At 42.8% G+C, this 72,089-nt stretch overlaps 3 protein-coding genes across 3 annotated transcripts; all 3 read left to right on the top strand.

The window, feature by feature from the left end:
• Positions 1-12,524: 12,524 nt before the first annotated feature.
• LOC134193633 (wings apart-like protein homolog) lies at positions 12,525-44,981 on the top strand. Its single transcript, XM_062662472.1, has 14 exons — positions 12,525-12,615; positions 12,686-12,797; positions 18,730-18,811; positions 18,870-18,957; positions 20,860-20,920; positions 20,975-21,086; positions 29,413-29,593; positions 29,650-29,700; positions 30,310-30,374; positions 30,437-30,504; positions 30,600-30,653; positions 40,547-40,921; positions 44,489-44,584; positions 44,646-44,981. Exons 1-14 carry the CDS (start codon positions 12,578-12,580, stop codon positions 44,751-44,753), a joined length of 1,491 nt encoding a protein of 496 aa, XP_062518456.1. The 5' UTR covers positions 12,525-12,577; the 3' UTR covers positions 44,754-44,981.
• A 925-nt stretch (positions 44,982-45,906) lies between these two features.
• LOC134194172 (3-hydroxyacyl-CoA dehydrogenase type-2-like) lies at positions 45,907-46,510 on the top strand. The gene is made up of 2 exons (XM_062663085.1): positions 45,907-46,131; positions 46,204-46,510. The coding sequence occupies exons 1-2, from the start codon at positions 45,952-45,954 to the stop codon at positions 46,390-46,392; spliced, it is 369 nt and encodes a 122-aa protein (XP_062519069.1). The 5' UTR covers positions 45,907-45,951; the 3' UTR covers positions 46,393-46,510.
• Positions 46,511-58,734: 12,224 nt separating this feature from the next.
• LOC134193841 (3-hydroxyacyl-CoA dehydrogenase type-2-like) lies at positions 58,735-60,113 on the top strand. Its single transcript, XM_062662685.1, has 2 exons — positions 58,735-59,787; positions 59,856-60,113. Exons 1-2 carry the CDS (start codon positions 59,595-59,597, stop codon positions 60,044-60,046), a joined length of 384 nt encoding a protein of 127 aa, XP_062518669.1. The 5' UTR covers positions 58,735-59,594; the 3' UTR covers positions 60,047-60,113.
• Positions 60,114-72,089: the final 11,976 nt, after the last annotated feature.

Below are 72,089 nucleotides of genomic sequence, written 5' to 3'. Positions count from 1 at the left end.
ATGTTATGTAAAAAGCACTTAAAGGACACCTGTGGGTATGGTAATCTTATCTACACTAAATAGGTGAGTCTTCACCAGTAAATATCCAATTAACTCTAAGCTTGTTTACTTAATTAATCCTCTATCACGGATTGTTAGCAAATTATCTCTCTACTAGAGAGACTACAGCGAGGTGATTTAAGTAAAGACTTATACAGAAATCTCTTTTTTTAGTTGTTTTTCTACACGCATTGAACATGTTTTACTTGGACTTGTGTGTGACTGAAAAGTACCTCTTTGATTAACAGACTACTGGCTTTTCACAAAACTTAATTAATCTAAGGCGAAGCCTCTGTTTACAGTAGTGCTTACAGTAGTGCGAGTCTTGTCTACCAACGACAAAACCATTAGACAGATGAGGGCGGGGCAATGGACAGATGTGGGCCAGGTGATAGACAGTGTGAGCCATATAATTGTCATGAGCCGATGTTGGCAATTGTGCTAGTAATTAAGGTGTTTCAAAACAATAACAGGTGATTTATTGTTTCCGGACTCAACCCAAAGTTAGTGGCATGGGTATGTCGACTTGTGTTGTAGTTCATTTCTTCTTTGATAGATGCTGTGCTGATTTGCAAATACGGACCAGATCTAGTAGGTGGTGTCTCCCCATACAGGAAACAGAGTGATCCCTAATAAATACAGCCAAAGTTTGCTTGACTAGCATCAGACCAGCACAAAACTTAGCAAAGGTGTAGTTCTGGTACATTGTTTTTGGCTATACAAATGCGATGTTGACCTGTGATCACGCGCGTTAGTCCACCACATAAGGCGAAGATGGCCTAGCATCGCGGCTATATAGTGGCACTGTTCATCAGCTGCATGTTTCGTACCCTAAAAGCTAGCAAGTGAGGATTTAGCACTTTAGTTCTGCTTCATTTACCTTTGTTTTCATTTGAAATGGCATAGAATTGGTCTGACATAGTACAAGGTTGCTATGATGTTTAACCAGGTTAGGAAATTTGAAATCAGTTGTTGTTATTAATTGGCGTTACCTAACTTTGAAGTGACTGGCCATTTTCACACTAGTAGTTATAGTGTAGTTAGCCAACCAGGGTCTATTAACTACACTATAGTGTGAACACTAGCCATGGTTATTGCGTAGTTATAGCGTAGTTATCAAACTAAGCTTGCAATCTTGGTTAGAGCGTAGTTACAGTAGTTACGCATGCGTAATAGGCCTCGATGATTAGTCTCACGTAGCGGGAAAGGGTCTGGCTACACGAGACTACTAGAAGATGTCTAGTCGTAACTCCTGTAAGGCTGCTTTTGAAATGATGCATTCTTATCAGACATACTAACTCACATAACGAACTTCCGTTTGTTTGTATTCCGCTTCCATATACTGTAGTAATAGCCATGTTCACGCTAGTGACTATATTGTAGCTACCAAACTACAATTATAACTATAGTTGCATAACTATGCTATAACTAGCAGTGTGAAGACGGCCTGTGAACAGATTTGATTTGAGAGATTAACATCATTCGTAACACACTACTGTGTTTTAGGCAACATGCCCGCTAGTTGTGATACCGCGTAGACACGAGACTGTGTTGGCTTCCATGGGGCAACGTGCCAGGTTGTGAGGGATTTGTGAACAATGGGTTAACCAGAGTGGTCAGTTCACACGCTGAGCTCCGACAAGTGGCATGAACCCAAGTGGTCAGTCAAGCTGACATTGGAGACTGCTGCCCCACCCCGCTTGAGCCCAAGAGGCTAGTAGAGTTGACGTTGGAGGCTTAACACACCATACAGAACCCAATCTGTTTAATGACGTACATGAGACAACTGGCTTGTGCCGAAGATGTTAGTCGTGTTGACATTGCAACATGAGTGAAGGTACACTCGTAATGTTGGGCCAAGACTGGCCTGAACAAGGCCTCTCCGCCAAATTGCATGCTATGCCAAAGAGAGCCAGGAGACTGCATGTGTACCAGGGCGCTGGAATCCAGCCTGAGACCATCAAATTCAACATATACGTGCATTAACCGTCTCTATGGTGAGTAAATGTAAAAGAAAACAGATGTCAGTTAGCGGACCACGATGGAAAGTTGGTAGGAATGTAGCGAGCGCGTTTTCCACAGAAGAGAGGGCCTTGCTGTTCAGTTGGAAGTATCATTGGTAGCAGTCTGAAGACCAACGACTGAGACTTTGATTAGCCAATCTGGTAGGCCAGTGGCGGCTGCAGTTGTTGCTGCTCCAATCCGGAAGCTGTGACCTGCGTAGTAGTCTTCGTTATACCCCAATTTGTGTAGCAAAGACCGAAGCATAGAGATAAGATGCAGGAGAGTGAGAAAGGACCCGTCTGCATGTGCAATTAGTGGTAGATCCGATTCTCTAGGATGGTCCAGGTCCTTTTTCAATGCCTTTGCCAGACAGATTGAATGGTGTGTCTGTCTAAGAAAATAAGTCAATGCCCAAGCGGAATGGGTTCGTTTTAAAAGCCTTGATGTGCAGCTGATACCCATTGCCGTCGGTTGTAAGCTCAGAGCGTAACAGCATTCGGTCATTGTCACAATAGCTGGGGCTTGGAGCTGTAAATTCCGAGCACCGAAGAAAGCTGAAGAATGCCGTGGTAAATGTGGCTCAGTACATCTGACGGTCGTCCGTTGATAGGTCAAGACATTCTCGCTGTGCCGATTTCAATTGACCCATGATCTTGATAGTGATTGGAAGGCGAGGTTTTGGAGATAACCAAAGTCCACGGCGTCTGATGCTTCGGAGGACGAGGGGAAGGCAAATAGAAATTGGTATGGGGTCTGGCATGCCTGCGAGTTGATGATGGTGTTGGATGCCAGCTAGATATACCTTCAGCATCTGGTACTGCACTTCTGAAGCTGGTGACGCGACAAACTTGACGAGAGATGACTCTGAGGCTGGGAACGGTGACCACTTTCTCTGTCTGCAGAACTCCGTAGGCAGTGGAGTTGGCCGTGGTGCTGCCTGAGGTGCCAATGCATGGAACTTGGGCATCTGTGTGCGAGACAATGCGCCGGCAATTATGTTAGAAGCACTCGGAATATGTCTAATAACGACAGTATAGTTATTTGCCGTGGTAAAAAACAGGCAACGGACGAGTGCCATGAGATTGGGGCAGCAGGATGTGCCGTGTTGCCATAAGTCGACTATGCTCTGATTGTCACAGTGGAATAAAACCCTCTTGCCAGACCAATGATTACTCCACGTCAAACAGGCTACGATGACGGCGAACAATTCTTACCATCCTAGAGACTTTCCCGATTCAAGCATCTGGTGCGACTGCCAGTCATAACGGAACCAAGCTCCACTGTAGTATGCGCCAAAACCGTGTGAACCAGACACATCTGTGAAGAGCTCCATGTTAATGTAGACATGGTGATGACTCAATCAGACGGAGGTTGTCAGGCCAATGAGTCGTCATAGAAAAATTCAGCCAGCCGGAATGACCTTACATGCGAAACTAAGCTTATCGATTATGGATTGTAAGTCGCGCTTGGTCACCTGAAGACGTGACAGTTATTGCAGAATTTCATCCATCAGATCCCCCAATTTTTTTGGAGGTAACTTGGCAACCAGCGCCTCTGAGTCAAGTTGAATGCCGAGGAAAGTTATGGTTGTAGTCGGGCCTGTTTCTTTGCTCAGCTCCATCAGTACGCCTAGCTGATGGGCTTTGTCCTTCACCCATGTCATGGATACACATGGAGTGGAGTTGTCAGGTTTGACAAAGAAGAAGTCGTTGAGGTAGTGTAGAACACAATTAATGTGGCACTTGTTTACTGAGATCCATTCAAACACGTCCATTACTTGATTAAATAGTGCTGGTGATGAGAGTAGACCGAAGGGCAAGTGCTTGTTGACGTAGTATTGGCCCTCCCAATAAACTCCCAGTAGGTCCCAGTCCTCTTGGCGGACAGGGCACAAACAAAAGGCATGTTTTTAAGTCTATCTTCGCCATGCAGCAACCCTGACCGGTGTTTCACGAGGGCATTGACATCATTAATTTTCTACCGCAAGTGGTACTCCTCCGGATCAATGCCGTCGTGAATACTAAGTTTGTGAGGAGCGGAGAGGTGCACGATCAGTCTCCAGCTACTGTTTTTCTTTGGAACAACACCTACACCAGAGCACTGGAGAGTTGGCAGAGGGGGTTCGTTGTAAGGGCCAGCCATGTGACCACGTTCGCATTCTAAATCAAGCCCTTGCGGAGCAATAACCTTGTGCTCGAGTGCGGACTTTAGGTTGGAAGATAAACGAAAGTAATGTGCACCAGTGTAGCCAAGATTGAAACCGTGATGTAGTGACCAAGCAGTGATTCAACAAACGTACAATCAGGGTGATTGTGTAGTGACAAAGTGGAGTGTCCAGTTTATGCTTGTTTATTGGTGTCCTTGTGGGAACATGTGGCCTCAGGGTGATCGCTGTGGCAGATGAAACATTCATGTTGGTATTTGCACAGGCTAGGTGAGGCTTGGTTATTGCATCTACCAGCGTTGAAGAGACGGCAGATTTTGGGTTTGCCCAAAAAGAGGTTGGAGATATTACCAAAAGATGCGGTTGCTCGCCGGGGTGACGAGAGGAGTGGTCGGTATGCACAGTCTGTTGCCATGTGATCTGGTTGGTCACATGTATAGCAGGTGATCGAGGTTGCTGCGCAACCTGTGAAGCAGAGCCCACAGGTGATGGTTGATCGTGTTCCATCTTACGCCCATGGTCCTGCTGGCATAATAGCAAAAGGCTCTATCGTATTTCAGCTAGTCTGAGGTTTGGTATTCCGAGCTAGCTTGAGCAACTGTAGACTGGTAGCCAAAAGTTTGCAACCTTGCACCGGATCTGCTAGTAACACTGTATCCACGTATGCAGATCAAGCCTGAAGCCACGAGCCGATGTCGCAGACATGTTTGCACTTTGGTCCGTATACCGAGGCTTTCATTGCCATGAAGACCCCACCTGTGTTAGTCGTTACTTCAGTAAGTATGGTGTGAAAGTCAACATATTCACCTGCTAGTATCTTTCTCTTAGTTTTCCTAGATAGCTTCCAGGATGTCAGGTGATTGCTAGATCCGACTGCCGGCCATGCGTGGCTGAGAGATGTGCAAGGGCTGGAACAACCTGATTCTGATCTTGTGTGGGAATGGCGACTGGGCGATGTAGACTGTCGTTTGTGTGGTGATCGAGACCTTGATGATGAGCGAGAGCTTCGGCTGCTGTCGTTATTCCAGTTCCCACGATTGCGACTCCGCGTCTGGGTGGGTACGGCCCTCCTTTGTAGTGTGGCGGGAAGAGCCTGACTTGGATCTTAAACGACTGAGCATGGGACGAATAGCTTCAGACATGGCAGCCACCGATGCTTGTACTGCTGACTGGATTACAGTCTCTAGCAATGTGCTGTCAATTTGCGTGGCTATGGTAGACGTTTCCGTCATCACCGCTGTGGATAAAGCTGTCGCCGGCTCTGTAGTTGTTGTAGTCACTCTGTCAGTAGGAAAGAGAACAGTGGACAGTCAGTCGCTTGATCCGTTCCGGTCTGGAGCCAGTGGAGACAAGGTGATATTGCTCTAGGAGCAAGTGAATTGACACAGCTGAAAGCAAAGCAATTTCTTCCGGAGACTGAGGAAGAGCGAGAGACGATGCTCGTCGGGTTGAACGACTAATGTGCTTACTCATATCAGGAAAGCTACCAGCTAGGCAATGCTAACCGAACAATGCTAACCGAACAATGCTAACCGAACAATGCTAACCGAACAATGCTAACCGAACAATGCTAACCGAACAATGCTAACCGAACAATGCTAACCGAACAATGCTAACCGAACAATGCTAACCGAACAATGCTAACCGAACAATGCTAACCGAACAATGCTAACTGAACAATGCAACATTCTCACAGTTATTTGTATTTAATTAATACATAGGTCAACCGCTTGCTATTATTAGCATTTTGAAGGTTCGGCTAACGTCTGTAATCTTCTACTCCTGATGTTAACCTACATTTATTATGTAATCTAACCAATATAAAATTGCCAAGACAATGAGCAAGCTTGATGTGACTAAATAATAAGAGTGTGAATTGACTTAATGTGAATTTGACTTGAAATGTTGCAGTTAGCTTACAGTGAATTTGACTGCGTTTTTGTTAATGACTCACTAATTTTATATGTTAGTGTGGCTGAAGACATTTTTGCAAATGTTGATTACGATGTGGTATGAATTATAAGTGTGTAACAATATGCATTGTGAACAGTAATACAATAAATTCATTGTATATCAAGACGAACATTGCTTGTTTAGACATTACTGTTTAAGTCAGATGATATCTTATGCAGGGCTGCACAGGCTCTTGTAAAATTGCTCGCACTTGGCGAGTAAATAATGTGTGTGCGTTGAATAGAGTGTTATCTGCCAATTCTCTAGCCCCGAACTTCCAGACCAGAGAGCACGCAAAGCACACTACTCTAGTCTGGACCAAAATGATACTAAAATGATTTTGGAAGTACTTATCAAAAAGCTATAATGAGAAGGAAAGAAATCGTGCTTTTGCATTACGCAAACACATCATTTGTAAATGTCATGACATCTCACAAACGAAGAAGAGATGTCTGCCATGTTTGCAGCCGATATTTTGGTGGACGGCATGAAACGACAACTCTTTGAGCACGTTTGATTGACCTCTTTCAGCTTCTTCCAGAACTGGAAGACGGAGGAAATGGAAGAGGCGTTCAATTGACAGTCTTCCTCTTCTGAAAGACTCTTCCAGCTCCTGGCTGGAAGATGCTGGAAGAGAGGAATGGTTACGCATAGAGGGTCCCAAGAGACATACATACTCATCTAGCTCTCCATCTAACAAGACCTCATCATACTCAAACAGTTCTAGAGTGCAATTTACACAAGCAGAAACTGCCCTGTAATCCATACGTGCTCTATCTGAGCATGCGTAATCAGTCTTCGGCTTTTCCAGCCTCTTTCAGAAGAGTTCAATCGAACGTGTCTTTTGATTCTGCGGCAGACCGCTATCTAGTGTAACTGCTTGACTAGCGAGACTACCGTTCAACCAGTTGTCAAAGGTGATGGTCTAGCGACAGTGATGGTCTAGCGACGGTGATGGTCTAGCGACACTGCTGTGCATGTCCTATCACCACAAGCTTGAAAAGATCGAAGAACTGAAGCTGAAACTAAAACTTAGCGTGTGTGCACCAGAGTCTTTATTCACACGTCTCGCGTGCACTTAGCCGCCCAGGAAGATTTCATACCCATGTACTCGGCATTAAAGTCCATTTCAGTATTAAAGTCACCTCTAGCTTTGGGGTGTGGTTTAGGATACCTAACCTCTATAATGTTTCGAATGCCATATTGTTGTAGCAATCATTTTAGGTGTCCAGACCTAGCTAAACCAAAATGCATGAATTTTTGGGAATGTTGGGGGGAAGCGGGAGATAAAATTTCTTTAACCACGCCTACAACAGCACATTAATATCAATAAATTGTATGTCATAATACAGGGTTCTAGCCAGGCATACTAAGGGGTGGTGGGCTGCCACGCTTTGGGATTGACTGTCACGCCATGTGAACAAACATTCCCGTTGGAATTAGTGGCTATGTTCACTACTACAAGGATAGGAAACACAAGTTTGCACTACTCATTGTTCACGGCCTCAGCAGGTGTGCTATTTACTGTGCTATTTACTGTGCTCTTGTTTCCCTGTTGTGTGCTCTAAAAGATATTATTACAAAGCATGATGACTAAATGGGAAGCATCATAATTGAATGAGGATGTGACATTTCTATATAACCATACGTGTCTCTTACAAATTATTGATATGCAAACAGCTAATTCTCTTTCCAGATCATCTTAAAAACAGCCAAGTTATTCTGACTAGGTTGATTATTAATAAGCAGGGGAAGTCACAAAAAACTCACCAGGGCTACGTTTTCGGCAAGCCATAACTAAGTCAAAATCACACCCCCTTACAAAAGACCACGCCCCTTTTAGGAAGTCCCGCCCTGCGGCCACGCTTTGCTGAAAACCTAGCTAGAACCCTGTAATATTCCCAATCGGAGTAAAAGCCTCTAAGTTAACAAATTATAGTATGTGTAGCTAACTATAAATTCACTAGTCAGAGTCACACATCTTCTGGTTCAACCATCTGGAGTAGAGTACCACGTGCAGACGGCTTTTTAGAGTGCCAACAGCACGTCCATGGCTAAAAAATAGAAAAGGGAGGGGCTGGCTACGCTAAAATTACTGGATGGTATGGTATGGCAGTTTATCTAAAGAGTTTCCCAAGACCAACTGCTATATCAGGTTGACCAAATATAGAAAGAACCGGATAAAGAGGGGCTGGCACACGTAAACGGCTAGATATACAGTAATTAATGTATCGGGTATTTACTTTTAGTACGTACATGCCGACACAGTTACACAGAACAGGCGCACCTGAACCTGTAGGTCACGCCCATTAGTCACACCCACCAGTGGTCAGATTGCGGGATATTTGATGCCAAATGTGGGTAGGTGGGAGAAGGGTCCCAAATGTGGAAATCTCGCGCTCTATGCAGGAGAATTGGCAGCTCTGGGTGGCTCATTACCGCTGTTGAAATACCTTGCCAGTAAACTATGTAGAGCAAAGTCAATGTTGCTGTAGAAAACAATAGAGAGTGTTAGTGGCTATACTTAGCATGTCCATTACATTCTCAAGCTGTTTCTAGTTACTATTTAGGATAACGCACCAATCTAATTACAGTAGATATGCAATTAGAGTGGTACATGATTGACAAGACGCTTCTATCTCATTATTTTACTGGCAGCATTACATAACTCTACTTATTTTCTCTGGTGTAATGCATCTTACAAATGAGAGACGTGTGTAAATTGAATAAGGCAAATCATAGAGCTTTTCAATGATACCCGTATGACCTCAGTTTGTTCTGCAGCCCACTTTTGGTTGTGGCTGCAGAGGTGACTTTAAAGGAGAACTGTCACCAAAATCAGCAATCTCTCAGATGAAAACTGTCACATCATGACACAACCTCTAGCAACTGTTTACTGCAGACTTCTACCATAACGGAGAAATAAAGCATTGGAATGTCCTGTGTGGGCGTGTTTAGTACCCATATGTTTCTTTCAGACTAAATCATTGCTGGTTAGCAAGGAAGACCGATACCTGTGCACTTTTCAAAGTAAAGATTGTAAGACATATGGTAGCAAGTTGTGATGTATTGATTAAAGCAAATGGGGACCTCAAACTTATGATGATGTGATTTTTTCTATTATTTGTCTAGTACACTGTGAAACTTAGTTAGGGTAGTGCTGGGTTCCTTTGCTTGGTGGTACACCTGTTTTGAACCGAAAATGAGTGCGATTTCTCAGTTGTTTAGTCTCTGCTTTGGAAAAGTTTGTCATGTGTATGAGACGCTACACATGTGGTGAGCCTGGGGCTCTTCTAATTAGTCTGCACCCCACTCAGCACTGTTTTAATAAGCAGAGACTAAACAACTGAGAAATCACACTCATTTTTGGTTCAAACAGGTGTACCGCCAAGCAAAGGAACCCAGCACTACCCTAACTAAGTTTCACAAGTGTACTAGACAAATAATAGAAAAGAAACACACCACGATAAGTTTGGGGTCCCAGTTTGCATAATCAATACATCACAACTTGCTATCATATGTCTCACAATCCTTACCTTGAAAAGTGCACAGGTATCGGTCTTTTTTGCTAACCAACAATGATTTAGTCCGAAAGAAATATACGGGTACTAAACATGCCCACACAGGACATTTCAATGCTTTATTTCTTCGTTATGGTAAAAGTCTGCAGTAAACGGTTCCTAGGGGTTGTGTCATGATGTGACAGCTTTCATCTGAGAGTGTTGATTTTAGTGAGAGTTCTCCTTTAATTCTGAAACAGACTTTAGTACACTTAGCCAGGGTTTAAAATTCCCGGTTGCCTTCTCGCCATTGGCGACTAACACTTGCGATTTGGTGAGTGAATGTGGGCGATTTGGTCGCCTAAATATTCAATGCGGCATTGTCGTCTTACTCTTCGTTCGTGTTGGTCTGGCCGACTGTGTAAAACTGCAGAATCTTCCATTTGTACTAATAACAACAGAAAAGATATCTATCTCCCAGGGCAGCTAGAGTTCTGATGTTTGCACATACATGACAGGATTTTAGCGTGTCTCTAGGAAACAGACCGATCGAAAAAGGAAATTTGCAAAGGGGAACGTGCATTGTGCATGATGGCACATCGATTTGTCGGACCAAGTGACAGACCTGTTTTATTGTAGGCTGTAAGTTACAGCTCTGCACTGCCACCTCCTGTTTACTCTCCCAAGACATCTGGAAGTGATTGGAAGCCTTAGCTGAGACAGTGGGTTGGGCTAATTACCTCAAACATTTCACATGACAAGATAAAAGCCTGGTCTTTCTCATATAGACTTTCCATGGCCAGGAGGGTTTATAGCAGAGTTTATAGATAGGTAGCTGCTTTGTTACATCTAATTTCTACAAGTGGCAGTAAGGACAAGAGAAAAACCACACCCACTAATCCCGGATGTCTACTTTCAGTTTCAGTTACAAAATTGAAATGTAACGTGCACACACTGAAATAGGAAAAGTAGGCGTGGTTGTAAATAAAGTAAGCGTGTCTTTATGTTTAATTGGTCTGGTGAGCAACAAATTTAGAGAATTCTTAAACCTTGCACTTAGCATAATCCATTACTGCTAAACCTATCAGAATTACAACCGACGTTCCTGTTCTAAGACACTGATTGGCTTAGAAGGCTATTTCCAAAATCATTTTAGTACAGTTCTGGTCCCGACTAGAGTTCACGCGCTCTCTGGTCTGGAAGTTTGAGGCTACCAATTATCTAGCTGTTAACGATGCAATTTACCACAACCAGAGTCCTCCCTTCCGGTGGCGAGCAAGCTAGCGGCATGGAATAGGCAGTCACCGTCTCCTGTCTCCTTTGCACTTTTGTTGGTCTGTCATTGGCGTACAGTAGAGTCGAGAGGCAAGCGGATCAACATCATAAGTCTTCTCTGTAAGGTTGGCGAGGTCACTGAAAACCAACAACGTTGCAAAATTACTACAGGCAATTTGACATGTGTAATGTTTATGCAGCTGTTACTGCAATTTAGGTATGCTCCTAATAACACTTGTCTTCTCTGCTGGTGAATTTTTAATTAGACTCACGTATTTAGGACACTTACCAATTACCTAACATTCTAAAGCTAGCATGCACACACCATCATAGCCTCGAACTTCCCGATCAGAGAGCGTGTAAAGTGCACGACTCTAGTACGACTCTAGTCTGGACCAGAGCTAAACTAAATTGATGTAGGAAATAACCTTCTAATCCAATCAGCGTCGAATGTTGGTTGTAAATTCTGATTGGTTTAGCAGTAAATTGGTTATGCTAAGTGTTTTAGTGCCAATAGGCACCTGTGAAATCCTCCTGGGCACTAACTGCACGCCAGAGTTGTGAATAAAGACTCTGGTGCATGCACACATCTTAGTTTTAGTTTCAGCTCCAGTTCTTCGATCTTTCCAAGCTTACGGTGACAGAACATGCACAGCAGAGTCTATAGACCATCACCTTTCGAGGCTTTGACAACTGGTCGAGCGGTTAGACTAGCTAGCGTTCTGCTGCAGAATCAAAGCGTCGTCGTTTCATGCCGTCCACCAAGATATTGCCGTAAACACAGCAGAGGTCTCTTCTTTGTTTGTGAGATCCCATGGCATATACAAATGATATGTTTGCCTAATGCGAAACCGCAGTATCTTTTATCTCATTATTGAACTAGGTAAATCGACTCTTTTAAGTTATTAGATTACCATTTAGCATAGCTTTTTTATTAGTACTTTCAAAATTATTTTAGTAACGTTTGGTCGCGTGTTTTGCTCGCTCTCTGGTTTGGAAGCTAGTTCAAGGCTAACGCCATGTGTATGTCATTTATCTAATTAGCATGTTTCCACAAAGTTTTCATGGATTGGGCTTACTTTGGTGTCAAGTTTACTATTATTTACAAACTGATAGCCACTGGTCATTACCAATGCAAGGCTGGCCAATATGCAAACCATCTTACAAAATTCACTCGCACGAGGTGAATAAAATCAACGTTTTTGTCGCCAGTTCAAAAAATCACTTGCCAATGCGAGTGCAGCCTTGTTATGGTTACATGTTTTAAATGATTATGGACACTTTAGTAGACATGATTTTTGGTGTCATTGATTGCAATCTATATTGCAGTTAATGGCACCAAAAATCATTATACATTGTACTAATGCAATATTGTTTTGTTAATAATTGAGACATTTCTGACACTGATCTTTTAAGTTTTAGTACATGTATTCTGTAACATCGATAAGACAGTTTATGGTTCATTTTTGTAGCATGGAAAGATTGTCTATTGCTTGTCAACTCTTCTAATTAATTAACTCAATAGTATTATTGGCTTGCTTAAACAAGCGTCTACTGTTAAAAGACAGCAGCGATTCAAAGGTTGAAGTTTGTGTCTTATGTGTTTTAGCATTGTGAATCATTTGACTACCTAGTTCAAGGAATGTCAGATGACCAAACTGTTTCTCTTCGTTGTTTAAGGTGAATTTGTGTTACTGTTACGTGTAGCATCAGATGGATTTGTTGTTTTTAACTATTTGGATGTGTTCAGTGCATGTAGCCTTGCAGAACTGTGTGTGAAGTCTTCATTTCACATGTTTCTTCGAGCAAGTGATCTAAGCAGCAAGATTTTTGCTACATTACATGATGCACACAAAGATGAGGTTGGAGTGTCACTGTGCGTGTGTGCGTGTGTGCATGCGTGTGTGTGTGCGTGCGTGCATGTGTGTGTGTGTGTGTGTGTGTGTGTGTGTGTGTGTGTGTGTGTGTATGTGTGTGTGTGTGTGTGTGTGTGTGTGTGTGTGTGTGTGTGTGTGTGTATGTGTGTGGTTTATGACAAATTGGTGGGGCGCTCAGGACACCAAAATATGTCTGGGCAACTGAAATGGCAAACTAGGGTTCCCCAGAGACAACTAGCTGACAGCTACCGTACCTCCCAGCATGACTTTTTCTTCCTGAGCAAGCATGCGGTCATTGCTATTGCTAGTGTAATTAGCATGCCAGCCCATGTGTAGATATCGCTGGTCATAATGAATAGAGAGAGAAGCACATTACAGTGCTAACCCTCGGCCAGTGTATGTAATCACATATCTTGTCACGTGATAATGTTTTGCATACTGAGGTTTTAGCCCAACCAAATGATCTCAGCTAAGATTTCCAGTGCATTCCTTATTCTAAACAAAGAGGCAAAGCTGCATCTCCAGACTTTCACACTTACAGGCCATTTGCTTCGTCTGACAAACAGACGCGCTGTCATGGACATTGAACGTTACCCTTTGCAAATTCCTGTGGAGCGCCAAATTTCTGTTGAAGACGACACTATAGTGATATTTCAACAACACCACGCGACTGTTAAGCCACACTCACTTTACCGCATGGTGCCTGAATCCAGCAACTTTGCTCTCTAAATGCTTGATTGTTGGTGGCAAAACATGTATGTGCAAATGTAGACTAAGCGTTGTTTCTATGTGGTAAACCTTATGTAAAGCAAAGGACTAAACACCGTGTACAGGATGGACGCCCAATGGCCAAATTTTCATTAGCAGCTACCAAACAGAGAGGCGGAGCCTTAAGATGACATCACATTTATCTATTGGTTGGTAATGACACCACTTCTCATCTATTGGTCGGAATAGCTTCATTTGCATCTGTGCTAATCGAGTATAAATACGGTTCTACGGTTGTACAGTCGTTGGTCAGATGACTACCGTAGAAGATGAAATATTGGCGGGGAATTTATTTGGTGGTTTGGGGGATTTTTCAGCGAGCACCAACATGATGGCCCTGCAAATCGGTTGCCTGTCTGCATCTCGGTTGCCTGTCTGCATCTAAGGAGATGGAAACTGCCTGTTTAGAGCGACAAGTCTGCTTCTGACAGGTTGTAATGCCACAAGTATTGAGACTTGAGACAACGAAAGAACTGGCAAGGCATTACTTACTACTCCAAGCATGTCACATTGTGTGTGACATGAGCCAATGACCTAACCCTAACTAAAACACCTCGTGTGATAATATGTTTCAGGATCATTTCAGTTTATGAGCAACGAGAGTAATGACTGGACAACTAAAAATTTGATGTATGGTTGCCCGTGGACAACTTAAAGAAGAGATGATTTGTCTTACACTGGTGTGTGTGTGGGGAGTCAGTTCTTATAAGAACTATATTAGTTGGTACCTCCCTGTGGTGACCATTGGGCAACAATGTTTCATTCTGTGAACATAGGCTAAAGCTGACTAGAGTCTTGAAGTTTTTGTCCTAAGTACAGGGTGTTGAATGATGGCATCACTCAGTTCATGCCAAGGCTTCCCCTGCAGAGACTTTGCAACCTTCTCAGGGTGAGATATCAAGTCAGATGTGTGAAAATTGTGCATGGCATACGGGATCTGGGAATGTGAGAACGTTAGTTGATCTTGGGGACCTATTGAGATTGCTAGATGTTTTGGTTGTGATGTGAGTGTCATTGATGAGAGAAAGTTAGACTAAGTTATAATGAACTGGACAAATACCAAGTGAGTGTTGCAGACCAAATGGCTTGGAATTGCATATAGAATTGGAGGTAGTGTTGTGTTGACAGCTGGCAGGGATGTTCTTTGCGAAGGACATGTAAGGCAGAAAGGTGAGGGGGGTTGCCATAGTCTTGTCTGGAGAAGCTATAAATGAATGGAAGGCGGGTGGTAGTGAATGAAAAGCTTAGAGCTCAAGGTTGGTAACTGCTACTCTGGAGATTGGCTATGGACAGTTGCATATACTATCTTGCTATGCTCCTACATTCACTGCAAGTAGATAAGTTAAAGATAAGTTCTATGACCATCTTCAAGCTGCTGTCTCGTCTATTCTATCGAATGAGTGTTAAGTGATGTTGGGTAATTTTAATGGTTGCGTGGGTTCAAGAGGTATTGATAACTGATGACTGGTGGTATGAGAAGGTTCTGTGCTATCTTTGCTATTTATAAATGGGGCTATCGTTTGCAACACCTGGCCTAAGGAAAGAGGTATTCACAAGCAGAATGTTGTGTCCTTCTCAGAAAGCAAGAGAAGAAGCTGAACACCTTTCACCATCAATGCATTAGAAATATCTTGTGCATTTCCAATGGGCAATAGTGGTCTGAACACATGACAATGGCAGAAGTGAGGAGGAGGTGGGGAGATGAGGAGACTACATCTGAGAAAGTGAAGAAGAAAAGGTTGGAATGTTTGGGACACCTAGCTAGGATGCCAGACCATAGAATACCGAAATCAACCTCATTTGGATGGTTGCCTCAACCCTGGTGTGGTTCAGAGAAGAGATGAAGAGATATGACAAGAAGAGAGACTTTAAAGACTTTGAAGTATCAGAAGAGCAATGGTATGATGAGGCTGTGAGGTCGAGAGCAGGATGGAGTACATTGTGTCATGATGGTTTGGAACGTTGGAGAGAGAGATCGGAATACATGCTCCGGTGGCAGTCAGGGATGTACAATGTGAAGTACCAGGACCTTTAGAAGACTGAGTGACAAGGTGAGACACAAGCGTATGGAAGGAAGAAAGAAACCTATAAAGGAACAATAAGGTGCAGTCCAATGTTCAAACTGTTTCAAACGGTTCCAGAGTAAAGGAGGATTGACAGTTTACAGATGTTTAGATTTCTAGCAACTTGCATTATTCCACTATCAGACTTGTTGCCTCTTGGAGGCAAGCGTGACTGTGTTACAGCATACGGTGTAACAGGACAGGTGTGAGTGTGTGTGTGTGTGTGTGTGTGTGTGTGTGTGTGTGTGTGTGTGTGTGTGAGCGAGCCTACAGCATTGTGTTTCTTTGCGAAGATCAACTGCTGTGCTACTCCCATGTTTTTAAAGTATTTTGATCGCTTGCAATGTTGAATTCAGTACTCATTTTTGTGACCTTACGTCTATGTTTGGTTATCGCCATGGAGATGGAGGTCATGTGCATGGAGTCCAGCAGTGAAATAGTGGCACGACATGGATGTAAGAAGTTGGTCTCCAGCGTGGAAAGAAGTAGAATGATGGTGTGTGTGTGGGCGATCTCTACTGCCGGGTTAGAGAAGAAGCGGTTTGACATCTCTTGCTGTTAGAGAATTGAGTGATTCAGGACGGTGTACATTATATTACTTATTTACAAACTGGTAGTAGATGAACTGAGTAGAGATTTGCTTTTTTTGCTGTTTTACGTCTTTCAAGATGGGCTGGTTATGGTTATGGATTGTGGTGTGTGGTCGATAGAGGGTGGTATATAATTGAGGTTGAATACAAAACTAAAGGCAATTTATACATGAATTATTGATCTTGTGCAAAAGATCATACCAAGATTGGAGAAGAAATGTATGCATATAATTTAGCTGTTATTGCAAGATCTCCTGGTTGTCTACAACAATCTCTAGATGCTTTGCATAAAACTTGTGCCAAGTGCGGTACAAGTATTAGCATTGAAAAAAACTAAAGTTGTTATTGTGGGCAACAAGCAAGCTCAAATTTTCCATTAATGGCCATCACTTACAAACTGTTGATGAGTTTTGTTTCTGGGTAGTGTGATTTACAAGTCTAGAGGATGTTGTGAGAAATTGAAAATAGAATTGTAAAGCCAGTACAGCATTCAATTGTTGGCCGAAACGACTGTTTTCCAATAGAAATTTCTCTATGCCATCAACTGAAAGTTTTCAAACTGTTGTTCTGCCAGTGTTGTTGTGTGGCTGTGAGACTTGGTCCGTGACCCAAGCAAACATTCACAAGCTGAACACATTTTACATGAGATGTATTAGGACGATTTTTGGAGTGTCTAGATGGCATAAAATAACCGACGACACTGAAAATTTGGCCACCGCAAAAGAAGATCGATCCCATTGAAGTGAAAATTCAAAGACGACGACTTCAGTGGTTGGGACACGGTGTAAGAATGCCCAGTAAATGTCTCTGAAAACAGCTTCTACGCAGTTGACTTAAACTTCCAGCTCACAGTTCTCGACAATGCTGGGTTGATTTAGTTCAGAAAGACTTAAAATCATTGAACTTATCTATAGACTCCATGCCTCTAGGGGCATAGTACTCTAATCATGTGACTGAACACGCCTCGAAATCACTTTTGTAAGGGCAGAAGCCACAGAGCTTTTCACTCACATGCGCGATGTTTTCCACTGTCTTTAAAGTCTTGACTTGGAATCGCTCCACCGCTACCAAGACAAGTTAAAGATAGACGGAGAAATTCTATATGACTCATTTAGCATTCCAAACGGTGAGTGGATTTAGGATATTTTGCAGTAGTCAGCCTTCAGAACTACACATACATCTAGAGTACATCATGCAGCAGGAACGTCTAAAAAATTTTCGATGCTGGAAGTCTACAGCTAGAATGCATTGGCACCAGACAAGTGTACGTGTGCACACTAAAAGAAACAAGAAACTAGAGCCGCATTGAAGACAAAGTAAACACAATCTACATAGTCTAGCGAGTGTCATCTGGCTTGCACAGTGCATTAGTGTTTGCGAGAGAACAGGCACAATCTACTTTCTTGTTTTTTCATCAAAGAGAGCGCTTAACCTTACGAATTTCTTCTTCGCTCTCGTGAGAGAAACCTCCAGTCGTGGTCATAGTGACAGCAGCTGTTCCCTAGAATGCTAACAAAGAACATTGAAACCAATCTGCTTTAACCTTGTAGTGGTAAACATCGCACATAAACCCGATCTGAAGCTAAATCACCACTGCAAATGCACGAACGTTCATTCCTTCCCAGTTCACTTGCTTGATAACCCTGATCTACGGTCTCTTTCCAACACCATTTACTAGAAACCAAAAATGATTCACATCACCTCTTCGCTCTGCCGCTTAACTCAGTCGATCGCGCAGAAACCAGATGGAATCAGGTGACCACTTTTGCTTTTGCTCTACAAAATGGCAGATGCTTGTAATCACGTAATAGTAAATGAGCCACACCTCCCAGAGGCATGGGGTCTATAGAAGATCCACACGATCGCTCAGCTTGGCGATCTATTCTGCAAGGCCTAAACTGATAGTGGGTATGGCTGAAATGCAGGTTCAGGTGTGTATGTGTGTGTGTGTGTGTGTGTGTGTGCGCACGTGCGTGTGTGCATGCGTGTGTGTGTGTGTGTGTGTGTGTGCATGCGTGCGTGCGTGTGTGTGTGTGTGTGTGTGTGTGTGTGTGTGTGTCTGTGAAACATCTATGCCTTAATGTGTAATATGCACAGTCTAGCAATGACTTGCATTTGCGTAATGGCTTGTAAAGAAGACGCTGAGCAGCATTAGACAGTGAGTTGATCATGAGTCAAGCGAAACAGGCTTTGTCTATCAGTTATTTTTTGAATTTATATGATAATGCATTAGTCGTGAACTGTGCTTGTTATATGTAACTACTGTTCACAAGAGCTTAATGTGTGTATCGGTTTCAGCTTTGTTTCAGACACTTATGTGATTGTTGTCAATTTTCTGCTATAAAATTTCATCTAGCCTATTTGCATGAGAGTTTGAGGACGAGGCTAGATGAGCTCATTATGCACAAAGTGATGTTTGCGATGTGTGTTGTGTTTTATAATTGGGAAATACTGTGGTTGTGGCTACAGTGCAATGTTTTGTTCGTACTTTTTTAGAGGCTGGCATTGTGTGCAGCTACTTTGTTCTTCATACTCAGTAGAGATGGTATGAGTCTTGATGTTGATAAGAATGCTGTTGGTAAACAATATCACTTTTTGTATGACATGAAAAGAATGTCTGCATGTCTCTTTGGTAGAGTTGCTATGTAAACTGCTTGGTATTGTTACGCCATTACACAGTAACAAAGAGAAAGAAGAATATGCGCAACTCCAGCAACGTCTCAAGTAAGTAATTTGTGTTCTGTGTTTCTGTTTGAATACATGTTTATTGAATAGAACTTATGAAACAAATGTGTTAAGTCTTTTTATGGCTCTTCTCTTTTTCCTTTTTTATTTTATGCAGGTATTAATGGCATGGCTTTGTAATTCAAGATTACCAGAATTATTTTTAGTATTTTAACAGCCTTTTGTGTTTCAGTTGAATATGATGAATGCCAGTATACAACAGTCTTGTGTAATATTTGATGCCAGACTTAGTATTTTCATGTTTTTGTTGTCTTTATGGCGGTTGTTGACAATACATGGCACATGGTATCTGATGTGATCTTGATTACACATAAAGGCAGGTTCACATTAAAAATACGCAGCATCTTGCGACTTCCATCTTCATCTCAATTTCAAAGAGCATTCACATTTGACGTTAGCTTCTGCGTTTGTATACTTAATGAGCACGTCTTCTTTGATGACGTATTTCCGTACGGCTTCCACTACTACTAGTCTCGCGTAGCCAGCCCTCCCCCTTTGCTGCACGGCCATTCCGCTACCATGTTTGAAGAAGAAGGGCTTTGCTCCGTTATTGTTCTGATAATGGCAGCTTTGCTACTGAAAAGATGCGGAAGGAAGAGGAGAATGGAGTGGGTTTCTCCAGTGGTGGCCAAAAGGCGAGAAATGAGCCGATGCATGAATTTCCATGTTACTGTTGTTATGCAAGCTGATATAACGAACACTAGAACTACTGTCTGGTTCCCATAAGTGTAAACTTTGAAAATCTTCAATATCTCCGCTGTTTTTTGGACTTTCGCAATGATCTCGGTATTGTTAGGGCGCGTTCGAATACTAGTTCCAGTTCTAGAACTGGAACTGCCAGAACTGTCAGAACTGTTGGAATTCTTGCTAGCAAATGAACACTTAGAACTGTCATAAAGTTGAGCATGCGCAAAGGCTCATACTTCCGGTAAGCGTCAATACGAAATAGCATGACGTTTCTACTCCACTTGTTGTAGTCTGTTCGAACATCAGCAGTGCTCTCGCTTTCAGTTTTTTTGGAGCTGCTCACGCCAAGAAGGTCACTGTAATCAGTCCCAAATGTCGTTCTTCTGGTGTTTGGCAAGCAGATGGTCGCCACAAGTGTTCATTATAACCAACAAGAAAGTCCACAACGGCCTCAGCATCTGTACCCGTCATTTCACTTCGTCAATCTCTGGGAATTTTGCATTTAGGGCGTGACAGTTCCAGCAATTCCAGCTTGCTAGGCAGAACTGCTAGAACTGTTCTGACAGTTCTAGAACTGTCAGAACTACCAATCGAACGCTATAGAACTTTGCCCCCCCTAAAATTCCAGTTCTAGAACTAGTATTCGAACGCTAGGCCTGGCATTTCTGTTTATCAAATAATCTAAGCCTTCCTATAACGGGAACGGAAGAATAATACTTGTTCGTATCAAAGACAAACGGGTGGAGCAATGGTTATTATCCAATTATCTTGTAGGACCAACAGATCAGCAACTGGAATAAAATAATTAGTGTAACATGGTCCAACTGAAGCAGCTCCTAGTGCTCTAATGAGCACTTCTGAGTTCACACTGACGGGGAATAGACAGTAGTAACGGTACAGTCGGATGTCTTCAGAATTCTGTGTTTGACAGTGTTGGTACCTCAATCCTCTGTTGGGTCACGGTCTGACAAAATACAGTTAGCGCAGATACAGAGATAAGTGTGGTGAATTGTGAAGGTTTTGTGTCCATTCATTGATCATTGTTTAATTGTTGTGGAGCTGTTGACTGTTTGAAGTGTAACTGTTATTACTTAAAGTTTGTGTTGAATCAGCATGTTTATTATATCTATGCCTTTTTTGTTTGCTGAGCTCTCTACAGTGCTGAACATCAGATTTGCTACTTTGTCTTTGTAGTGGAATTTGCGTAGACACTTCACTTCATGGTCTACAGTTCATCGATTGTGATAACATGACAGTAATGTACATAATACTTACAGTTACTATATTACTGACAGTTTATTGTGAACAGGCTGCTGACTTGGCACGAGAGGCAATGATGTTATTTTCAGCTAGTGAAGCTGGAAAGGCAGTCCTCGAAGATATAAGAATGTTTGGAGGCATAGATAACACTGTGGAAACAAGTACGTGCTTGCTTTTTTATGTTAAAACATCATGTTAAGCATCATATAATGGTATTAGCTAAACATTGCATGGTTCTTATATCATTGATTAAGTCTGGTGTTAGCAATAGCCGAACTTTGCAATTGTTGTGGCGACAGACAGCTGGAAGTACATGTTTCATACTTGTTTAGATGTACAAATGAGGGTACAAAAACAAAGAAGACATCTTTAGCTATATTTAGTTTAGAGAATCTTCTCTTGAATGGAGGCTGCATTGTGAAGAAAAGAAACGGCAGCTGGAGATATTCACATGTTATGCATGTTCTGCCACAACATTTCAAAATCGGCAAACAACATTGGCCGTGTTCACACTAGGGTTTAGAACTGGGTTTGCGACTGCTTAGCATAACCAATTAAAATAATCAGGTCAGTTTACAACAGGAATGTGGGTTAGAGCAGGGTTATCGTAGCCCTTCCGAAATGTAGGGTTAGCGCCGGGTTTAGCTTGGGTTACCGCATGTCAAAACATTCCAGTCTATTCATATTGCGTATCACAGCAATGAATCGAAGAAGATTACTCTACTTTGTGTTGCTGTGGTAGTTGTTTCTTGAACAAATCACATCTGCATCACGACTTGCGGATTTCTTTTGTGAGGGGTGCCGTCGCATTCAGATATTTAGGCAGCTGTTGCTATCCTACCACACGCATGTCGTCTGCCGTTTTTGTCGTACTTTGACATTACTGAGGATTTTTTTGGCTCTACATCGCTGTCATTTTGTTCAACGTACTGTATGGTCAAGCCCAGAACAGAGGCATGGTGGACAAATGTAGTCTGTTGAGACTGGAGTGAGCGGGAGTGGAAAGCTAACTTCGGTATGTCGAAGACTACTTTTGTGCGCCTGTTTGCTGACTTGCATCCACATATCTCTCGTCGCAGCACTCGATTTTGTGACCCTGTGCCGGTAAGCAAACGTGTTGCTGTCTGTCTCTGGAGGTTGGCGGGGAATTCTGAATTCTGTACAGTTTCTCATCTGTTTGGGATTGGTCGTTCAACTGCTTGTACAATAGCGAATCAAGTATGCAGAGCTATTGTGCACTAGTTGTTGAAACACTATGTTCGCCTATCCAGCGGAAACCGACTGGCAAGTGTAATTGCTAAGTTTCAGCAGAACAGGGATTTCCCCAAGTTGGAGGTGCAATTGATGGCACACACATTCCTATGAAATGTCCTTCTGACTATTTGGACGAGTATTACAATTGAAAACATTTTCATTCGGTTGTTCTGCAAGCTTTAGTTGACTATTTCATGTACTTTACTGACATCTGTGTTGGATGGCCTGGCCGAGTCCATGATGCCAGGGTATTGTCCAATAGTAAGTTGTATCAGAAAGCTGAGTGTTTTGGAACATCCTTTCCTAATGGTCAACCTGTAAACACCAATGGAGTAATGGTATCCGTTCTTATCATTGGAGATCCAGCTTATCCCCTTCTTCCATGGCTTATGAAACCGTATTCTCAGACAGGAGCACTTAATAAACAAAACTTCAGTTTTAAACTGAGCATTACAAAAATTGTGGTGGAGCGGGCATTTGGTCTTCTTAAAGGTCGCTTCAGGATTCTGCATAAGCAACAAGACACTAGCTTGCATAACATTTGCCATGTTACTGCTTGTTGCATTCTTCACAACTACTGTATTGCACATGATGATGAAGCGGATGATGACTGGCTCATTGATTGTGAAGATGGCAATGACAATGATGATGATGATGAGGACGACAATGATGGTCATAATCTACAAGGCAATAGTGACGCTGATAGCACAAGAGAATCTCTACTAGAGTACGTGCAGTGAAATCGGTTGACAGTAATAAGTTAAGAAAAACCCAACAAGTTAGATAGTTAAAATGATATTAAAACTATTCTTATAGGTCTTGCATGCAGTTTACTATAGTACTAAAGTTTTAGTAAAGTTAAATTAAGCAACCCCAAACCCATTATTAATAGAAAACTCAAAGTAGCACTCTTGCTCAAATGCATGCATATGTTGCAATGGTAGTCCAATGATTAATAAACAAGAAAGTTATTGGTCTTTCAAAACTCTTAGAGCCTCAAGAAAGAATTCTTGTTGTTTTGTGCTTTGCTTTTGGTCTCCTTCAAGCATTCGTTGCAGTAGCCTTTCCTCTCTCTCCATCTGCCGTTCCATCATTGCTGCAAATCTGTCTTCCATGGAAGACAAACTTGTTTCAATTGTGTGTGCTATGTCCTCAAATACCGCAGCAGCTCCGTGACATTTTCTCTTCCTGTTTTCCTGATCTGATCTATTGGCTGGTCTTTTTCTGTCACAACACTTACACTAGTACTCTCATCACAGCTATCATCAAGGAACTGTATGTAATTTCTGGGACTACTTGCTTGAACAGGTGAGGTTGCACAAACATTGTCGTCTAGGAAGTCATCCTCATCATCTTTACCATGAGGACCACTTTCAATCGTGAAATGCGGTGAAATAGTGGGATTTTTGCCCATTACACTGTCAATGATTTCATAGTATGGAAAAGAATTATTATTCACTGCTGATTCAGCTTTTTTTATTTCTCTGTATTTTTCTAGAGATTTTATATTTCTTGCTTGTACTGCTCTCCTGTTCTAGTGAAACCCAGCTTTGCCATTTCATGTTGAATCTGGTCCCAGATGGGCTTCTTCAACCCTGGTCTCCTGAGTTGGTTGAAGATCTCACTGCTTGACCATATGTCAAGTAAAGAAGTCATGAATGATGGAGACTTTCTTTTTGTATCTTTTCTTCTCTTTGCAGAAGTCTCACTGTTTTCTCTAGGGTCTGGGTGGAGTTCTTCTAATCTTTGTGCAGGGGTATTGTGTTGTTGCTTGTGCTGCTTCTGCTGTTGCTCGTGATCGTGTTGTTGTTGTTGTTGTTGCTGCTGCTGCTGCTGCTGCTGCTGCTGCTGCTGCTGCTGGTAGTGCTGCTGTTGCAGTGTATAGTAACTGTGAGGATAGCTATCTGGTGCTAGTGTTGTAGGTTGCATTAATGACAAGCTAGGTACAGGCAATCCTGATGATGGTCTTCAAATGAAAGGAGTCCCAACAGGCATTGTGGGTGTATTTTGCGCATTTGCCAACCTGGTATACCTACTGGTCCTGAAATAGTTGTTTGTGTAATGGCTGATGATGATGGAGTTGGAGGGAAGTCAGGGTAATGCATAGCCCTTGAAGTGCGAAATTCAAAAGAAGGAAACCCGGAGAAGGGGGTAGAACCTGAAGAGCTAGGAACTCGGTCAGAAGACATTTCAATTCTGGCGGCAATTGAGTAGCATAGTGCAAGCACAGTTTACACAGCAGTTATTTATTAATTAAGACTAATTAGAGGCAACACCTGCCCATGATAGCACAGCAGGGTGTTACCATTAATTAGCGCAAACCCAGGGTTTTTCTATCCCTAGTGTGAACACAGCCATTGTTTACTTGTATGATGGAATTTTGAAGAAAGGAAGTTATTATAACAAAGATGTACAGTAGAAAAACTGGAAACCAACAAAGTTGTAATAGGAGCAGATGTAGACCAGAGTGAGCTTGAAAAAAACAGAACGGCATATGTGCCTGTCAGGTAAACATTAATTAACATGAACATAGCTTTTGTGCATTAACGCTGTAATTTGAATTGAAGCTACTCGTTACTAGACGCTGGTTTTGAAAAAAGGTTACGTGGTTCCATGTCATTAAAGCAACAAAATCTTTGAATAGGCCTTATGCGCATTCGTAAGATTTAAATCAATACCTACTATAAATAGCTGTGGTGGGACCAAAAATGCGTTTAGCGTCTCATTTTTGAGTGTCACATGGCGTGTAGCGCAATAGCTGAACTTGTGTGCAAGACAATGCAGCTATCTATTTGCTGGAACAATGATCACCTAACACGGATATAGCCTAGATTCGTGGTCAACAGCGAATACAGTTGTGTGGGAGCGCTAATTATTCACCAGTGTTCTTGTTAAGGTTGCTCTGTGTTGGACCTAGGGCATTAACTGCACGACTGTGAAGAGGACCCACTACTAAGCAGGTTGTAAGCCATGATTACGCGTATTGTGCTGACTGTTGGTTTGCAGTGAGGACATTATGTCAGTTACATCCGAATCTGTAGAAAACACCTGTCTAAACAAACTGGTGTGATCTCACTAACAGATTCTAGTCAACACTGGAAACAACGGCGCATTCTGAACTAGCTAGATGCAAGCTAAACGTCTAAACACATCTCTCAAGTCACGCAGTACAACACAAAGCGAGCAATCTACCAAACAACCTACTGGAAGATCAGTTTACATGGTTCATTACGTGTTTGCTAGATGATACACAATGTGACACTCGAAAATGAGAAGCTAAACCCATTTTTGGGCCCACGCAGCCTTTTATAGTAGTTGTTGATTTAAATCGTACGAATGCGCATAAGGCCTATTATAATTGAGAAACATGGTCCTTTGGGCTGTAACTTGTAGGGCGATGTATATATAGGTCTAAGGTTATGCATTGTATGGTGTCTCATGATAGGTTCAATCAACTCAGCTTATAATTATGTAATCGTGCAATTATTACCGGCATGTGAAACACTAGGTATAGTATGTACAACCGATCGACCTGCTAGGCAACGGTGTAACACGTGATCACTGATTGAGGCAACTACGTGACCAGATGTCAGTCTTTTTCTCTTGCTCTTCTAATTGGATCTGACTAAGCTGCATTCAAGCTGCAAAACTATGGCACGTGGAGGGTTTGCACTGTAGTGCTGCTTTATTGTAATTGTTTTAGTTAGGTAGCTCTGGCCTAGACAGATTCGAAGTCAGCTGTTTTGGTGAGTGGAGATATACTCCACAGCAACGGTAACACCTCATCTTTGTACATTAGTCACTGATTACTTGATGCTCATGTATCAGACTAGCGTGCTCTAGCCGGGAGCCGCTCCATTATGAGTGAGCATTATGTGTACTGTACCTGTGTAGTACACTAGTATACAGTACTTAACTAAACCTCCGGAATACAAGGATACCACACAACTTCAAATATCAGAGATTGGTGGATACTCTGATAAAGAAATGGACCACACTCCTTTGCTAGCTGCTTTTTTGTGACTTTTGTGTATGCCTGGCTACGTTTCTGGGTAGATCATGCTCCCTTATATTTGCACAAGAACATGAGTTCATACTATTGTGGCTTATTACATGAGCTTACATACTGCTCTTTGGGTTTGAAGTAGCACTGTGGTGTGGAAGGGAATTACGTGGTAGGTAGTATATATAGTGTACTTTGCTTTTATATTTTTATACTATATATTAAAAACATTTTCTATGAAAAATGAAGAGAGAGGTAGAGATTGCATAAAAACATAGCAGTGTTCTCCCCAGAAATGAAAGGAGCGGGATACTCCGTTATAAAGTTCACGTTTACCTAATGCCATGCTCACTTCTGTCGTTCCTTTTTCAACAAAGTTTTGACAGGTGCTCTTATCTTCGACAACGTTGCTCACGAAGGAAGATAGTAGTTTGCTAGGATGCTGACATGATTCACGTGCACTTAGCTGACATGTATATACATTAGTTGCACATGAAAACTAGGTATGAAAGCCTGATAGGTGGCTGCATGCATGAGTGTGTACGATGTTTGCTAACTAGATGCCACACGCGGTCTTACTCTCAGTACTGTCACGTGTTGGTTTCTGGATGATCTAAACAACCTATTCCAAAAGCAAAAACTTTATCACTTAGAATAAGGCAGAGCGAGCCGATCTGCTAAAAGATCCTGGGGAGAACACTGAATAGAAACAAGTTTTACATAGTAGTGGTGACGTCATCTAGTCTTTCCAACCTGTGGACAATAATGTTGGGAGAGTGGGTTGGAAAACTAGATGACATCACCACTACTATGTAAAACTTGTTTCTATTGTTTTTATGCAATCCCTACATCTCTCCTCATTTCATAGAAATGTTTTTAATTCTAGTTTAACTCATTTTTATTTTAGTGCAAAGCGCTAGACTTCATAGAGAAACGTAAATAATCCTGTCATTCTGATACTCTGCCTGCATGGCCTTTGCCAATCATTACTAATTGTACAACAAGTTGTAGTTTAGAGACTGAAGTAAAAGTATTCCGTAGTCTCTGTCTAGAGGCAATAGCAAGATGTGTCATTGTCAGGGATAGCTAGGAGATTAATTAAGTGTGCCCTTCTTCTATCCCAATGACTACATGTCAGAAGTAATCAAATGCGGTCATATATACTATAAACTATAGTTAACTATCAGAGTAAATTATTCAGTACTTGCAGCAGACTTTGAGTGTCTGTCTGTTGTAGAGTAAATTTTATCTGGATGCGCAAGTACATTGATTCAAGAACGCGGTTTCATTCGCAGCTAGTTTAGTAACAGAGAAGGCGCTAAAATAATGACGTTTGTGCTCTTGTTCGCCGATCTAAGCAGTCATTTTCTCCTGTTGAGCATAATACTGATTGAAGATCCCTGCTATAAAACTGACAAGGCTTGCACCTATTAACCGGATATTTTGATAACTATTAATGGCAAAGCACCGACCCTCGAAATGTGCTTCGTAACAACACTTTTCTCTCCATTGCATAGTAGCAACCAATCAGCATTCAATATGATTACATGTGAATTTAGCATTGTTAGGTGTTGACGCCGGAAAGTGCACTGAATGAATTTGATTGTAGAGTCTGAGACGCATGCCTTAATTAAGTGCAATGACAGAACTACTTTTTCTTGGATATTCCTCCTTTCTTTTGTCAAAGAAAATTAAGTCAGGTTATTTTACGCATTATCCCCAAATTTCAAGATCAATGTGTTGTAGATTTAGAGTAATCCTTTCTAAAGAAGAAGAAAAGAAAAACAAAATTTAGCCATGCCTTCATATTGACGAACGCTTTTCTCACTTTATAGATTGACTTTGCAAACACTGAAAGTACACATACTTTTACGTAGGTCAAGTGTAACACTTTCATTATGCAATTTTAGAAAAGATTTATCTTTGTTTTAGGCCCTTTCTAGTGATTTATGTAAACACACAGCCACGTCCACAAACCTTGGCAATCCCTACATACAGGCTACTACTGCACCATGTAACTTTGACTGTCTCAGATTATTTAATTTATCTATTTGTGATGGATTGTCAAACTATATAGTTTGACTTGGTTTGGCTTGGCTCTCTATTGCATTTGCAGGTATCAAAAGTTTCTAGGTAGTCGCCTATCTACTCAGACTATCATGGTTTTGTTTGTGAAAGTTAGGTATTACTGCTGAGATTGACAATTGAAGGCAGACTTTTACAGTGTAAATTATTATACTGTGTATGAAAGCTTAGTATGATCTGTATATGTAGCGGTCATAGACTTTAACCCTTTATCTACGTAATTTATCCGGGCTACTATCTAATCTCTGCATACAGTAGTGACTACCTGGATATCCAAACTTTTTCCAAGCTAATACAAATCACAAAATCGATTGTTATAGCTTCAGTTAGTAACTTAGCACTAGTAGACAAGTTCGCTAAGCAGTTGGTGACAATTTTCCATGCCGATATCAATGCTAGAGACGTGCACAGTGTATGGGCATGCTCGCCAAGATCTACAAGTTTTTCGAAACTGCGAATGTGTTTACACTAACCTGAGCAATGCTTTCGCTAAGTTTGACTTTGGTCAGATGCCGTTCAAGCGCATTTTGGCTGCTTGTAATCAGTGCATAGTCTTACATCCTGTGTCGGGTAACTCCTCCCAGATTCGCTTCCGTAGGTGCCAAAAATGCCACAAACATGTAGCTCAAGGTCTTCATCATCTGCATATATACCCAGCACATTAATTAAATGGTTTGTTAGTAAATAGTTAGTTCTTCATATTACTTCAAAGCTGTCTATTATTGTTAATTAAGCAGACATCATTATTTTGTCAAGAAAGAAGTACACTTATCATCTTTAAATCATACTCTATTAACACCCCACAATCAAATAAGCTACTGATCTTGACATTGTTCAAGTTTTCTCTTTTGGAAATTGCTAACTGGCTTGTGTCTGATGGCTCTTCTAATGAACTTATTGCATACAGAGATGTGCTCTTTAATTAACTTGTTCTATGTCTCTATGCCTCATTGTTGCTACAACCTACAGACTACATTGCCTATAATTGACAATCAAGATTTTTAGAAGTGTTGTTAAGTTTTATTTTATGGTTTATTGTAGATGATGTTAGTATAGTATGCAAGACTAATAACTGATAGTAGTGGTTGTTTAGATTTGGGAAGTTGTTATTCTGGGAGTTAAAGTTGTATTGATTTTGTATTTAGCTCTTGTGCTCGCATCTGGATTGAACAGTACACAGTATGATGGTGGTTTAAGTCGGTCATCACACTGTGTTGTTGCTGCTGGTCGTTCTCTAAGAATGCTGTCTAACTTGACATCATGTGAATCAAACCAGGCATATTTGAAGACGCGGATGGACAAGCGTTTGTTGACAGCAATGGCAAGGTGAATATGAAGAAAACACTCTTTCTTATACTATTATGATTATCTATTTTTGGTAGATTATTGAAATTTCTCAACCGTGCAATGATGGCAACGGAAGGTTGCCAGAGGTCAGTTCTTTAGCAGAATTGCAGACAAACGAGTATTGTCATCGTGGTTGCAACTTTCGCTTGGTTGGATGTTGATGAAACGTAGAAACTCATAATTGTCTATGATTGTTTAATTAACTGGAGATGCATCTTGAGTAGTGTGGATGGAACATCACTCGATGCATGGCTATTTGGAACACCTCCACTTTTTGGTGGGAAGAATATTTTTCTGCTGAGCTGGACTTAGAGAACGCAATACCACTGCAGCTAATACGGCATTGGTTTGCTGTATTTCCTTATACAGAAGTCAAAAAAAGTGTTGTAGAAAGAATTACAGAGAATGTAAATTAGAGGTTGTAATAGTCAAAATGAGCATTCTATTAATGGAAAATTTACTTTGTCTCAGATGGTATTGCTTTGAGAGTCTGTACATTTCTCTCTTTGACAGCGAAAGTGCATGATGCCAACGGTTATTGTCAATATGAGCTTATAGTCCAAACACAGTACTTGCAGGCAGAGGAATGGCACATCTTTGAGATGAGACAATTAATACTATAACAATGTTTAAATAGTTAGTTTGAAGATTTGGCTAACTGCATAGTTGCATTGGGATGTCTGTCATTTTTATAGGGATGACTTGGTAAAATGTCTTTTGGATGTTCTCTATACTGCACAGAACATGACAAATTATGATGGTTAAATGTGTGCTAAGAACAGAATTATAATAATTAGTAAATTTCACTTTCCTGTTGTGCAGAACTTATGTCAAATTCTCTTGCTCAACAGGAAGAATTTTTGGATATTTTACTCAGTTTTGCTTTAGAGGTGAGATTGTGTTTTATTAATTAATTGATTGGGATGGTGTGATGCCTATTTGAATTTTTAGTAATGCGGTTGTGGTTTCTATCTTATTTTTGTAGCTTCGATCTAAAGTGTTGTTTCGAGAAAGTCATTGGGAGTGCATTCATTTTATGGTATGATTACAGTGTAATAAGTGTTGTATTTTTGTGCATGTAGATTCACAGTTTATGTTACCATAGTGCAGAACAGTTATGAAACATAACTGGAAACAGTTGGAACACATTGTAGATGTTGAGACACATACAAAAAGATAGATACTGAAAGATTTGAAAACATACATATGTACACACGAGCACATGTTATATACATCAATATGTCTGAACAGACAATAGCACGCTCATGCATAAGAGAGGTGATTTTAGTTATTATAACAATATCGTTGTAATCTTGAAACCTGTAGATATAGACTTGCTTACTGTTGCGGGTGACCCATTAAAATTTAGTATAGTGACATGCATGGCCATTCATCACACACACACACACACACACACCCACACACACACACACACACACACACACACACACACACACACACACACACACACACACACACACACACACACACACACACACACACACACACACATGCACGCACCTGGAATTCCGCCAATATGCACTATGGGCTTTGGCATCACAGAAGTTTCTGCCAGGAAGTGCGGTCATGGCTTGTGACAGATCAAGATTCAATGATACCAGGTCTCGTTGTATGGTATCAATCCACCTGTTCTTTGGACCATGCTGAGGGCATTGCACATTATGCAACTTGCTTCTCAGCAACAACTTTTGTGACATTCATCTGTTCTAAGTGACCAAGCCACTGTAATCTTTGATGTTGAATTTGACTTTTAATTGGTTCTTTCTTGGCAGATTTCAAGTTGATGATATTTCGTATCTTGTTCAGTCTTGTTACACCGAAGATAGGTCTAATACAGCGCATCTGAAAAGTGGTCAATCTTCGAATATCTACTGGAGCGATTACCCAAGTCTCACAACCATATAATAAAACTGGCATCACTAGTGCTCTAAGACTCGCAGTTGTGTTCTTGCTAAATCTTCGGTTTGTGAAAACTCAAAGTTTCCAAGAACAAAATGTCCTGCTATCTTTCTGAATACGTTCAACAACCTCTGTGTGAAAGTCCCCAGACTTAGTCACAATGCTGCCCAGATAGTAAAATTCAGAAACATTCTCCAGAACACGACCAGCTATCAAGATGTCTGCTTCTTCAGCACCAATGCTCAAGATTTTAGTTTTTCAGTGTTGATCCTCATCTCATACAGGTATCGTGGTAAGCATTCACCGTCTGCTGCAACTCACTATTTGACGTACCAATTAGAGCCAAATCATCAGCATACATGGGAGCTTTGATCTTATGTGTCCCATCAGGTTTTACTCGATAGTTCATGAATAGGCCAGCTGCTGCCATCTGCTCTGTAAGCAATCTCAATGCCACCACCCTTAACAAATTGAACAAGATTGGAGACAACACTTCTATACCAGAGTCTTTGAGAGTGTTAGTGAGAACGTGCCTTGGTACAGAGTCAATGCTTTTGAGAGATCAACAAAACAAATCTGTAAGTTGGATCTGTGCTGTACAGCCTTCTCAATGGCTTGTCGTAGTACTGTACCCAAATCTGGTCAATTGCTCCCCTTTTACGTCGAAACCACATTGCTCTTCCGAAAGAGAAGGTTCTATCTCTGGTCTTAGTTGACGTAACAAAACATTGGCAAGGACTTTCCCAGGAATACTGAGTAATGATATCCCACGATAGTTATCACATAACAGACGGTCATTTTTGAATAATGGAATCAGAACCAAATCTTTCCATTTTTGAGGAACTTTAAACCAGTCTTCCCAGATCAATTGAATAATCTTAATTAACCTTTCAACAAGTTCAGGTGGTCCAGCTTGAGAAACTCTGCTGCTATTCCATCCTTACAAGTTGCCTTACCATACCATCAACTTTCTAATGGCCTCTATAATTTCTTCATCTTTGAGTGGAGGGCCAGGAAGCAAACAAGGAGAAACACCAGTGCCCAAAAGGTTGGACATGTCACATTCAACACTGACTCAAAGTGGTGTTGCCAGCAAGCTAATTGATCTTCAGTTGTCAACAATTGTGACCTAAGATCACATCAAGGGGCTGTACCGACATCAAAATTTCCTGAGTTTCTAAAGAACTTGCCCTCCTTGTGTTATCTGAGTTTCCTAAAGAACTCGCCATGCTTGTGTTATTTACGATGACTTTCTAAATTTCTCATTTCCCGATTTAGTCACTCCTGTTTGTATAAGGTTCTCTACCTTTATTACTCAGTCAACAGCTCACTACAGACTAATAAACGACACACACTACGATCTCAAATGCAACACAACCACTACACGCACGCACTGGCAGACTCGCACACAAGTGTAGACTACTCTAATCTAATTAACACTTGTTTAGTACAATTCAGATGATTACATTTCCCTTCCTCCAAGCCATTAGCATGCCCTTGTGCTAGATCTTGTATGGGATCTCAGGCCATAAGGTGCAGCTGTATTTGTAACGTCTCGTTTGCTTCTAGGTCTAGTCCAGCTTACGTCAGGAATCTCTTCGTAACACGGTCTGACTCTGAAAAAGTGCACGTTGATTGGTTCCTTCCTCACGTCATCCACAGGAACGACGTACAGCCCAGTGTCAGTCACTGTCGTCACTCGATGAGGTCCATGAAGCGGTCTGCTGTACTTCCAGAACCCAGAGCTCGCTTCATGTGGCATTAGCACAAACACTCGATCTCCTTTGTAACGAACGTCCAAGGCCCTCTTGTCATATTGAGCCTTATACTGTTATTGAGCTTGGTTCACCTTTGTCTTAGCAATCTCCTATACCGTAAATACTTCATCTAATAGAGTGGTCTTGTAGTCCTCCAAGCCAACTTGGGCTAGAGTCCAGGGAGAATTCAAGGTCGTCTTTGTGGGTAGCCGGGGCTCTCTGCCATATAGTAGACTAAAAGGGGTATATCCGGTAGACTTGTGCACTCATGCCTGATATGCGAACAGTACACAAGGAAGATACTACCCCACTCTTGACCGTATTGTACTGCATACTTTGAAATCATGTCCTAGAGGGTTCTGTTAATCGTTCAATCATACCAAGGAGACGTTAATCTTCTTCATTCCGGTCAAGGCACAAATCTCAGAGACGAGTTCAGAGACATGAAATTAGATCCCCTATCTGACAACAGTCCTTCGGGAACTCCATGATGGCAAATTATACCTTCTACTATTACTTTAGCTGCTGTAGTAGCTGTTTGGCCGGGAACTGGGAAAACCTCCGGCCATTTGGTCAGGTAGTCCATAGCTACTACAGCATATTTGTTGCCCGCTTCCTTCAACGAAAGCTGAAGAATGTCGATGCCAACCAAATGAAACGGATTTCCGACAGGGATAGGTTTGAGGTGGTCAGGTAGCTCGTCGTGGTCCCACCCTTGTAGCACACGTGAGGCAGCTCCTGTAGTATATCCTGACATCTTTTCTCATGCCGTCCCACCAGTATCTAGATCTTCATTACCCTACTGAGCAAACTCTCCTTTGCAAAATGACCTGCAAAGTTTCCGCCGTGCAACTCAGTCAAAATTGTTTCCCCGGAGCTCTGCCAGTACCACTATGCGCCGTTGTACTGGCCTCCAGTCACAATAATAAAGAAACCCATGTAGAATCTTGAACCCCGATCTTCCCAGTACCAATCGTCTTGTCCTTTCTCATCATCTGGTAATGCTCCATTTTCCAAATAGTCAATGAATTTCTTGAGATTAGGATCATTACCTTGGGCTCTAACAATGTTGTCATCACTGTGCACGTGTTCTGCCGCAGACCCTTCTTCATTAGTGGTGGCATCAGCTGAATGCTGGTTTGTTTGACTTTCAACCTGCTTCTCCAGTGTCAGTGTAGAAACTCGTTCATTTTCTAACTCGTTCGTAGGCGCACGAGATAAGGCATCAGCATGGTGGTTTCCTTACTGAGACGATATCGTATCTTCGGGTTAATTTCTTGAATGGCCAGACCCCAACGTGCCAAACGACCTGATGGATGTTGAGTGTTGAAAAGTGACATTAACGTGGCGTGGTCTTTGTAGACTACAGTGGAATGTCCAAGTACAGTAGTGGACAAAAGTATTTGCCGGGCAAGAATTTGCAAGGGTTTTTCAAGGCTTCCAGTAAGCGTTGTTTCGCTGTCCATTTCTTCACTCACATGACCAATTTGTTCTGTCTCTAACTGAGAAGCATTCTGGAACTCTTCCTCCGGTTGAATTCCTTCTTCGTCTACTGGAGTGCACACTTCAACCTTACCGATTACTTCTCCTTCACAAATACTGACTGCAGATGGTCCCTGGTTGTATGCAATCACATGGGCACAACTGCCTTTCTCTACTGTCAGTAAACGCTCTTCTATGGTCACTCCGTCCGTTCTCTTCGAGCTGCTTCTGGTCAGGGTGAAAGACAACAGCGCTGCCTTGATCAAACTCTCTTTCGAGCTGCACTCACATTCGAATACTGTGTTCACAAGGAACTTTACACGCAGTGATTAGACGTGCTATGCCTACGCTACCTGTCTCGGGCGTGTTCCTCTTCTGGGCTGCTTTCTTGCTAGGCAAGGCTATCGTCTTGCCTCCTGTCAACACCACCTCTGATGACGTCACCAGTCCCAAAGCTTGGGAAGTACTGAGTCCCAGTAGGCAAGATGGTTCTGCACCTGCAATAACGTAAAACTCCGTATCCTTACTCTTCTGGGCACTGGTCACCCTCACTGTCACTTGAGCCTTCATGGGTATCGTGTTCCGACTAAAATCCTTTAGCCTCAACTTTGGCTCCTTTATTGAACTCCTGCGTGACTTGATCACACCGCTAATCTTTCCCACAATGCACTGTCTATTATATTGACAGAGAATCCAGAGTCAATCAGACCCTTCACAGTCACACCTTGCACTTGAACCTGTGCTAAAACTAAGGGTCCTCGCGATACTGCATTGACCTGGGATGCACTTTGTCCTGTCGTCCCATCAACCGTTCGCGAAGCACATTCTGTAGCATAATGACCTTTTTGTTGACACTCAAAACATCTGATATTTGCGTTCTTCCCAACTACCTTTGATTTGCATTCTGAGGCATAATGTTCTCTTTGTTAGAGGCCTTTGCCCGCTGTAGTAAACTTGTACTACTGGAAATCTCACTGCAGGTTCCACCCACTTCTGTGTGCTTAGTCGTAGGCTGACCCTTAACTGCTTCTGCCATCCTGGCTTGTTGCAATGCATCTTCAAAAGAATCAATAGAATGCTGCAAATATTTCGTCCATTTTCCAGCAAACCCTGCTCGAATTTTCCCAAGCAAGACAGTGTCACGCAGAGATGTTTCCAACTGATATTCTACATAAGCTTTCTCCATAAGCTGTTGTAGGGCTCTAGCATAGTCGATCGCGGTTTCACGTGAGACTCGCTTCCGACTATTGAACTGTGATCTTCCGTAAGACTGGAGTCGAACGGGTTTCATCTATACCTTCCATGCGTTCTTGGCCATCTCATATTGCTGCCTGTCTTGCAGTGCTAGAGCCTCATACACATTGAGAGCACGACCCGAGAGATGGACTTCAAATTTCAACTTCAATTGCTCACTTTCCCGACCTGCCAGCTTGTCATGCCTCTCACATTGTGTCAATAATTGATCTGCTCCATCATCATCATCCGGCTTGTCACCAGTGAACTTGTTTAAGCGTGGTAAAGACAAACTAGAAAACACCACACGAACAGCTGACACTCCATCGCCACCACTCTGACTAGCTACCTCCTGGTTGGAATTCAGTTCCACCACAGCTCCAACTGACTCTGTTGACTTCTTATCCATCAACTCGCCTGAGGTATTAGACAATACCGTCGCTTCTACTGGAGACTTGTCTCCACCAGACAATTGTGTGCCGCCAGATGACCTAACACTTGGATCGGCAGATGGTGTTACTGTGCTAATTAACGTTGACCGCAAAGCAGATGGTGAGGCGCTTACACTTGTGTCTGATGTCCTCTGAGCCGCAACTGATGTTTCCTCGACAAGAGCCAACTCTCTTGGTGCAACAACAGATTCATCTGAAACCAAAGCTTGATACACCTCTAAAGTGTGCCACAACTGACTCACCTCAGCAGACTTTTCTGCTAACTTCCTTTCTAGGAGCTACGTCATCGCCGCTGTCTCCTCTCTCACTGCATTTTTCTGTCTGATCGCTTCATCAATGATGAGCTCCAGCCGATGCTAGGCCCACTGCTGTGCCGCTTCTTCAGCGTTTCAAATCATAACCTGCAGTGAGTCACACTGCCTCTCCGTAATCGGTGCCGCTTGTAGTCGCTGCTGGTGCTCCCTAACTGCCGCTGTAGTTGTGCAACTTTCTCGGCCTCCATTATGGCCATTATGGTCAAGCGTCGCTGCTTGTCCATTTTGTCCGTAAAAGTACCGTTCCGCCACGCTGCCATAGGTTTGGACAGGCCCCCAAATATAAGGTTCTCTACCTTTATTAATTACTCAACAGCTCACTACAGACTAATAAACGACACACACTATGGTCTCAAATGCAATGCAGCCACTACAAACACGCACTGGCAGACTCGCACACAAGTGCATGCAGACTACTCTAATCTAATTAACACGTGTTCAGTACAATCCGGATGCCATGACATTTGTCCTTACAAAATTTTATGCCATTTTTGCAATTAAGTATATGTAGCACGTGATTCTTTTTTACACTGTAAATCCAGAAATTTTCATACAGGACATCGGTACTGTTCTGTAGCCGAATTCAAGTCCGTCTATTTATATATTTTAGTATGCATGTTATTTTAGTACGGCCAGGTATCTGTACGAAAATAACTAAAATTTCATGGCATGAAAATTTCTGGATTTACAGTGCTGAGAACGCAACCAATGGATGTGAGAGATGCGCTTCTTATCAATCAAATCCAAAAGCTTGCTCAGAAATCCAATTGTGTTCTTTGCCATTCTTGGAGCCTCGAACTTCCAGACCAGAGAGCGCACGACTTTTTTTAGTCTGGACCAAAACGATACTGAATGCTAAATGGTAGTCTAACAGCCTAGGGTCATTTTGCTTAGTTCAATAATGAGATGGAAAGATACCATGCTTTTGCATTATGTAAACATATTTGTAAATGCCATGAGATCTCACGAACAAAGAAGAGACATCTGCTGTGTTTGCAGCGATATTTTGGTGGACGGCACAAAACAGTGACTCTTTGATTCTGCAGCAGAACGCTAGCTAGACTAACCGCTCGACCAATTGTCAAAGGTGATGGTCTAGTGATGCTGTTCAAAGCTAGCTTGGAAAGATCGAAGAACTGAAACTAAGACGCGTGCGTACGCCGGAGTCTCCATTCACAGCTTTTGCGTGTACTTAGCGCCTCTGGCGTGTAGTTTGCATAACCAATTACTGCTAAACCAATCAATTTACAACCGACATTCCAGTTCTAAGACGCTGATTGGCTTAGGAGGCTATTTCTGAAGTCATTTTAGTACCGTTCTGGTCCAGACTAGAGTCGTGCACTCTCTGGTCTGGAAGTTCAAGGCTACCCTTCTTGGTGCTACAAGATGTTTTCTTGCTGAATCCATAACTGCTTGCAAAATTCAGACCATCTGTCTTTGACAGTGTCACTAGATCTTTTGTAAGAATTTGGTAATTATACTAGCCCTGTATTCACCTAAGGCTTGGGTCTCCCTGACGTCTCTCCTTACTATTTGCTTGTTTTGTCACCTTTCACTTTTGCAATTTCAATACCAGCTTGCTGACAACTAACTTGTGATCACTTTAAAGTCATATCCTCGTTTTACTGTGCCGTCTTAAACCATAGACCTCATACAATATTTGACAAAATGAAATCTTTCACACTTGGCTGCAGCTGACCATTGGGAGGATACCAGGTGGCAGTATCATACTGTACGGATGTGTTTGTGCTGAAAGAGAGTGTTTATACCTACCACTCATAAGCATCAGCAAAGTCCAGTAATCTCATTCCATTGTCATTGGTTGTTTTAGCTAACTCAAAGGCCTCAAAACAATCACCAAAGATCCGGTTTTTTGCATTGCCACGTCTAGCTGTTCGTAGTTTAAGGAAGAAACTTACACACAATTGCTTCTCTCAACTCAGGAGTATAACTGAGTACCTGGTCATTGACTGAGGGTGGACAAGACTACTGGCTTGGCAGAACATCACACAGAAGACGGGTATGTGTGGGCTTGAGGCCCAGTCTCGAGGCTGCACCAAAGTCAGAGCCCTCAGATGCTCTGGCCAAGCACCTAGAGGTACGTTAGCGTGGCCTAAAACTCTGAGTTCCACTGGAGGCCCCACCTAGAAATAGGCTGGGGTGCTATCTTCAATAGCCTACTGAAGGGCATATTCATTTGTCCATTTATCCAGTGTGTGTGTGTGTGTGTGTGTGTGTGTGTGTGTGTGTGTGTGTGTGTGCACGCTCGCGATAGCTCAGTTGGTTAGAGAGTCATCTTACAGAGTGTTTACATCCAGGACCTTGAACGGTCAAGTCATAGTGATGGCGAGATATGGCATAATTTTCTTAAGCAAGAAACTAACACACATTTGCTTTTCTTGACTCAGGAGTATAAATAAGTAGCTGGTCATTGACTGGGGTCCTAAGCGGCCATTGGCTATGACGTGACATCAGCCACTGGGGTCCTGGTGAGACTTCGGGTGCTCACACCACAGTTGGCTTCACAAGTCGGTGCTCCTGCGAGTGCCTGGCCCAGCTCCAGGAGTTTGCTAGCGTAGGCCCAGAGTTCCCTGAGTAGTGCACAGGGCTCACCTTAACAGCTGGGGAGTGACCTCTGAGAGGCAGCTCCTGACATTTAGGATTTAGGATTTTTAGGTGTGTGGCAAAAGTCCTCTCACTGAATCCTCCAAGATGGTACCCATGGGACTCTGTATTTTCGGTAGTTCCCTGACCAGGGGGAGGAAACACATGCTAACTTGAGCCTTGGCAAGCTGAGGATGGTGTGATGTTAAGGAAATTATGCCATAGCTCGCCATCACTGACTTGAACCTTCAACCTTGCAAGTTCACGGATGTACTCACTCCATAAGATGACTCTCTAACCAATTGAGCTACACACACACACACACACACACACACACACACACACACACACACACACACACACACACACACACACACACACACACACACACACACACACACACATGCACACACACACACACACACACACACACTTATTCCAACAATAGTCATTTTGAAACATGTCAGTTCTTGAAACACACACCTTAAAAACACAGCCGTCAGCACTGACGATGCTGTTTCATCAATAATCATAAGATTTAGCAGAAATGCATGAAGATCGCACAGTGTCACATTTGTGTCTTTTGAGATCTCCTGGTCTTTTGAAATATTCTTACAGTTTAAACAGACGATTTGTTTGTTTCTGTCATGATGGTGTACTGAAATACCAGAACAGAGAACCAAGCTTATAATAACTAGTGTACGGAGTAGTTTTGCCGTCTTAACAATACAGTTAAGGACGTTGCCCAGTCCCAGTCACTAGGAGGCACACACACACACACACACACACACACACACACACACACACACACACACACACACACACACACACACACACACACACACACACACACACACACACACACACATCACGTGCACTGTCAGTGACTGTTGTTGTGGCAATACTTCATGTAAACATTTTGTGAACAAAGGCATGTGGATGTATCTGTCAGTGTGGCCTATACCTGTCTGGTTGTGCTTTTGAAGTCCTGACATCTTTGCCGCAAGACGTGTCATTTCGTGACTCTGATTTAGCTGACTTTACACAAGTGTACCATCCACACATGTACCTGTTAGTGACTTAGCACAGTGTGTAAGTTTAATTCGTTATTTGTGTTACGTGTATTTAAGAAATGTGATTGGTTTTGTGTCTCACATCCCTTTTTCTCAGGCACTGCATGTCCTTGTCAACATGGTTGAGTCAAGCACTTTAGTGCGGTCACAGATTATGAAGATACCGGGATCACAAATACAGAGGCAGTCATCAGTGAATGCTTCCATGACATCAACACTAACAGCAATTGTCGAACTCTGTATTCGAGAAGATGCTGCTGCCGACAAATATTTACCAGACTCTCAGAGTGATGAAGAATCAAACAGTCAAGATTTCCTTGGTTCACAGCCAACACCTGCAGTCATGTCGGTGTCAACTATAAATGAGGAATCCGAAGGGCACCTTATTGAAAGAAGCGGACGAAATATGAAACATAGTGTGACGACAGCATATGCGACCCTTCTTATGGGATTTCTAATTCAAGACAACAAGGTAACATTGTTGTGTTTGGTTTACATGTACCTTTCATAGCAAGCTAGTTTATGTCAAAGTTTATGTGCCTTCTTGTGAGATGCGGCAAGAGAACTTAAAGCGGGAGAACATATGCATTCAAATCATAGTTTGGAACGGTGCTGAATGCTTCTAGTGGTTCCGTGTGGCAGCTGGAACTGTAGAAATTGCCATGCCACGATGCATCTCCCCTACCCACTGATGTACAAGCTGAAAAAGAGTTGTGACTGCTAACTTTTATGTTGTTGCTGTTGTTGTTGGACAAGTGGGAGTTGTCTGGTGATGGCTGCGATGCAGGTCGTTTTTGCACCAGTGACCTGTAACTGGGTTACTCAGAATTTGTCTCTAAGCATTCATAGGCAGCCAAGAACAGTAATGACTGTACTGGGCATAAGTCCTCACTTGAATTTCATAGGCCACTTGCACACAGTAGATTTTGAAGTGGTTTTGCAGGTGTGACAAGTATGCAGTAGTAACAGTGTGAAACTGCGTGCTCTGATCCCTTTTGGCTATAAGTTCTGAACTCTTGCTCGGTTAACTACAGCATAATTGGATTTCATTGATACATAAGAATTATCAAAGCCTGTATGTGGCAGTCATAGCAAAATGAGGTATAGCCAACTATTGAAGTCATCTCGCATGGTAAACTCACACTTTCATTAATTAAGCAGGCACTAAAAAGCTAGCCGTCTCATCATAGTCAGTCTATTGGTCACCACGATCGTGTGACCATGTAGAGACAACATGTGTGATTTTCTAGTCAACTTCCGTTAGTCAGTGTGAATTGTACAGTTTCATATATATCTTGTCGTTTTGGGATCCCACAGTACAGCAGATAACTGTAAACATGTTCATGTCTTCCTGTGCAATGTGCAATGATGATTTCAAAGGAAAACGATATTTTACAATGACAAACAGTTCCCAGTTTTAAGTTTTCCATAAACAAGAGGTATTGGTACAGTAGTATTCTGTAACAGACGTCATAACATTGGACTGAAGAGCTAAAAGCTTAGCATTGGATCATTCAGCCTGCTTTCCAGCAGAATGTGGAGTACATATCATGGAAATGTAGGATTCATTGCCACTGATACAATCTGTCCAAATCACTTTTAGAAGAGCCACATGAACAACGTGTATATTCTAACTGGTTGTTTCCACGCTGGTACTAGACTTGGAGATATGCTATGTTCTACTGTACTGTTATATATGTAGGTATATATCTAGGTACTGGTGTGTGTGTGTGTGTGTGTGTGTGTGTGTGTGTGTGTGTGTGTGTGTGTGTGTGTGTGTGTGTGTGTGTGTCTGTGTCTGTGTCTGTGTGTCTGTGTCTGTGTGTCTGTGTCCGGTAGCGTATATTCCTGTTTGCCTCCTCGTGACCTTGATTTTAAAGCACAAGGAAGACACGGCGGGTTCATGATCAGACTCATGAAGAGTTAACTGGTACACGAGTGTCCAGTACACTTGTACGGAAACGCTTGTCGATGAGAACATAGTCAATCATGTGACCAGACTTGGATCTGTCACCATTTCTGAACCAGGTGACTTGGTGGGGTAATTTATGTTGAAACCATGTGTTTGAAATTATTAGCTGGTTATTAGCACAAAGTCCAGCAGCCATACACCATTTTCATTACACTCTCCAATGCCATGAGGACCGATGACTGAATTCCAATAGGAATGATCGGAGCCCACACAAGCATTAACGGCCATGTTCACGCTAAGGTTAGAAAACCTGGGTTTGCACTAATTAATCATAACACCCTGCTGTGCTGTCATGTTCAAGGCGTGTTCTCACATGTTGAGCTTGTCCAGTTGCCTCTAATTAGTCTTAATAGGCTGTGTGAACTCTAGCAGACTGCAACTGATTGCATCATGTATTCGAGCTACGCTACTCAATTCCCGCTCAAGCATTGAAATGTCTTCCGACCGCTTTCCGTCTTCGAGTGCCTTCTCCAAGTGTAGAGACCACATGCGTGTGATACAACAGCAACAGCTGCCTGAATCTATGTATGCGACAATGTCTTTCACTAGAGAATTCCACAAGTCGTGCTGCGGATTCGATTTTCTAAAGAAAAAACTGCCAGACCAACACAAAGTAGAGCAATCTTCTTTGATTCATTGCTGTGAAACGCAATATGAATAAACTAGAATGTCTTGACAAGCGCTAACCCCAGCTAACCCCAGCACTACCCTTACATTTTGGAAGGGCTAGGCTAGCCCTGCTCTAACCCACATTCCTGTCGTAACCTGACCTGATTATTGTACTTGGTTATGCTAAGCTGTAACAAACCCAGTTCTAAACCCTAGTGTGAACACAGCCAAAGTCACGCAATATGACCAATTGATTTGACTTCACCACAATGCTGGATTCCTTATCAAACTGCTGTAAGAAACTGGGTCTTACTATTAGTTGCAAAAAGACGAAAACCTTAGCAGTTTTACCATCTGAGTGCCCACATATTCAAACTCTTGTTCTCATCCAACTTGTGCCAGGAGACAAGCCTATTGAAGTGATCTCTCATTTCCAGTACTTTGGCGGCATTGTTCAAAATGATTGTGGATTGGACAGAGATTAATTCCACGCTCTGTAAAGCCTCACGTGCCTTCCAGTCACTCTCTCGGATCTTGTGGTCTCAACGTAAGATCAAGACCAGCACCAAGGTTCGTTTTGAACAGTGTGATTCTTCCAACCTTGCTGTATGGTCTCGAGTGCACCATCCTCCTTGAGCCTCATGTTCATCGTCTTGAGTCCTTTTTTATTTGTTGCCTTCGAATTGTATTGGGGATCTCAGTCAGGAAGCAGAAGCGTCACACTACGATATGCAAGATAGCTAAACAGCAAAAGGATCTCATCGATTCTCATACAACGTCGTCTCCGTTTTCTTGGGCATCTCAAGGATGCCCAATGATCGCTTACCCAAGCAGCTTCTTGTGTCTGCTCCTGTTTGTTGCAAGCGCAATGTTGGTAGACAGAAGTGTCGTTGGAATGATGCTGTATCTAGTGACCTCAAAACAGTGTAACTTGTTGGAATCTTGGAGGGAGAAAGCTGAGGAGCGCAACTCTTGGCACTCCATCAGCAAACGTAGTGCAGAGCATTTCAACAAGGAAGCAAAAGACAAAGAGAAGAGCCTCAGGGATGACAGAAAATGATGGTGTGAACGGCTCGCAAAAATTGTGAGTCTTCTGCATTGTACCACCTTGGCTGCTCATTTCAGGCATTTAACAAGGCAAGTTTGATTAGCTAATTAGTCACCAACGTTGTCATTCTACCGCCTCAAGAATTCCATATCAATTTTGTGATCAGACTTTCGAACGACAAGGTCTTTATAATCACCAGCATTTTTTGTCGAGACAGACCTCAAGCAGTGTATGTTTTTGGCCTGCATCTTCTGTACCCTTATGGTAATAATGGAGCACAAGCAGCAAATGGATGGATGGTGTGCACATGCACATGCACATGCACATACATTATCTGTCTATCACTGTGACACATTTTTGCCACACACCATAATTTGTTTATTCACAAACATTCATCTGTCTGTCTACAGGAAAACCAGGAAATTGTTCTTTCTCTTCTCCCTGAAGGAGGAATGAAAAAGCTGGTCTCAACTACACGGAAATTTTATCACCTTGCCTCTATTGCTGTATGCTCTACACAAAGATGGTCTGTTGCATGTGACTGAGATAAATATGTTTGTCTAATAGGGTGTTCTTGACCAACGAGCTGAAAAAAGTATCATTAGTATTATACAACTTCTCTCAGAAGTGGCAGAGAGAAAAATGCTGAATGAGATCGATTCAATGACAAAATGAGTGACTTCTTGCTTTTATAGGTATTCTACAATTTCTCAATCTTGTACATTACATACAGCCGTGTCAATCATTACCTGGAGTTGTTTTAGAGAATTACTTATATTGAACTGAAACTACAGATTGACACAATTGACACAGAAATTATGCAATCTTTATAATTAATATCTGTGGAACATAAGCTATGTTTGAATACCACTAACATGTTTAGCTTAACAGGTTTATTACAGTGACGGAGATACCACTGTGTCCTATCCGGTTTCTTTCAGTTCCTCTGGTAGATCATTCTTGGGGTGTCTACTTTGGAAGTGTTGTTTGTATGTCTTGGCGTCTGGCATTTGTGCCTACAAACAGTAAAGAGTACTGAAACATAACAGTTTCGCATTGCCATGAGCGAATGTACTATCTAAGATGTCCTTAACCTTGCAGACGGTGCACGTGAATACTAAGGCTTTTCTCGCTGCAGCCTTTTGATCGTGACCACTTTTCTTGCTTTTAGCTGCCTTGGCGGCTGCTTTTTGCTGAGCCTGAATTTTCTGGTGACCTCGAGTCATCCGTACACACTGTATCTGATGAAGCAGATGTACACTACGCGCGTTAATTCCCATTGGGGCCTCAACTAAAAGTTACCTACCTTTAGACAACAGTAGAAAAAGGTATCTAAAAGAAAGCCAAAGACAGACAGACAACTTGCTACCAGACGTCGTAGCAAGAGTGCACGTGGTGTATACTTAAGAGAGTGCTAACGCGCGTTAGGGATATGTAGAAAGTCAAGGAATTTTTTCAATTTACTAGCAAAACTAAACACTTTTACATTAGACGAACCAAAGCATAAATTTACACACAATTGGTAAAATAGGATCAAACAATACGGTCTAGTTTAATTAGTGGCGTAGGAATGTCGTCATGAGTAAGCAAAAACTGCCAGATTGTAAACAGATTTGTAAAAGTCACGAAAATTTCAAATACTAGACTGAGCGAGGGCAGCCCCGGCCCACCCCTCTCTTTTGCGCCGCTGACTCTGCCGCTGGCTAAAATACCTCTACATCTTTTAAAGTTTTTAGGTTGATGTGTGTTGGTGTCGTAGCCAGACCTCCGCGTGAAGCACGGGATTAATATCCGGGACGTGTCCAACATATTAGCGCGCATAAAGCACAATGGGTACACCTGGATATACGAGGCTTTAAATCTCTGTTCGGCTATGACGTCCTTGTCTAGAGTCGTTGCTCTTGTTACTGGGGCTGCCTCCGGTCTCGGTCGCGCCACCGCGGCTAGAATAGCGCGTCATGGCGGACGAGTCGTAATTTGTGACGTTCAGAAAGACGAAGGCGAACAAGCGAGCAGCGAACTGGGAGATGGATGTATATATATTTCAACTGACGTGAGAGCAACTTGGTGGACCTGATTTTGTTGAAGTTGAAGTCGTTGTATTTATTGCATGTCCAACATGTAGGTTACATCGGAAGACGAAGTGAGTCGAGCGTACAGGACGGCAGAGGAGACGTTTGGCCGAGTCAATGTAGTTGTCAACTGCGCTGGTTTTGGCATTGCGGTTAAGACGTACAACGCTAAGAAACAGGAAACGCACTCGCTGGATCAATACGAAAACGTTTTGAAGGTTTGTTGTCGGAACGAAATCTAAGTTAGAGGGTAACTGCAACGCAAAAATCAAAAATTCTTTTATGTTGGAAATTGATAGTTCTAGTTGCATACATGACAGGAAAAATAGTTTTAGATTTTTAAGTTTAGTCTTCGCTGAGATATAGCACGTCAAAGTTGCTTCTGGTTCTTCAACTTCGATAACGGGCGTGGTGTAGTGTGACGTCACTGAGGGGAGACGCGTGTGCGTCTGTATTGTCAGCGGCCTGTAAAAATGGCTAAATCTTCATATCCAAGGCAACGCTGCTAGGGTGGAGGCGACGGCAGCAACAGCGAGTCTTCTGAAGAGTCCTCTGGAGGTTTTTACGTGATAATAACGTTCCGTCATCGCATGAATCGCAGGATGAAGGAGATCTGCTGGGAGCCATTAATAAGTATACGTAGTGATTAGACCACACAGGTTTGAGTTCAGCGACAATGCCTTTGAAGCTTTGAGATCGCCTGCTGCCTTGGAAGCGGACGAGGAAGAGGACAGGCTACCCGATAGCCTGTCATCATTGCAAGTAGAAGTAGGAGTTAGCAACGTAATCGATGCACATCCGGGTAAGTAAACAACATTCACAGGTTGCAGCTGCGGTCGTTGTGAGATGATGGATACGTACTCGTGTGGAGTGCGTGTGCTGTCAAAACGTATTTGAGGTTGTCTCAAATAATGACACGATAATAATGTCGAATACTAGCAACAATAGTGCACAGTGTACTGGTGAGTTCATGCAAAACTCTAGTGCTGTACGTGGGAAAGAGAATAAAATGAGTTGAAGTACATACGTTGAATTCACGTTGACACAAGGTTTGACTTCACTGTACAGTATACTGTAACGCATACGACTGCATTTACTACACATGATGATCAAGAGGCGAGTCATCTAGAGTCATCAAGAATCTGACCTCTCCTAGCCATTTGCAGTACTTTTAGTCCTGCACGAGAGTCTTCCTTACCTTCCCGCTTCTCAAGTACGGCTCTCCTTTTCTTTTGCAAAGGTTCCAGAGTGCTGCGACCTTGAAGTGTGGAGGCAGGTAGATGGAAAATGGTGGCCTCGATTTCTCTCTTCTACAACCCAGACCAAGCTCTTGATAGACCTGGCTGTACGTATCTCGAAGCAATTAGGCTAAAAGTGGCTACTGCAGACTCCTGTCCACTCAGTAAGACGTATTGTACTCAGTAGCAGTCGCCCAGACGACACAAACGTCTCTGCAATTGTCCTCAATATATTGCGATTCCCACTCTTTCTTCGCTTGGAGATCTTCGGAAATCGAAACTCGATTGCATATGACTTGCGCGAATTGGTGCATCCTGCAGCCACACAACGTCAAACCATTCTTTTGCCACAAATTCCTTTGTTTACAATACACGCTAGCGTGGAGTCTCCCCTCAGTGATGTCACACTACACCACGCCCATTATCGGAGGTTGAAGAACTGGAAGCAACTTTGACGTGCTCTATCTCAGCGAAGACTTAACTTAAAAATCTAAAACTATTTTTCCTGTCATGTATGCAACTAGAACTATCAATTTCCAACATAAAAGATTTCTTGATTTTTGCGTTGCAGTTACCCTTTAAATATCTAGAGACCTTATTCATGTCCGGGACATTGGTCATGTGACTGATGTTACCATGGTTACATGCCATATAGAGGTTGTGCACATGACTTCGCTAGGCCACGTGACCCGCTGCCGCCGCCATTTTGAATGGCAAGTCAGTCACGCCTTCGTATCTCTTCCGATATTATAGCAGGCGGTGCCCGTTCCGTCTGCTAGAAGTGGTCAAGAGCTGCTGTGCTGTTGGGTGTACTAATACGTAATTCAATGTTGGGCGATATTACGATAGATCGCCTTTTGACGACATTTTGAGGACTCAGTCAGTTCGCAAGTGCAACGCGTTATTAGATCGTGCTAAGTTTGTATGGGTATTTGAGGGTCTCATGTGATCGTCGCCAAATTTTAGATGCTCTGAATCAACGTCAGCATCATATCCTCAGATCTCGTTGCAAAAGCAAACATGATATCGCTAGTCTGGCAGTACATTCTTTGGTTTGGAGAGCAACGGAGACAGCAAGCCCAAAACGACGTCGACTGACACAGCTATTCCCTGGTAGAGTTATTGTGTATATACTGAGTTGCAGATTTAGTGTTGCAAATCTGTTCAATATATCGTGATATCGTTGACTGGCTAATATTGATTGTGAGTGAATTTTTCTGATATCACCAACACTGATAGGTATTACAAAGATTGTGGAGTTCAGTTCTATCGCTTCCCAAAGGACTGTGAGAGGAAACAAAGATGGATTGTCGCTGTCAATAGAAAAACTTGGAAGGCTGGTGCATTCTCATGGCTATGCAGCGACCATTTTGTCAATGGCGAAAAGAGCAATGATCCCACTTCTACCGCCTACGTTCCGTCTTTGTTTGCATACGTAGCCAGTCCTCTGAAAAGAAGAGGTCAACGTGACATGACGAGGTACCAGCGAATCCAGGCATCTAAGAAACAAAGGCTTGAGATGACATTTCACACAGAAGAACTGTGTCAGCTAGGCTGAGAGTCCAGCCGGTTGTCTCTCCTCAGGAGGATATGCATGGGACTCTAGATAATATCAGTAACCTGTCACACCACGTGACTAAAGAAATAATCCCAGTTTCTGAAATAACATCAGCTCCTTCAACTTCAATGATGACAGATGTGAGTATGAGAGATATTGACTGCCTTCAGGCAGAATGTCAGCTGTTGAAGCAGGAAATTGTCTTTTGAAAGAAGCAGTTGGCAGACAAGGGTTCACTAAATCGTGGTTTGAGAGTGATGACAGCAAGGTGAAGTTTTATACTGGACTACCATTCTTTAACATTCTGATGACTCTCTTCAACTTCATCGCCATGTCTGTTGCTTGTAGTGATCGGTCCAGTCTGCCTGTATTGCAACAGTTTATCATGACACTGATGAAGCTCCGACTTGATGTTGAAAATCAACATTTAGCGTACCTGTTTGGTGTCCATCAGTCTACAATTTCTCGAAATTTTAGGAGATGGATTTTTATGTTATGTATGAGAGGCTAAAGCCACTTGTGATATGACCTGAGCGTGAAGCAATTGCCAAGACTATGCCAATGGTGTTCAGGAAGAAGTTCAAACGATGTGTGGTTATCTTGGATTGTTTTGAAATATTTATTGAGAGACCAACAGCCCTTAATTAAAGCCAGAGCACAAACATGGTCAAACTACAGTAGGACACCACTTATCCGACGGGCATGGGACCAAGAGGACGTCGGACAACTGAAAACATTGGATAACTGACGCGTTTTGAAAAACAACTACAGATTACTTAAAGAAGCTCGACATCTAATTGTACATGTAACAACTAATACAGTACAACTTCTTTGACTAGGGAGAACACTAATGGGAACTGTCAAGACTTAAAGTAACCACTAATCTTAGTGTGGATCAATGCTTTCGCTCTTCTTGCTGTAGATTTCATCAGCAGCCCATTCAGTAGGACCATTGTGCTTACTGAAACTTCAGGTTGTTCTTCCAGGTACTGAAGAACCGTTTCTAGAGCTTCACATTTAATTTGACGACACATGGATCATGGATACAGTACTGTATGCACAGGAATCGTATATCCTAGTGTGCGCACAGCCTTGCAGTGCAGACAAGCCATGCACCGTCGGATAATCCGTGCTGTCGGATAAGTGGTGTCCTACTGTATAAGCATCATAATACCATGAAGTTTTTAATTGGAATTGTTCCTTAAGGCGCTATTTCTTATATTTCAAAAGGCTGGAGTGGCCGTGTATAGTGTATCGGACAAGTATCTTACGGAATATTGGTCTTCTGGACAGCCTTCTACCTAGTGACGTTATCTTAGCAGACAGAGGATTTAATATTAGCGATGCTGCAGGAATGTACTGTGCAGAGGTTAAGATTCCTCTCTTCACAAAGGGCAAGAAACAACTCAGTAACCTGGAAATGGATTGCTCTCGCGAAATTGTTCGGGTCCGCATACATGTAGAAAGAGTAATTGGACTACTGAAGCAAAAGTATACAATTCTACAGGGAACTTTACCTATTACTTTACTCATGTCCAACACAGAAGACGGATTGAGTATGACTGATAGAATTGTTACAGTGTGTTTTACCCTCTGTAATTGCTGTGAATCTGTTGTGCCGTTTGAGTGAATTTGTTTTATTTTACAATGGTATTACGGACACTAAGCAGTGTTCTCCCCAGAATATCTCAAAGGCGTGGTGGTGTAGGCGTGGCTAAATGGAAACGTACTTATGGGCGTGGTTGTTCCGAAATGTGGGCGTGGTCATCTGAGTGGGGGTTCCCGGCTTTGCGGTGAGCAACATAGGGTGCTTGTGTTTGGTCTAAAATGTTAGCTGTGCAACAATTCTATGCGTAGAGAGAGTACAACACAAGCAAGCTATTGTTAACCCTCTAGCACCCTGCTTTTCGTCCGGGCTACTTTCTAGTCTGAATGTCGAAAACCTGCGCCTCCCAAAATATATATTCCAAGTCAATACAAATCACAAAATCGATTTTAATAGCTCTCATTAGTAACGTAGCACTAGTAGACAAGTTCGGTAGGCAGTCGGTGACAATTTTTCATGCCGATATCAACGCTATAGACGTGTGCAGTGTATTGGCATGCTTGCCGAGATCTACAAGTCGAAACTGCGAACGTGTCTAAACTAACCTGAGCAATGCTTTCGCTAAGTTTGGCTTTGGGCCGATACCGTTCAAGTGCGTTTTGGCGTCTGTACTCAGTGCATTGTCTTACATCCTGTGTAGGGTAACGCCTCCCAGATCGGCTTTCGTAGGTGCCTAAAACACCACTGGAAGAACGAGAAATTGAGCTATCACTTCAAGAACACAATTTGACGCATTGATGTACTTTTTCGTGCGACCTTGTATTCTCTCAACGCATCAATAACGACTCCACGGCACAAACGGCTGCCGAGGGCGTGACTCACATACGGATTGGAATGTGGGCGAATACGCCACCAAATGATGTTGGATCGAATTCCAAACAACGTCTTAAGTATATTTTGGACACAGCGGTCTCTATGACGTTGCTTTTGGACTTTCCACAACAACAACAACAAGTGTTCTAGAGTCATCTAAACGAGAACCCGAACTACTGGTCTCCCATTTCTTGCCTAGAACATAGATAGTAAGGCGTGACAAGCATAAGTCAAGGAGTGGCGGGCATAAGTCAAGGTGTGGCGGCGTTAGCCAAGGGATGGCGGGATTGGGCGTGTCCTTGTAAAATTTAGTCAAGGCGTGGCGGGCCGCCACATCTTGAGATGCCTGGGGAGAACACTGCTAAGAAATATGGCACTGTACAGAAGCTTTATCCAGTATGTATGTGGTATAGTGTTAAGATAACCACAACCACCAAACCACTCCCTTTGTATTGAGGCTATAGGGTTAGAAGCAGGAACCAATGCAGAGATTAGCAGCCAACATTGCCCTATTGTAGCAACTAAACGGTGCGCTTTCTCTTTTTCGAGTATCTTCTGCAATCAGGACATAACCACTTTCCTCGAGGGACACAGCTGATTTTTAGACACCGAATGTGGAACCATCCAATGGGACAGCTTTTTTTGTCACAAGCAATCATTTTCCAGCCTCCTCAGTTCTACAAAAACTCCATTGCTCTTGGCTTGCTGGATGAAGATCGAAGTTGTCATGTGATACGGGGAATGTCTCCACTGAATCATCAGCTGAATACAAGACATATATATGATGGATGAAAGAATGTCGAGGCTAAATACATTCACCTACCACATACCCATTTTTATCATAATTAGCTGTGTGACAGACCTTAACCCCACCCTCAACATTCCCGCACGTCATGAGGGCAGAATAAGGGTCTGGCTACGCAAGACTAGTGTGACGCTGTGTTGGCATACAGCCACTGTTAAGTCCAGATGTCGGTATGAACACTCCCTTGCATCAGCAACTGGGTGTTACTGCAGTGCGTGCATGCTAGGCCGTCAGCTGCTCAAACGTAACTCTAAGCGTTTACTATACTGTTTGTGTTTTTGTTGTACGCACCAAAAGAAAACAGACAAAACCAACAAAACAGAACAAAACCGGATCTTGCTACTCATACCAGATCTGACATGCATGTTTTTGCCACTCAACATGGCAACCTAGCAACCGTTGCTATAACCCAATGATGTCAATGCACAACCTCTATTGAGTGGCAATGGTAAAAGGTTGTTCCACAGTTCACTGCAATGGCAGATGGGAGAAAGGCACTTTGCTAAGTTTTTGCCGTTTTTCTGTCGAGCTAGATCGTCGGCGTCCATGGATTGCGGCAGTCAATCGAAAGGAGTGGTCCCCAAGTGAATACAGTTGGCTAGGCTCTCTTCATTTCGTGTCAGGAAAAAAAGTCGGATGACCCGCTTTCACCAGACTACGTCCCATCTGTCTTGTCCCACACTGCCAGCCCTACTAAAAGGTGGTAGGAAAAGAATTTTGAAGCCTAGGTACGCTCGCTGTAAATGATCTCCTCAAGACCGCCCTAAAATATATGTGCTATAGCCAGCAACACAGCTGATCTAGTGAAGGAGGCATCTAGATAACAATTCCTGACTTTTCAACAGCAACCCATGGCATGGCAGAAGTGGAGGCAATGAAACTGATTGTGAATGTCGAACTTTACATCTGATGACAAATTTATCTTGTTTTGTGCCAACGCAATGTATCGACGAATCATTGACCCGGCCAGCTGTCTAATACTTGTACGATTCAAGACTCTTGTAGACCCATACCCAGTCCTCTCCTCGCACGCGCTCCACGTGTTTTAGCACGCACTTTTTGTTTCACTAGCGAGTGGTAACATACAATAGTGGTAACATACATGTATTATGTCATGTGACCATTTATTTCGGTAGCAAATGCTGCTGCATCATATACGCACTCCTGTTGTCTATTGGCTACCATTCACTTAGTACTGAGCAACTAGAGACATCTCTGTCAATTCTGGCTGGAGAAGATGTCATTGTCAGGATGTCCACAGCAGACAACACTAGTGAGCTTGCACCTTGGGTGACTACAACAATCACTAATAACCATGTAATTGTGAGTGCTACTCTTTCAATTCAATTTAAAGGAACATTTCGGCCACATGCGCTAGTAAATTGCGCCCAGCATACACCTTTGATTGTTGGTTACCAACAATCAAATTGAGACATTTGACACATTTGCAGAATGAGATATGCTTTCGGACGCTTTTGTAACTTTTTTGATTGGGGCTCCAACTTCTCCATTACCTACCATAGATCGCAGTTTGCAAAGCGTGCTGTTTGGTTTAGTAGCTGAAACACTTATGCACAACTTACTCATACTTATCAAGCGGGCAACGCTTTTCTAACGTGACGCTGAAGAGGGTTTTCTCGCCATCACGTGTAACATCACGTGACATCGACAGCAGTCGGTGAAGCGCGGTGGACGCCGAAACAGATCCGGACGCCAATACCACTCGCCTCTTTATCCTTTTAGTTGTGTTCATGTGCGACAGACCACGTATGAACAGTTGTTTTTACCACACACCGAAGGGGGCCCTGTCGTAAAACTGGACTCAACTGTAACTTCACGTTGCAGCTAATTCACGTTCTTGTCACTTCCATCAGCGCATGCAGCCATTGCTTTTTGCCGCAAATGTACGTTAGCGCGCATTTCTGAAACGTTACGTTAACGCAGATCTCCGAAGTGTCTCTTTAATTAATTAAATAGGATCCTATGCGTGCCTTTGTAACAACATTTTTTCGTCTAACATTACAGTCTTGACCAATCAACACACTTATAACCTACCACGTGGTGAAGAACTAGTTCTTCTTGTGACAGAAGACGTTACCAGTCCTCCTATCTAGTGGAACAAAAAGCATGTGCTGAAACACGTGGAATGCGTGCGAGGAGAGGACTGGGTACGAGTACTCTTGTAGGTTCTATGACTTTCACAAGATAATGATAAATGTCCGAATAAGCTACATCCGGCACTTCTTCTCCCACATCGCACACCTCCAAAACGTACGAGTCAAGTCATGGACTTGCACGCTAATCAGATCCAGTTTACACACACATTTTTTTACATCCATACCGTTAAAATATGTGGAAGTGAATTCTTAGACATTTACATGCAGCTGACAGACATGCTACTCGAACGCATTGCCACTCAGTCACGTGGAAAAACATGTAAAAGTCCCAGACGTGAATAAGGTCTACAGTACGTGGATCATTGATGCAATTGTTACTTCCGCCTCAATTTTGGTATCACATGACTGATGACCGATGTGTGCTGTACGTGTTTGTTCTTTGCTCGAGGAAAGCGTTTAAGGTGAGCGAGAACAAAGACGAGTGAGGAGGGGTAGATGTTTTACACGCGTAGCGTACGTGGAGGTACGCTCACCTATTTCTAATTGAATTCAGCTGATAGCGATCGACACCACCTCTTGATGTGGATTGAATTTATCGTGATCCAGTTGCAGTGTTGCGGTCCGATCGCTATCGGATTGCTATCCAGTGCCAGTGTGGACAGGGCTTATAATACTCTTGGCACCCGTGCTTAGCATAGTCTCACTTATCCTGACCCTATTTTGTCACATCCGGATCCGGAAGTATGTGTGAGATGGCGGGAGACTCTGGATATGTACCTAAAACTGTAGGAAATGTTGCCAGCCATCTAAAATAATAATACTTTAACACTTAAGGAGCACTTCAACGGTCCGCGCATCTCTTACTTTGCCCTCGGTGCTAAATGTTTCTGGTCACACATCAAGTTGGAAAGTTTGGCGCTATCTCGATAGTGGAGCATTATGCTAAGGTTAGAAAACAAAAACTTATGAGGCGGTTTTCTGAATAACGTCCAATAAGTGTAGGTTTCGTTTTACTGCTTTGTCTAGACTTTGATATTTGCTTAGGCGAATGCACGTGCTTTCGCATCACTGACTCACCTTCAGTCGACGGTGAAAAGCACACATACGGCGATGGTTTGGCTATAGAATGAAGGCACTTTGTGTCACGTGATTATGTGCGGTGACCCATGTTTTCGTGTGTTTTTTGCATCACGCAAGCCCTTTTGTACTGTAGTATGGCCTCCATTTGTAGAAAGAAACACGGAGGAAAGTGCGAAAGACTTGAGTGATTGCAAGTCGCTCAAGAAGATCATGTGGAGTCTACAGCATACGAATGACTGATCACTTATGAGCTGTAACTTGTTCTCTTTCAATGTTAGAGTCGCCTGAAGCGTCTAGACTTGTCTCTTGTGTGCTCTAGTAGTTGGTCTCGGAAAGCAAGACCAAAACAATGTGCTGCGCAACACAGCAAGCGTTCGGTCTGCAGCCCAAGGCCTTAACGTACGTTACCATTTACTGCGCATGCGTCAATCGGTGAAGTGTTCCTTTTAGCCAATGCAGTGCATACGATAAGTAAACCTATCAACCACTACTGTTATGCCATAATTTTGATATCAGTGGTCAGATGAAAACGCTCCAAATACGTATACCGGAAATTAAAAAGCTGCTAATATGTGAACGAATCGAAGTTGGATCCTAGTAGCAAAACATGTCATATCTTTTGTTCAGGTCCGCAACTATAAAGTGTGGGGAAAGGATCGAAAGTAGCGTCCAATAGCGTACTAATAGGTCTTCCATTTAGAATTTAAACGCGAGTATCAGACACAAAATTTCAATTTTTGAGGAACAGTCCTGAGCAGTCTGTAGAGAGTTGAGCGGAATATCAATGGGCTTCCATACCATTCAAGATGTCTGCCATGGAGATGATGCAAATGCTAAAGTACTGCAGGTGAAGATGGCTTCATATGGAAGTGTCCAAGAATGGCCTGCATGGCAACAAGGTTAAGAGGATTCCATGCACTAATTTATTTTCTAGTAAAATTAATTTATGGTAAATTTATGGTAACTTGTTTTTCAATCTCAGTTCTCCAACAACGTTTGTCATTTACTTCCTTGGAATGATAATGTTTCAAAGTAGTTATTTTCCATCTCATGAAAATATAATTCCATCTTTGATGGTCACAACATTCACAATTTCATGAAACTACATATGTCTATAGAAGCTTTCTTTGGAAAGAAAAGAAAGCGATAGCATTTGCCTGTCTAGCGAAAGACGTTTAGGCTTGCAAGATCAATTCAAAATTCACCAGTGGTATAGATGATTAAGTAGTTAATTTATATCTGGAGGTGTAGCTGATCCTAATCTTTGGATGTCACGGAAACCCCATCTGAAAATCCTGGATCCACCCCTGGCCCGTTTTCTACGTGTGAACACAAGTTTAGTGAAGTAGGGTTATCATAACTCTCCCAGAGTTATCCTAACCTAAGTTAACATTGTGTGTGAAAGCGCTCTTATATTCTCTGATCAAGAGTCTATTTATCAGGGAGTGCGGTAGCACTCCCTATGTAGGGATGTGAAGAATCTAAAATGGCAGCCCATACAAAAGTATCCAACGCATCCGAACCGGATCTCTCAGAACTCCTTACAGAGATCTTGGACTCACGTAGCACTCAACTTCAAATGTTCCTAATGGTAGCCAGACTATCACCGCTGACACTAAGTGCCTCAGAAGCCAGCTATTCGCAAGTAAAAAAACCCGATTTATTCTTTCACATTTCACATTTCACATTTCACTTTTGTCAGCCAGGCTAGCGCCTCACTCGAAGCAGCTACAATGACGAGAGTCACACCAAACGATGTGCTCTTGTCCGAAGAATTGCACTGACCCAACAGCTAGAAATGTGCAAAGTTGCCTTGTATCAGTCAACTGCTGCCATGCAGTTCCATGTACTGCTTCCCACAATGCCATGTTGTTCCGGTCACGTGTGTACATGTGACTACCGTTTGGAAGCCTAGCTGCTACTTCCACCTGCTGCTACATGCTGCTTACAGTTGTGTGTAATTGAACATGTACAGTACCATTATGTTCAACGGCGCGGCGTCCTGTCTGACTATCTGTGCATGTAAGCATGTATCTCTTCCGTGGAACCCTAGGTAATGGGAGTTGTTTATAGATGCAATCAGTGTTATTACGTACATCCGTCAGCTGCTACGTACTTCCGTGTATGCTGAGCGTAACGTGGGAGTTGTCTAGAGATGCAATCAAAGATTGAAATCCCGGCCGAGCTGCACACGTTTACTAGAACTGTCATTTCCATTTCAAACTACACAAGTCTAAAAACAGTTTGAGAAAATGATGGATATGTAGGGATGGGTATATACTTATGTCATTTATATAAGCCCATCTCCTATAGCCTCGCCCCAGACGCAATGTGGATTGCTGTCCCGGATGCGCCGCCATCACCACTACGTCTGGTATGGTACGCCTTACTGGGCGGGAGTAAGAATGTAAATCAAATTCCACTGCGCGTGTCATACCAATGTTATTAGCTAGGAACTGAGCTTTCGATTGGACTTTGACGTTGTTCTAGCCTCTGTACTTGTCGATATTGCGATTTTAGGCCACTTTCAAGCGTTAGTAAGAGATTGCAGCCACGTTAGAGAGCGTAGCGGGGAAATGGCAGATCAGAAATGGCACTTGCAGTGCATCCTACGCCTTTGAACGCGTACACAGGTTCTCAGTTGAAGCTGCAATGCGTCATATGCTTCTACTGCAATGCTTCTACTAGTACGCCGACAAAGTACACTTGTAACTGACACTAATCATGTCCCTAGGGACATGATTAACGTTGACCGCAAGGGGCGGTACCATACCAGACGTAGTGGTGATGGAAGCGCATCCGGGGCTGCAGTCCATACTGCGTCTGGGGCGAGGCTACATCTCCTACATCACAATAAGGTCACTTGAAAAGAGATACTGTAGCTAAACTGGAATGTGCAACGTCTAATTACAGCCTGGAATTCGTGGCCTAGGGTGGGAGGGGGGCGGAACAGAGAGTGTAACCTCCAAGTGGTCTCTCCTGGGGTTTTGAGCATGAAAGTATTCTCACATGTTCAAAATGTTATGCACTCGGGTTACTAAAACTGTCATTTTCATCTTCGGGGCATACACACACACACACACACACACACACACACACACACACACACACACACACGTGCTCGCGTAATATACTTTAACATAGCTAAAAATATATGAAACAAGTCCAAAACCATTTTGAGAAAATGATGGGTATGTAGGGATGGGTATGTACTTATGTCATTTATGCCCATCTCCTACATCACAATCTGTTTACCTATATCGCTTGCATCAGTTATGAATGTGATGTAGGAGATGGGCATAAATGATATAAGCACATACCCATCCCTACATACCCATCATTTTCTCAAAATGTTTTTGGACTTGTATAATTAGGGTTGTCTGGAAACCTTTTAATTGCATTAAATTGTTAGCTACTTTAAGTGATTGAATCACTTAGAAACATGATTCAATTCACATTTTATACTGGAATTGGTAAATTTTGCATAGGTGTGTGTCGATAGGTTACGAATGCGTAGTCAGTCCAATAGGGCCATGTGAGTTGCATGCATTTGAGGGGGTTAGGGCCACATGAGTTGTGTGCATGTTGGCAAAGAAACAGAAGTTCCCTATTTGGGAGCATTTTGAGATGTTGGAGGACACAAGATTTGTGTGCTGCAAGGCTTGTAAAACATGAACATCAATGATTATCTATCAATATAATTATAGCAGATATTGGTATCGGTTATTGGTATCGGCTTTTTGCTTGGATATTGGTGAAATACCTTTTTTGGTACAACTCTAGTTCACATCACATGTCCTATATATTGTGAATGTGGGGATACACAGCAATATGACTATTGTACTGTTTGCATGGTAAGTAGTTTTTGCTCTAATGTTTGTTTGTTATGACTAACTTGATAGTGTTGGCAGATGACACACCCTATTTAGGTAGATTTGCAGTTTTATTACTGTTGAGCAATGTATGCTTGTTCATTGAGATAAGGTTATATTAATAGAATGTGAGTCAAATGGTAAACAAAAGAGTTATGTATCTAAGGTCAATATAACTTTAGTTTGGAAAGAAACAATTACCTGCTATACTTCACACGGTACATGCTATTACTGAGTGCTTATTGAAACTGTTCAATGTCATAAGTATACTTCTACTTTGTAACTGTTGTGTTTCTATTCTGTACAGGTTAATACTGTGGGTACGTTTAATGTTATTCGACTTGCAGCTAAGGCAATGGCTTTGAATGAGCCTTACACATCTGATGGTGAAAGAGGTGTGATCATCAACACAGCTAGCGTTGCTGCCTATGATGGACAAAAGGGTCAGATTGCATATTCATCTTCGAAAGGTGCCATAGTTGGAATGACATTACCTGCTGCCAGAGATCTGTCTGAGATAGGGGTCCGTGTGTGCACAATTGCACCTGGTAAGCTTTGCCACCCACTGGCTTAGATTAGCAAAGTCTTGGTATTAATTTAACATTTTAACTACCAGGTCTGTTTCTGACTCCTCTGCTTCAGAGTCTTCCTGAGAAAGTGCAAGTGACTCTTGCTTCTGCCGTTCCTTTTCCTAACCGATTGGGTACACCTGATGAGTTTGCTCAGTTGGTGCAATCAATAATTGAAATTCCAATGTTGAATGGAGAAGTCATCCGACTTGATGGAGCACTAAGAATGCAGCCTTGACAGTTGAGTTTCTGTTATAACAAACCTGACACAGATTATGTTTGTCAATAAATTGATATATTTATTACTACTGTGGTGCAATGGGGGTATCTAGGAATTCTTGATAGTAGTTGATTTTTGATTTACATGCCATGGCCTTCGCAGAAACTGTTGTTCGCTTTTTAAATATTTCTCGAAGCGCCAGTTGTTTTTTGAGAAGTACATAGACAAGTGCGTGCAACAGGAAGGCTGTCAAGATCTTAGGGAAAAAGAAACTCAAGTAGCTATGTCGCACTCATTGGGTGTAGCGCCAGGATGCATTTGAAGTGTTCATTGATGTGTATAAACCCTTGCTAAATTGTCTTGAGGCGATAGCTTTGGCTGCACCAATTAACAGATCAGAACAGAGAAATAAGACGTTATTCTAATTCTTTTGTGCATTCTTTGCTTAGCTTTCCACTGCTGGTACCATTGATGGTAACAAGAGAAGTGTTGATAACTAAGGCATTGAGTCTATATCTTCAAGGCACTTGTGTGGGCATTGTAAGGGCATATGAGGAATTGTCATTCATTAAGCAGCAAGTTTTGGAGAATCGCGTTAACATCCATGCTTTTCATATGCGCATTTACAATGCAGTTCTAAGTATCACCGGCAGTGTCGGTGCACATGAAAGCATGCTTCGAGTTTATCTCGGACGACAGAGTAATTGATCAAACCCTGCAGTTGTTGCGCTCTCTGATTTTTATTGCATAACAGTGACAATACCCATACTAGATCATCTTCATTCTCAACTAGAGCAACGTTTTGATTGCGACTTTGATTCCTTCAGTTGTCTGAAGCAATTCATTGCTCTTCTGCCAAGTCAGATAAGGAAGAAGAAACAACAGCTATTTAGATCTGAGATCGCCAAAATTGTTGAGTGATACAAGGATGACTTGCCTTCTGACTATGTCATTGACGTAGAACTGGCGTCGTGGTACTTAAAATGGAAAGAGAACCCCATGCAATAGTGACACGTGCGACAAAGGCATTGTCTAAAGCAGACAAGGCCTTTTTGAAACCATTGTTCAAAGTATCAAAAGCAATGGTTACATAGGACTATTGTAGAAAGGTCGGGGCCAACCAAGTACCTAATAAATGTAGAGGGATGTTCCAGATACGTCCGAATAGATCACTTGAGGGACAGAGACAAGACATTAAGAATATCCCTCAGAAGAAACCAGTCTAGGCTCCGATGTCATTGATCATTTAGTGCCAATGCAGACTGAAGATAACAACACCAAAGACGTGCAACAACAACGAGAGGAGACGGAGTCATATCAACCATCTAGACCAGCCCAAGGAGTGTCAGCCTCCAGTCCTAGCCTCGGCCTTCCAGACCCGTGTAGCGCCGATTCAAAATCGTCCTCCACAGGTCTGGGATGGTACCGCCTCTTCTCAATATATTGCGGTTGGTCCTAGGACCAGCATTAGTGTTCAGTTTCATAATGCATACCTTCCCAATTACAGCTGAAGACAGCTCATGCATATCTGCTGTCTACCAAAGACTACACTGTACACAAACGACGACTTGTAGTGCGCTCTTCACGCAAACTCACGTCCCTACACGTTGTGGTTTGTATTCTGCGCCTGTCAACGGCAGTAACGACACCTGGTAGAGCCATTTGTTCGAACCGATGCTTCGACATCTACACTAGCCAGCCAGCTGCATACTCAACGACTTCATGATCACGTCTACTAGACAAAGTCTTGCGGCGAATTCACGGCGAAGTTTTGTCGCGATTTCGCGGCGATCGAGTCACAGCGGATGCGCGCATCGCGAATTTTCATCGCGAATTCGCAGCTCCACGCGCGACTAACAGCTACTCGCAGCGGATTCACGACGATCAGACACATGCTGATCGCGTCCGCGGCACTACTAGTAAAAGAAAGTGTTTCCTAACGTCCCGTTTGCGTTCCCTACTAACACACAAATGATAAAACCGTAGCTACTGTAAACACAAAGGTACCCGTGCAACAGGATGCGACACGATGTTCTGGCGGGACATGTCTTCGTCGTTCTTGTATTACGGCCGTAATTGGAAAGGTATGCATTTATAAAACTGAACTCAAATGCTGGTCCTAGGACCAACCGCAATATATTGAGAAGAGGCGGTACCATCCCAGACCCGTGGAGGACGATTTTGAATCGGCGCTACACGGGTCTGGGAGGCCGAGGCTAGTCCAGTCCAGTCTCTAGAGGCCTGTCCACACTAGACCAGAATGGATCGCGATTCGATCGGGATAGCGAGCGTCCACACTGCACTTTGAAAACGATACCTCCGCCTCATTTCGCTATCACGTGACTGATGACCGATGTGTATGTGTGGTTTCTTTGCTTGTAGAAAGCGTCGATACAGCGACGTAAGGTGAGCGAGAACAAAGACGAGTGAGGAGTGCTAGATGTTCCGACTACACGCGTAGCGTACGTAAAGGTAACGCCCACTATTTCTAATTGGATTCAACCGATCTCGATAGGATCGCGATTAGCCTCGGAACCAGACCGCTTTTGCACGTGGGAGGGCGGGGAGAAAAAAGCGGTCTGGGGATTACGCCGATCAAACCTAGTTCGGAAGAGGAGGGTTCTTGTTCGCTCAATTGCAACCGCGCCAATCAAAACCCACGCCTTCAGGAAGGCGGCCAATCGGTGATGAGAATGCTAATAGCAACGCAGCAGGACACGCTATTGCGTATGCAGGTGCAAGAGGTTATGAGGTAAGTGATCGCAATTACAGCTTGCTAAGGTGTTAGTGTGTGAGCGTACGAACGTCCTTGTTGTCTGGTAGTTATGGATGACTTCGGAGCAATGCCTGACGGTGAAGCCATTGCAACTGCCATGTCCAGCGTTTTGACTCTGTTCGGCGTGCAGAATTTGAAGCCACTGCAGATGCTATCTCTTCGCCTCCTTGTGCGTAGACGGGACGTGTTCGCGTGCTTTCCTACGGGCTTTGGAAAGTCGCTAATTTTTCATCTTCTCCCGCACGTTTGTGCCCGACTAGCATTGCAGCCAATGGCTTCCGGCAATATCCCGCGGATCCTGTGGTGCTAGTGGTGACTCCATTGAAGTCGCTGGTGAGAGATCAGGTCGCTATTTTAAGCGCAAAGGATTTACAGCTGCCTTTGCTGGTGAGTCGGATTCGTCAGACGCTGCTATGAAGGTAGGGAAATTCCCCTATGTCTATGGAAGCCCCGAAGTGCTTGTCGGCCGCGGCTCACGCGAGTGGCGATGCGCCTTACAAGCAAATGAGTTGAGAGAGCGGTTCGTGGCCGTGGTAGTGGACGAAGCTCACACAGTAGTTCAGTGGTAAGACAAAATCCTGTCTTTTCTTTGCGTTTTGTAGTCGTCTAGTTGCAATTGGTGATGTGGAATTCCTGCTTGGTCCCAAACAAGCTGTGTTTTTCGTGCCCTGACGTAAACTTACTGCCGCAAATTCTGCAATTGTGAAGATACAGACTTTCTAGGTGTAAGCAGACTGTTTGCCGTAGATGACATGAATCGCGTTAGTAAACAACTGGTTCTCAAATCACTGTAAGTAGATTGTTAATAGCTAATAACTGTGAGACTTGTTTAGCGTAATAACGAGTTAAGTCGTTACGCCTACTTCCGAACTCACTTACAATAGCGTAGTCCCCAGACCGCTTTTTCTTCCCGCTCTCGCACTTGCCTTTCCCGCCCCCTCACGTGCAAAAGCGGTCTGGCTCCGAGGCTAGATCGCGATTAGCCTCGTACCCAGGCCCTCTTGTGCGCCCGGAGAAGAGGGCCTGGTACACGTTGTATTCGCATGCGCGCACAAATTAGAAGGAAATCGTGGTAATGTCGCGCTCAGTCGACAGTGAAACAGCTTCCGTGTTTAGTAGTGACGAAGCCCTAGATCTAGACCGGAGGTCATGTGAAACTCCGCGTTCACGCAATCTTTGACTTGTTCTGTCATCAGCGATACTAGAGAAGACACGACAATGACGACATATCCACAATCTTCTTCACCACGTTTCCCTAGCTTACAGTCAACCCTTATACGGTATAAGTTGATAGCACAGTGATTTACCTTATCCTGTAGGAAGCCAGACGAACACGTCGTTTCCGTTGCAGATGTGCTCTACGACAACACGCCGCTGCTCCTTCAGCTCTACATTAAGCTTGCCTAGAGCGTAGTGCAACGCCATATCAAAACCAGAAGCTCTGCCTTCACCATTTGCCAAATTGGGTCTCATTGCGCGCGACATTATCGGCTCGAGATTCTAAACAACGCCGGTTCCGCATGCGTGCATGCATTACCACGATTTCCTTCTAATTTATGCGCGCATGCGAATACAACGTGTACCAGGCCCTCTTCTCCGGGCGCGCAAGAGGGCCTGGGTACGAGGCTAGATCGCGATCGAATCCACCTCGCGATGTGGATCGGACGGATCGCGATCGGATCGCGATCGAGTTGCAAGTGTGGACAGCGTTGCGGTTGGATCGCGATCGGATCGCGATCCAGTTGCCAGTGTGGACAGGCCTATCAACTCAGGTCCTGAGGAGGCTGACTTACCAACTCAGGAAAACACTAGCTAGCACTAGTGGCCCGCACGCTCGTAAATCGACGTAAATAGCACGTAAATCGAATTTACGATCATCGTAATTTACCGTAATTTACGCCGATGCTACTCGTAAATAGACGTATTTATTCGTAAATGGCCACTTTACGTTCATTTACGGTTATTTACGTAGCAATTACGGGTCATTTACGTCTCATGGTGCAACAGCAGCACCTGTTGTCTTGGAGTTGCTACAGTCCCTGCAGCTGTCGCCAGCTCTGCATAATCTATTTCATCTGTTACCATGGCAACAAATTGAATTTTAATTATTGTGTTAATGAATTGCATTTGTCACGTGCACGAAGAAACCTGTATAAATAGTTTCACAGGTTGCAGTTGGCGACAGCTGCAGGTGTTCGAAATCTACGTCTTGACCACCAACTGGCTGGAGCTGTTCTTGCAGAGATGGATCAGATCTAGAGTGCTGAGACGATCTCGAGCTTGTGGCGGAATTTGCTGTCGAAGGACGAGGTCTTCGTCTAGATATCGAAGCACGAGACGAAATTTATGAAAAAGATGCATACAACAGTGCAAAACAATGTACGCTTACTCTCTGTCATACTCACGCCGTTTTATTCTCTCTCTCATGTCTCCCATAACATGGGCAAGACCTACTCTAGAGTAGACTTTGACAACCTGTTTCCACAGACATATGCATATTAGCTATAGATCACCGATCGAGATCACGCGAAAAGATCATACTGACATCTGAATCGAAGCTTACCTCCTTAGAAGCCTTTTGTAAGTCTGCTCTAGAGCAGGTCTTGCCAAGGCTATCCGCCGCCAATCTAATTTCTGCCTAGAGAAACTAGAGCTATTAGTATGCACGATGCAGTTATTTTTTGTATGCACGATCACGTATGCACGAACATCGATTTTTTGTTAATCATGCACATACCTAACTAGCTTACCCTGTATCGTAAGCGTTCTCTCGTTCCTTCATCAACTCAGGTGGTCCATCCATGATTCCTGGCAGAAAGCGTATAATGACAGCTCTACGCCTATCAACTCGATTGTATACTGCGTAGCCCCTCCCATGGGCGGTACCTGATCATGATTGACGGGTTTATCAAACCGTTGGTCTCTAGAGCCTTTGTCTACGGCTTACATTTGCATGAACTGAACGGGGACATCAATCTTAATTAATGAAGATACATGTTCAAGAGCTTCTCCTAGTGCCAAATGATTGAGAGGAGTGCATGTAATCACACAGTGTGCACGTGTCACTAAAGCTGGATTTACAATATGGGAACGCTTGAGCGTCGCGTCGCGTGCGTCCAGTCACGTTGTCTTGCGTGGGAGTGGCACGTACGCGTCACACGCGTCGTACCATTCACAATACGATTTCAGCGCGCCGTAGACGTCGCTGCCTGAATTATTGAACTGACCACTCGCGCTTCGATTTTCTACTAGCAGAACTCTGCCGGAACCCCCAGCTTGCTCAAAATCAATTTCGAGGCGTTCTCCCATGCACGCAGGTCTTTGTACGTCTTGCAGTTGATCGTCCACAAGCAAGGACAGCTCCCTACACAATCTACAGACCGCTCAACGTCGAGTACAGCGCCCAACTCAATAATCATTGCCCACGGAAGCCACACGTGCATTTATAGTTGGCTGTGATTGGTCGAAATCAAGGTGCTACTTCCGACGCGACGTGTACAGCTTCCGATTCGACGCTCAAATAGAACTTGGTTTTATTTGGACGCGTCGCGTCGCGAGCGTCTCGTCCGTCGAACGTCGCGTCGCGTAGACCATTTACAATTTGAATTTGTACTACGCGACGTGACGCGACGCGACGCGACGCACGCGACGCTCAAGCGTTTGCATATTGTAAATCCAGCTTAAGACATAGTGATGTTGCATTTGAAATAAATTAAGAAGTTTGGATAAACGCGGAATATCTTATTTTAACACGTGAGGATCACGAACGCGTTATGGATGACGGAAGAGAATTCTGCCTGTGTTCAGTGTGCCGCGGAAGATCGCGTTTAAGTGAACGCACAATCAGAAGACATCTGAAAGAGCACGGAATACACCGCCCTGCAGCTGCAGAGTGCCGACACTCTTCAACGCCAAGCGAGTCCGATCAAGCTTCTGAATTCGAACACGCAAATGATGAGCAAATGTAGGCTCTAGTGTCATCAGAAGAAGACGTGCATGCAGGTGTTCAATGTTCAGATGAAGTAGATTTAGAGTGCAATTAGCTAATCAAGGTGGAATTTAGAGCATGAATTTTTGCATAATTTGTAAGTATACTAAAAAAATGCAACAAGTGTATAGAATCCTATATGTATAGTAATATACATAATAGTTTTACTGTTATTTTATATAAATTTGTTATTAAGACAAATTCAATTGATATGTATAATTAATTAAATATTAATATGCATATATTTTAATTTGTTTTCTTGGCTGCCGCTTTAGTCCAAATTTAAAATAACGTACTTTTAAAATTATATAGTGATAATAGATTTATTAAATATTATAAATTTAACGTTATATGTTTTCTCTCAGTAAGAGGGAGGTTGCATATTCTAACATATGACTGTTTCAGATGAACTTAGTCCTGAACACGGAGAACAACATACACACAAGGTCGACAGCAGTAGCAGCAGCAGCGATGGTGAGTCTGAAAACGGAGACAGCGATAACCAGAGCAATTTGCGTCACTATCTCTACCCCGGCTCTAGTACCACCATTCTTGAGACAGTACTCTTATTGGGAACTTGGTTTACTCAGTACAGTGGTGTAACAAAGAAAGCGCTAGAATCGTTGCTCAAGCTGTTGGCACATATTTTGCCAAAGGAACATCGTCTTCCAACTACATACAAACAGTTTCTAAGGTTACTACGCCCTCAACAGTTACATTCTTTTCACATGTGTCCGAATGGCTGTCGTGCCTACTACGGAGAGTTGACTGACGCCGAGCGATGTCCTGAATGTAATGCAAAACGGTACCGCAGGCAACCTAGATCATGGGCATACAGACCCCAACGTCGTAGACTTGATCGTCCCCCAAGAAGAACCTTCAAAGTCTTGCCCTTAATTCCACGACTAAAACAAGTTTTGGAAAGTGATCGAATGGTTGGCTTGCTGACACACCATCACAATGTTACATCCCCAAGCAACGGCTATATTAATGACCTACATCAGACCCACCACTGGAAATCTCTATTTGTCAATGGTGGTATCATGGAAGGAGATCGACGAAATCTTGTTCTAGCAATTAGCATTGATGGTGTCAACCCCTTCCGCAAGAGGTCAACGGACTACTCTATGTGGCATGTTTATGCTCATATTTTGAATCTGCCTCCAGAGTTACGTTATTCATTTGCCCACTCCTTTTTGACAACTATCATTCCTGGTCCTTCTCTAAAAAACATAAGTTCTTTTCTAAGGCCCGTAATTGACGAATTTGTCCAACTATTCGATCAAGGGATTGTCCTCAGTGATGGCTCAATAGTACGAGGTGTGACAGACATTCTACTTATGGATTACGAAGCCCAGTCAAAAGTTTTATGCATGAAGGGGCAAGGCGCTATTCAAGGTTGTCATCTTTGTACTATTCAGGGACAATACGTTCACAATTTACGAAAGGTGGTCTATCTCAACAACCGAGCGTACATTCGTCCTCTCAGTCATCATTTACGAAGCGCCACAGTGTACTTCAATTCCAACCCAGAGGACCTCGACATACCCGAACCACGAAATCACGAAGACATCATTGCCCAAGGAAGAGAATACTTGGCCATACGCCAAAGGATACAGGAAGGAATAATGACAGAAAGAGTCTTAAGAGAATATCAAAAGAAGACTGGAGTCAACGGGCCTACAGCTGTAGAGGCTCTTTCTGGTGTGCGACTTGGTTTGCATGGGAATGTACCAGTAGATTTTATGCACTTACAGCGCAATGTCTTGGTACATTTGTTTCAGTTCCTCACGGGAGATTCTGTCAAAGTCGGGGACCACGTTTTACGAGAAGAACGTGATCACGGACGCTTTCTTGACTTATGGCCATCAGAAGCCAATGGAGATGACGACGTCCAACTTTTGCCAGGGCCTTGGGAACTGACGCCGGAAGAGGTCAGAATTGCCAATGACCGTGCAATGTCCATTTGTCTACCGATAGGCTTCGGTTTTAAGTCAGGTTCCTGGTTTACCAATTATCAGAAGATACACCGCACCAGCGATTGGCTGAAACTAGTCACTACGGGAATCTTAAAATTTTGTCTGCGTGGTCTCCTTGGTGAACGTCAACGACTAGTCTTGTTTCGTCTCCTTGATTGTCTGCGTGATATAGCCGCTTCAGTACATACTGCTGTTTCTTTAGACGCCCTTGAATCTTTAATTCATGAAACACTAGCTGAAGTAGAACTAAACTTTCCAGCTTCTTTGCAAGTTGTCATGTTACATCTTCTTTATCATTCCCTTGTAGCAATACGAAAGTATGGCACTGTGTACAGCACATGGATGTTTGGATGTGAAAGATTAATGGGGATGTTAAGTAGGCGTGCCCACAGCAAAAGATTCCCCGAAGCTACAGTCATGGAGACTGTTTCTGTACATAGCACGTGTACATTGCTACGACTGCAGGTACCGCCAGACTCACCGATATATAATATACACCCATTATATCCAAGGGAGTCATTTCAGTTGTTAGGTTTTGAGTCTGACCAAGACACTGAAGACTTTGATCGGCGATATACGAAGTACATGGTACAACGTGTCACAGGACGAGCATCTGGATATCTCTATGGAGAGTCTCGAGTGGACATACTAGGACGTGTTGAGTACGATCACCTGGTAGATTTCTTTCGAGTATACAACAGAGACTACGGCGATCTTGCTACAAGGTATGAAGAAGAGAAACAACAGGCCAACAACTCGTCTTTTCCGACTATGAGAGAATGGATGCCAGAAGACAATCTCGGTCTTGACGAGAGTCGAATCAGATTACTGCGTCATGGTCCAGATGTTCAATTCAAATCCTTTCGTCGTGCAGCAATTCCTGATGTAGATGTCCCTGGCAACATGCTTCATGTCAGACCAGTCGGAGCGCTGGGCAGAAATAAAGTTCCAGCCTCTGAGTCGTCGTGGATCGCTGTTCTCATGAGGCAAGCACGAACCGATGAAGAAGAGCCACACTGTGTCTACGTACCAACAGACGATGGACAAGATCCTATTTACGTCTATTTTGCGAGAGTCTTACGACTTGGTGAAGTAGGTTTCTTTCCTGACGAGTCCATTCAAGTGGCGGAAGTTGTTTGGGCCAGGAGAGCTCAACAAGACACAGAAACTATGTTGTGGAGTATAAACACGAATGATCCAACTAATGTTGATTACACGGAACCATTCGTGCCAATCGATGACGTCATCCCTGTAGCAGTGGCTAAAGATCCGAGTAGTAACTACATTTGGGTCTTAAACTATAGAATTTCTAGGCACCTTGACGCCATTTTGAACGTCAGTGTCTGATTGCTTCCTTCTTTCTCCGTCTACGTTGAACGTAAGGTTTCGTTATTAGTGTTCCTCTATCTAGATGGGCTTTGTGGATTCCCTATTCGGTTATTGCTGTTTTAGCTGATACTTTTTGTCGAAACTTGACATTTGACTTGTATAAGTATCTTTGCGTTGAATTGGGTCTTAATTTGTTTCGTTATATAGTACGATGAAAGGTCCTAACACCCTTCCCCAATCAAATTTGGAGCACAGCTCGTTTCCACCTCCACGCGGTGTGCTCTGGATAGTGCCAAGTGAAACGAGAATATATATATATATATATATATTATTTTCTATTTCTTCATTTTTTTATAAATACATCGATTTCAGTTGACATGACAAGGTAGTGGCTCGCTTCGATCGCCAATAAATAAATTTTTTTGATATCACACCTATGAAAAAAATCTAAGAAGCTATGTTTTGAAACTAAATGTAGTCATTTAAAATCATTCTACTATATATATATATATATATATATATATATATATATATATATATATATATATATGTCCAAAGTCCTATTTATAGTTGTTCATGTAAGTTATAACCACAGCTTTGCTAATTGTCGAAGTATGCAAAAGCGACGTCTTTCTCGCAATAGACTTCAGAATTTCCAGGCTATGTATGCTCCATGTACCAAATGATTCCACTGCCAATGGATAGAAGACAACTCCAGTTGCGATGACATTGGTTTCATAGCGATGGTCCTTGATTATTTCCCCATGTTCAGCATCAGCTCCCGCATGGAATGACTTGCTATTTCACATAAGCGTCTCCAAAAGAATTCTTGACTGTGACTTAATTGAAAAAGCAGGTTTCCCCTGATTGAAGTCATGATGCTATACATCTCTTGGACGGTCTTTGCAATTAGCGGAGCGACGTTGTTTACGACAAACTCCCTGGGTACTATTAGATTTCATTATTATTATTATTATTATCATTATTGTTATTATATTTGTATTGTTTTCTTGTGACATTAGCACAGTGACTCACCGCCATCACGTATACACCCGTTACAAATCAACATGTAATGATATAAATAGCAGGATCTTCTAATATTCTCATACTGATGCCAGCTGCTGATGGCGTATTGCATTATATGTTAATTTAGATGTAAACGTTTTCACCGTGCAGGCGTCCGGAATGAGGTTGCAAGCTAGAGTCCATATGATTATTCTCACAAATAGCTTAGACAGTCGTCTATTATGACTATGAGGCAAGTACTGGCTCGTAAATCGACGTAAATAGCACGTAAATAAACGTAAATTACGAAGACACGTAATTTACCGTAATTTACGATCCTCGTAATTTAGCGTAATTTACTATCCTCGTAATTTACCGTAATTTACGATCCTCGTAATTTAGAGTAATTTACTATCCTCTTAATTTACGCCTCAAAGTGCATGCGCAAATCTACACTTCAAACGTAAAATACGACCTGGGATCGTAAATTACGAAAGATTTACGTGTCTTCGTATTTTACGTCTATTTACGCCCTATCTAGATACGCTCATTTACGCAACATCGCTAGGTCATAATGACACGTGCACTGTGTGATTACGTGGCAAATTTAGAGTAATTTACTATTTTCGTAATTTACGTGGCAAAGTGCATGCGCAAAGGTCATTTCAGACGTAAAATACGACCCAGGATCGTAAATTACGAAAGATTTACTTGTCTTCGTATTTTACGTCGATTTACGTCGATTTACGAGCGTGCGGGCCAATAGTGACTCTACCCCATACAGAAAGTAAAACAGTTCGGCGCTATCCGATACGGAAGAACGGAGACCTCCTTCACGTTACCAGAGAAGCTAGAGGAGGAGGGGTGTAATATTAGTAATGTTATACTAATTAGTGGATTAGTAGTGCGCTTGCGCGGGTTCTGTTGTGTTTGAGTTCTAGCCTGTAGCCGTGTAGTAGAGTCTGCTGTTGATCTAATACAGCA

Source organism: Corticium candelabrum, chromosome 18, assembly GCF_963422355.1.
Source record: "Corticium candelabrum chromosome 18, ooCorCand1.1, whole genome shotgun sequence".
Lineage (NCBI taxonomy): Eukaryota > Metazoa > Porifera > Homoscleromorpha > Homosclerophorida > Plakinidae > Corticium > Corticium candelabrum.
This window is presented reverse-complemented; position numbering and strand designations above follow the sequence as displayed.

What these genes read in the sequence shown, in the direction of transcription:
- LOC134193633 (XM_062662472.1), top strand. Translation starts at nt 12,578, where the DNA reads ATGTCAGATGACCAAACTGTTTCTCTTCGTTGTTTAAG. An exon ending in CAACTCCAGCAACGTCTCAA is followed by an intron (nt 18,958 to 20,859) that starts GTAAGTAATTTG and finishes TTGTCTTTGTAG; the next exon opens with TGGAATTTGCGTAGACACTT. An exon ending in TTCTAATTCAAGACAACAAG is followed by an intron (nt 40,922 to 44,488) that starts GTAACATTGTTG and finishes GTCTGTCTACAG; the next exon opens with GAAAACCAGGAAATTGTTCT.
- LOC134194172 (XM_062663085.1), top strand. Translation starts at nt 45,952, where the DNA reads ATGACGTCCTTGTCTAGAGTCGTTGCTCTTGTTACTGGGGCTGCCTCC. An exon ending in GTATATATATTTCAACTGAC is followed by an intron (nt 46,132 to 46,203) that starts GTGAGAGCAACT and finishes TCCAACATGTAG; the next exon opens with GTTACATCGGAAGACGAAGT.
- LOC134193841 (XM_062662685.1), top strand. Translation starts at nt 59,595, where the DNA reads ATGGCTTTGAATGAGCCTTACACATCTGATGGTGAAAGAGGTGTGATC. An exon ending in TGTGTGCACAATTGCACCTG is followed by an intron (nt 59,788 to 59,855) that starts GTAAGCTTTGCC and finishes TTTAACTACCAG; the next exon opens with GTCTGTTTCTGACTCCTCTG.